General features: G+C 35.2%; 2 protein-coding genes and 2 long non-coding RNA genes across 4 annotated transcripts; 3 read left to right on the plus strand and 1 right to left on the minus strand.

Annotated features, from left to right (window-relative positions):
* Positions 1-21,746: 21,746 nt before the first annotated feature.
* Positions 21,747-23,856, plus strand: LOC139861369 (uncharacterized). The gene is made up of 3 exons (XR_011763731.1): positions 21,747-22,152; positions 22,792-22,846; positions 23,687-23,856. It is a non-coding gene; the product is annotated as an uncharacterized lncRNA (long non-coding RNA).
* Positions 23,857-27,839: 3,983 nt separating this feature from the next.
* LOC139861333 (uncharacterized) lies at positions 27,840-29,949 on the plus strand. The gene is made up of 3 exons (XR_011763722.1): positions 27,840-28,245; positions 28,885-28,939; positions 29,780-29,949. It is a non-coding gene; the product is annotated as an uncharacterized lncRNA (long non-coding RNA).
* A 27,828-nt stretch (positions 29,950-57,777) lies between these two features.
* Positions 57,778-59,718, minus strand: LOC139864525 (uncharacterized). The gene is made up of 2 exons (XM_071853107.1): positions 59,446-59,718; positions 57,778-59,304 (listed from the first exon to the last, which is right to left on the minus strand). The coding sequence occupies exons 1-2, from the start codon at positions 59,716-59,718 to the stop codon at positions 57,778-57,780; spliced, it is 1,800 nt and encodes a 599-aa protein (XP_071709208.1).
* Positions 59,719-62,734: 3,016 nt separating this feature from the next.
* LOC139862082 (nuclear transcription factor Y subunit B-6-like) lies at positions 62,735-63,934 on the plus strand. Its single transcript, XM_071850630.1, has 2 exons — positions 62,735-62,795; positions 63,312-63,934. Exons 1-2 carry the CDS (start codon positions 62,735-62,737, stop codon positions 63,932-63,934), a joined length of 684 nt encoding a protein of 227 aa, XP_071706731.1.
* Positions 63,935-72,089: the final 8,155 nt, after the last annotated feature.

A 72,089-nucleotide genomic window follows, 5' to 3' on the forward strand; every position in this document is an offset into this window, starting at 1 on the left:
TATGAAATATATGTTCCTTTTTAGCCTTATCAATAGCCTTAAATTATCCCTTAATTATATCACTCAAAGTGTATCTTAAACTTTCGAGTGTTTTGGTCATTTACTTCTATAAATCATCGTCTCGCTATTTGTTAAAATACATTTTTATAATAGCGTTTTACTGTAGCAAAGTTACTGTAGCAAAGTCAATTTCACTGTAGCAAATAGTGATTTTTGAAAACACTGTAGCATTTTGAGTAATGTGGCAATTTGAAAACACTGTAACAAATTAGTGTTTAACTGGTTCATCTTAAACGCTTTAGTTAACTTATCTAAATATCAATTGAATCAATAAACGAATGTTACTATCGTTTATTATATATATGTATATATCTTTTTAATATACATAAATCAGTTTTTAAATACACATTGGAAGTTATTTATAAATAAATTTTAATAATAAATATTTCAACTTATCATATACATTCAAATAGATATTTAAACCAATAAGTTTAATGTACGGTATCAAATAATTAATACATTGTTACCTTTTCATGTTATAGTATATATGTATCTATTTACATATAATTGTTCGCGAATCGTCGAAAACAACCGAAGGGTATTTAAATATATAAAAGTAATTCAAAAATTTTGAGATTCAGTTTTACAGACTTTGCTTATCGTGTCGGAAATGTTAATCATACAAAGATTAAGTTTAAATTTAGTCGAAATTTCTGGGTCATCACACTATTACGCTTTACCCTCCACTAAAAAATATTGAGTGATAGCGGGACGAAATTATTCCTTACAGTTTCTGTTGCCTCAATATTCGAAGCATGCATGAGGGAGTCGAGTGTTGAGGCAAGAGATTTTGTATTGAATGCACCATCATCACTCTGATTCCAAATCCACACGTCACGTTCTTGACCGGAGTAAGGAAATGCTGCCACTTCTTCATTGATTCTTTGAATGTCGTCTTGAGTCCAACCATTTGGTACCCGAACCCAGCTCCAACAAATGACCCAGTTCGAACCATTCCAGCGTAATCGATCCTTTACTGTTGCCGTTTGGTCAGATTCCAACCTGGATAACCTGTTGAAACGATCTTTTAAAGAAATACCGCTTAACCATGGATCTTCCCAAAACTGTATATTTGAGCCGTCACCTATGACACACTTGAAAGACTCAACAAAATTAAAATTACACTTGTTTGTAACGACCCGAAAATTTTCGACCAAATTTAAACTTGATCTTTATATATTTCCGACACGATAAGCAAAGTCTGTAATGTTGAATCTCAAAATTTTTGAACTATTTCATATATTCAATTAACCTTCGACTGTTCTCGATGATTCACGAACAATTAATTGTAAATAGATACATATATATTTAAATATATATATATATATATATACATATAATTTGAAGTATTATTTGAATTAATATATGAGTTAATTGTTGAAAATAAATATGTAAAATAATATGCGATCTAATGAAAACTAATATATATATATATATATATATATATATATATATATATATATATATATATATATATATATATGTATGTATATATATATTATATATGTATATAAATATGTATATAAATACTACTTGTAAATATATAAAATAATATTAAATCTATTTGTTTAAAAATATATAATATATTTATTTTAGTAGTTAAACTTGCTATTTAAAACTGTTTATATATAGAAAGAGAATATATTAAAAATAAATAATTTCGAGCTTAATTAGTAAATGTCAGAAACACTAGGTTGGCTTTTCGTTAGTGTTCATATAGATCTAATACGAATATATGAAGGATTAAGATAAAAGTTTGACTGTAAATTGATTACGAAGATTTTAGATTTGTTAATAATATTTTTACCTTTTTAGTTTAAATATTATTACTCCGTATATATTAATTAGAATAGAAAATAAATAATTAACAAACATTATTGATCAGGTTTCAAACATTTAATGACTGAAATAAATAAATGGACTTAATTTGAAAATTTGGAATTTTTAGGAACACTTTTATACGTTATTTCGAATTCCTCGGATTCCGACAGCTATTTCGATATGGATTTCCACTCGAGCTCCGAAAGCAGTGTAACCGGAATGGATCAACCAATCAGCCATCATCAATTCTGGATGAATTGAGGATGGGTTGGTAGTCGACTTAATCAATGGAGACGCGAAGAAGACGATGCTTTCCACCAATCAAATTGCCCTCTTGACGAAGAACCCGAAGCACTTACCGGCGAACCAGTTCGAAACACCATCTTCACTTTCATTTCCAGAGTATCTCGCCATGACTATATCATATTTACAATTCTAAACCTTATTCAACCGCTTGTTCTGACCGACAATCATCCCGGAGTAATCGAAGAAGTTACGAGCTTCGCGCTCGAGTAATCAATTACGAAAACATGTTGCAAAACTTACCAGCTTCAGCAACATCACCGGCAACACCAGTACCACCAACAACCCAAATTTCAACATCACATGCCTCAACATCTCATTCTGTACCTCGAGCATAATCATCGTTCTACGAATTGTTCTACATCATTTATCTTCGTTCTACATGACGATTATGTAATTTCTAATGTTTTAGAGATTATATATTCTAGTTCTAACGATAAATCAAATGAGATTAATATCATTCTGACTCATTAAATCCATAGTTACATCTGAAAAAAATATATATGTATATATATTTTCATAAGGATTGTAATAAAAAGTTCTTTTGTACAAACTGTTAATGGTGAAAATATTTTAGCGGGTAGGTAATACCCGAGGAATATTTAGATTTCACATTAATAAGTTACACTGTACATTCTTTCAATCTGATTCAACAGTCATTTACTATCCTACTTACATCCACAGATATACGAATCCGTTCACCGCAGAATAACTATTTTCATTCAATTTCATATTTGGATTTTGACCTATCAGAATCCAACAAGTGGCATAATGAAGAAAACATTGGACAAAAATAAAATTTGTTAGAAACAAACAAATTAACTCTCAGAAATTTTGTTAAGAATTCACGCTAACAAAATCCTAGCTAACTGTTCCTAGCTAACTGTTAATCCCCTATTACATTATCGCAATTTTAATTATCGCAATTTAATTATCGCAATTTATTTATCGCAATTTATTATCGCAATTTTTATTCCTCCAATTTTATTTATCGTCATTTAATTTCTGTTATTTATTTTACGCACTTTAAATATCGGGACACGTATACAAGGTTTTGACATATCATATCGACTCATCTATATATATTATTTGGAATAACCATAGACACTCTATATGCAGTAATGCTGGAGTTAGCTATACAGGGTTGAGGTTGATTCTTAAATAATATATATACTTTGAGTTGTGATTGAGTCTGAGGCATGTATACAATGGGTCACGATACGTATTAATTAATTCGAATATTATATATGCATTATTGAATTACTAACTGTGGACTATTAACTGTGGCCTACCAACATTGGACAATTAAAATGAATTAAAATATTGATTATAACATATGAAACTAAATAATTCTTCAAGTTTGCCACTTGATTTCATCTTAAACCTCATTTGTATCTTGACGATTACAATCTACGTTCAAACCTTTCATGATTCTTGAAAACACCTCAATCAAGAGGATGAACCAACCGCACTTCATCTACAGAAGAAAAGATTTATGCATATAGTTATGCACCTGAAAATACTCGGAACCTGAGTAAACGTTTAACACGTATATGTACTAGCTCTTTTGGCGTTGTTATTACCGAAAATAACATTGCAATTCTTTTTCAAATTAGACAATTTTGTCACAGCTCCAGCAAATCAGCTTCGACTTTCATTCGAATAAACCTTATTATAACTTTGATATATACGTTTGCTCTTTTCATCGTTACCGGAGAACCGTTTATATTCCATCACATTAGCAGTGAACATACCAACAACTTCATTATTCGTTGACTTAAGTCTCTCCGAAGAACCATAATACATGTTCATTAAAACCTTATCATATACTCATCCGCACCTTGTAACAAGAATTGGCAAACCAATTACCGAGAATTAGCAATCAGTATTTTGAAATCTCGTAGCATTTCTACATCAATAGTTATATGTATACATATAACAATTATCTCCTAGAATTACGATCTTCAATTTTGAAATTTTGAAAAGCACCCAGCCTACGAATCAATACATTAAACTTTTAAAAAGCTGAATAAAGCAGCAGAAACTGTAGGCAACCATAAACGACCTTAATCGTCGGAAGTTTGATGATAAGGAATAGTATGTTGAAAAAGCTCAGAAAAGTTAGAACTGTAAAACGGATTGAGCTAACCACGAAGGAGACCAAGGACAAATACAAGGATCATATCCTATATTCAAAGAATCCAGATAATTCTGGATCCGTTGAAATCTTTAGAGAATATCTTGCTCCGAAGTCATGTTAAAATCTTGCGAAATTTTTTTTTCTTCATCAACCTTCGAACTTGGAAATTCCAAAATATCATCATAAATATCTTCGATATTTCTGAGGATATTTTCATAAATATTCTCGTCCGAAATTATATACCTCTTTGTGCTTCCTGTGTTTTATTATATTGGAAACTTCTGTAAAATTTAAGTTTAATTTATGAATGAATTCTGGAGAAATGTAAAGAAATTGATGCACGAATTAGTATAATATAATGACACTTGATCAACGTGATTATATTACAGTAAGTCATGCTGAGTTTCTAATGGAACATGATGATTCACAGATCATAACGTCATCATGTGTCATGTTACATAACTCTTTCATTCTGCCTAACTTCTGAACATATCAAGAAAATATATTCTTGATAGTTCTATTCTCAGTGATTCTGGTAATTTGACAAATCAAATCGTGCTATTACGTTCTTTCTTGTTTAGAACATTAAGTTCATTCGAAGCTCCATACTTACGAATTCTGGACCATTACTCGCTTTACTAGAGGTCGAGAAGAGAATAAAAAGGCAAAGAGCTCCAAAATATAAGAGAAAATATAAAGCCCAATAACAACACGAAGGTCACAAACCGTGGATATTAATACGAATAACAATATAAAGACAGGGTAGAATTAAAAAGAAGAATGACAGAATTGATAGCTAGGAAAATATCAAGGATTAGAACGAGATTAAACATTTTCACAATCTTTTGGATGTATGAACTAAGAAAGAAAGTATAGGAATGGTGAGAATAATGGAACAGAAGAGCTTAATTTATAATGGAAATATCAGACAGAGTAATCGAGGCAGATCACCGTATTTAATTAAAGAGATCCTAATTACCTTAAATCCCGAAGAATCAAATCTTTTAGATTTCGGAGATTTTCTTTAAATTCCTTGAATTCTGAAAATCCACCGTGACTACGTCAAAGGTTGAATCTCTATCTCAATCTTTTGTGACAGTTTCACTCGTACGCTTCACATAATCGAATCGTTTTATCTATATTAATCAATCATGATAAAACTCTATTTATCAACCCATATTCGTCATGAAAACGTATTTAATGTCAGCCATGACGACCACGATCAAATTTTTGGACGAAATTTCTTTAACGGGTAGGTACTGTGACGACCCAAAAATTTTTGACCAAATTTAAACTTGATCTTTATATGTTTCTGACACGATAAACAAAGTCTGTAATGTTGAATCTCAAAATTTTTGAACTATTTCATATATTCAATTGACCTTCGACTGTTCTCGATGATTCACGAACAATTAATTGTAAATAGATACATATATATTTAAATATATATATATATACATATAATTTGAAGTATTATTTGAATTAATATATGAGTTAATTGTTGAAAATAAATATGTAAAATAATATGCGATCTAATGAAAACTAATATATATATATATATATATATATATATATATATATATATATATATATATATATATATATATATATATATATGTATATATATATATATATATGTATATAAATACTACTTGCAAATATATAAAATAATATTAAATCTATTTGTTTAAAAATATATAATATATTTATTTTAGTAGTTAAACTTGCTATTTAAAACTGTTTATATATAGAAAGAGAATATATTAAAAATAAATAATTTCGAGCTTAATTAGTAAACGTCAGAAACACTCGGTTGGCTTTTCGTTAGTGTTCATATAGATCTAATACGAATATATGAAGGATTAAGATAAAAGTTTGAGTGTAAATTGATTACTACGATTTTAGATTTGTTAATAATATTTTTACATTTTTAGTTTAAATATTAGTACTCCGTATATATTAATTAGAACAGAAAATAAATAATTAATAAACATTATTGATTAGGTTTCAAACAGTTAATGACTGAAATAAATAAATGGACTTAATTTGAAAATTTGGAATTTTTAGGAACACTTTTATACGTTAACTGTTTAGCAATGGACACGATAATATTCCGAGAAATTGTGTCGGTAGGAATCATACATTTTAGTTTCACGGGTTGTTAACTTATTGCTTTTAAAATTTCTAGTATGAACTTTTTGTTTTAACTCTTCCTCTATATAGATACATATTCTTAAGCATATAGATATAGACATAATCACATATCATTTCTTCTCCATTCTATTTCTTCTTCGTGAACAACCATCTCACCACACTACCATCACCATTCTCCACCACCGTCACCCACCATCTCTGCTAAATGCTGAACCACCACTCCACCATAACAACTCCTTGAACTAGCACCATGATCTACTCACTATTTTTCATCTTATTCTTATTCGATCACCACCACTTCTATTATTTTCTTTCTTTCTCTACTTACCCACTTAACCACACGATCATCAAGTCACCATCTCGACCTACATACTACTGTTCTCAGATAGAACTAAACCCACCTTCACAGATTTACCTTACACCATATCCACCATCATGATTCACCATAACCGAACCTCAATCACCACCATTAACACACCCACCACACCTCTCACCGTGAGACCCATCAAACAACACCACCGTGAGTCATCGTTGGAAAACCACCACATCTTGTGTTCCTTTCTTTGCTCCTGTCCTGATTGAACCAATAACCCTAAAACCCATTTGAAACCACCACTCCCATATAACCGTCGGCAACCATTAACCACCTCAGTCACCATCACCTACCCTCTAAGAATACAAACACGATCGACTACATCAAATACCATCGATCACATCACCCAATTGGTACCTGCTTTCTGTTTCAGTCGAAGTTCACTAAGACTGCCCAAACTATCTTTTATTTTCTTATTCGAGAAACTCACTTCGGTTAAAGTTTGAAACAAACAACATTAACAACCACATGGTCCATCAAAAACAACTACTGTTCGAAACAAGCACGATGTCTTCTTTGCTGCTACACTGTATATCTTCTGTTTCTATTCAGTTCATCAGCCACCACCACAATTCAACTTTGTGACTCATCAAACCACCTAAACAACCATCAATCATTGTTGCAGCTGCGTTTTTTTTTTTTTTCTGATTCACTGTTGTTCACATAGTAAAGTAATTGATTGATTGATGGTTGCTTTTACTAATAAAAAGAAAAGGCCGGGGGATGGGGTCTGATGGAGACGTGTTCTTGAATTTTAAAACCTACGCACAAAGTTTCTTTACTTTAAATCAATATATGCAGATCTTGAAACAGGCCATTAAGGGACTGTTGGGTTGCCATATTCAGTTTTACACTTTGGGCCTTAAGTATGGAGCTAGGCTAAGTTGGGCTTGATAAACTGCTGTTGGGCCGAGATCCAATTAAACCTGTTGGACTGTTGCTCGATAATTCTGTCTCCATTGTTCTGTCGATCCGCAAGCATAAATCAAACACATTTTAATGAACGATGTTGATTAGAAAAAAAGATGATGATTTTAATTTAAAACGAGTAGAATGATAATAGACGGGTGTTCATGATCATGAATGATGATGGTATATTGATAACCCAATAGTTGATGAGAATGATGGCGATATAGATAAAGATCATGATGATAAATAAGTATGAAGGATAATGATGGTGTTAAAATGAAGATATAGTTAAGATGATGTAATAAGAAAGGGAGAAACAGAAAAATGGATTTTATAGATTTAGGTTGCTATAATTTTAGAAAAACAAAGATGGTCAAATGGTTAAGTGTGTTGCGGTTTAGCGTAATGGTTTGGTGTTGTGTTGGGTTAGCATGAGGTCGCGGGTTCGAGCCCGGGCATAGGCATTTAGTTTGGAACTTTTTCTTCTTGAGAGGTAGTTATTATTATTACTTTTATTATTATTATTATTATTATTATTATTATTATTATTATTATTATTATTATTATTATTATTATTATTATTATTATTATTAATATTCATTATTATTAAAATTAACATTTTTATTAAGTACCATTTTTATTAAAGTTATCATTTTACGATTTATATTAAAAGTATTATTTTTTAACCCTATTATCATTATTATTATTATCATTACTAATATTATTTTAGTATTATTATAATTTTAACAAACAAATGCTATATATATATACAAAAATATATTTAACACATATAACATAATAAAATTTTTATTTTTATTTACTTTAAATATACAAATTGAATATATGAAACATATAGGTTATTAATGATATAACTAATAAATTTATATATATATATATATAAATTTGTTCGATTACAATTATGTATGTTAATATATATACAAATGATATAGGTTCGTGAATCCGAGGCCAACCCTGCATTGTTCAGTGCCGTCATATGTATTTTTACTACAAAATACAGTATTGTGAGTTTCATTTGCTCCCTTTTTAAATGCTTTTGCAATATATATTTTCGGGACTGAGAATACATGCGCTGCTTTTATAACTGTTTTACGAAATAGACACAAGTACTTGAAACTACATTCTATGGTTGGATTATCGAATCGAATATCACCCATTTTAGCTTGGTAACCTAAGAATTAAGGAACAGACACCCTAATTGACGCGAATCCTAAAGGTAGATCTACGGGCACTAACTCCCCCCATACTGGAAAATGGTATGCTTTAGTACTTCGAGTTTATATTATACAGATGGATTTCTGTTTTGGGGAATATTCTATATGCATTATGTTAATGTCGGTTACCAGGTGTTCAATCCATATGAATGATTTTTAAACACTTGCGAGTGTATGATTATTGAATAAAGGAAATCTTGTGGTCTATTAAAATTATGGAAATGATTGATTATGATAAACTAATGAACTCACCAACCTTTTGGTTGACACTTTAAAGCATGTTTATTCTCAGGTATGAAAGAAATCTTCCGCTGTGCATTTGCTCATTTTAGAGATATTACTTCGAGTCATTCATGGCATATTTCAAAAGACGTTGCATTCGAGTCATTTAGTTCATCAAGATTATTATTAAGTCAATTATAGTTGGATATATTATGAAATGGTATGCATGCCGTCAACTTTCGATGTAATGACAGTTTGTCTTTTAAAAAATGAATGCAATTGTGACGATCACTCCAAATCCATATGGACGAACACGTCATTCATCGATTTCATTGCGAGGTATTTGACCTCTATATGATACGTTTTGTAAACATTACATTCTTTTAAAAAGGCACACCATAAATGAATATTTAAATCAAAGGTTTTCGACATCTGATGATTTCTACATATAGACAATCACCTTAAATAATAGTTTACAATAATACTTCCATTGACAATGCAGTCAAAATAAGATACATGGTGATGATTTGGTGAATGCAACATTTCCTTGAAAAATATGTCATGTAAGACTCCATGCACATAGCTTGTCTAACACATAAGCAAACAGCGGAAGACTTCTAGGAAATCTGAGAATAAACATGCTAACAAGTGTCAACACAAAGGTTGGTGAGTTCATAGTTTTATAGTTTCATATAATCTGTATATAAAGGTGGATCACAAGATTTCAGTTGTTTCATCCAGAAACGTTTATCAAAATATTCTACAAGATTGAGCACCCTGGTAACTAAACTTAATGTATATATAATTTATACCCTTTGTATAATCATCTTAATTATACATGCAAACCAACGTGTACGCTTCTCAAATAGCATACATCTGTTAAAAGGCTAGCGCTCTAGCTCGGACGGGGATATCAAGCCCTATGGATCCATATACTACTACTCGCGCCCACCAGTTCTTATAACCGGCAGTTACTAGTTACCAAAGCTAAGGGATTTTCGGTTCAAACTCAGTGTAGAATTTAGTATGTACTTGTATCCATTGCGTTTAAAATAAAGTGCATGTATTCTCAGCCCAAAAATATAGATTGCAAAAGCAATTAAAAAGGGAGCGTATGAAACTCACCTTAGCAGCACATAAAGTTGTTCATCGTAATGTGACCGAAACTCGGAATATCAAATAATCGTAGATCTCAACCTAGAGAACATATGTTGGTCAATAAATGTCTATAAAGCTAGGTCAGGTCATAGTGTATCACAATCCTAATGCTCGATATCGACATACAAAAGTTATCCAATGTTGTTTCAAAAAGTCAATTTTGACAATAGTTCAATAAACGAGACGTACCTTATATAAGGATTCATTTACTCGGCTGGTAATATTTAAAAATCCATTTTATCAATCTTGTAAACAAGTTGTTTAAATCTTAATTGCAAATTCATAAGCAATTCCAATTAACGTCAATTATAATTCAGTTGATCATATCTTTTAATCCGTTCATCGAAACTATTCGATGTCTAAATGAAAAGTCATTGATTTTTCGCCAGCTTTCCAAAAACATGTATATCATATACCTTTTACCAGTAATATATGTATTTAATTCGTGATTCATTATAAACTGTTTAGCGATGAAATTTAGCATACAAGCATGTATAAATATATATACTCGAGCACTAGACATGGATACACAATTAATATATAAAATATAAAATATGAGTGCTTACGTATCAGTATTGAGATTCAATATTGTAGGAAAGTACGTAGACGTAACGGAGATAATAAACACTAGGTTTTATTCACAAATATACCCCCGAACATTACCCATAACCTCCTTGGCAATAACCCATAATTTCCTTAGCTCTATCTCGCTTGAAAACCATTTTGAAAGTGACACGCTCATAACCTCGTCGTAGTATTTTATGTATAATACTAATTAATAATATTAATAATAAGATTAATAATAATAATATTAATCTTAATAATAATAATAATAATAATAATAATAATAATAATAATAATAATAATAATAATAATAATAATAATAATAATAATAATAATAATAATAATAATAATAATAATAATAAATAATAATAAATATAATACGGAGTAATATTGATAAATATGTGTGTGTGTGAATTAAGCCAGAACTCGATCAATTTATAGAACCTTTCCTGAAAAAGCACCCCATGCGATCGCATAGTTTTTAGGCATCAAGGCCATGCGATCGCATGGCCCTCTGATCCAGCTCACAAACTTTTGTTTTCTTGTTTGTCGACATATTTATTTATTAATATATAATATATATAATTTATATTAATTAATTATATATTATATTATATTCTCGTGCATAGTTGACTTGAAATTTTCGTTCCGATGTCTCGTACGTTGTCACTCGACTTATGCCCCGGTTCCGGTTTCTCGAACGCATTTTTGTACGTTTAGAAAACTTGCATTTTACGTTTCGTGTCACGTACCTTTGTTAAAATATAGCCTTAAATTATTACTAAACTATACCACTCAAAGTATATATTAAACTTTCGAGTGTTTTGGTCATTTACTTCTATAAATCATTGTCTCGCTATTTGTTAATATATATATAATAACAATTCGTTTTATGACCAGTTTAATATTATATTTTATATATTTTCAATATTAATATATACGTTTTAAAATACATATCACAAGTTATTCATATATCTAATTCCAATAGTTAATATTCCTTATTATTGTATGTCTCCAAATTACGTTATTTAAATAAACACTTTACCATTTATTTCGAATATCGTTAAAAATGAACGATTTCCCAAATCAACGTGGACCTCACAACAGAGACTCATAATAATATCATAATCTTTAAGGGACTCAATAAATATCTTTTAATTCAATCGTTTGGCATAATCTTTTAACTCCGTAGTTAAATATATCAATCAGATAATCAAACCAATAAGGTTAATGCACAGTATCGTTTTCATAACACTTTGTTACGTTTTCAAGTTATAGTGTATATATATATGTAACTATTTACATATATTTGTTCACAAATCGTTGAGAACAATCGAAGGGTATTTGAATAGTTCAAGAATTTTAGGATTCAACTTCATAGACTTTGCTTATCGTGTCAGAAACGTTAAAGATTAAGTTTAAATTTAGTCAGAAATTTTCGGGTCATCATAGTACCTCCCCGTTAAAGAAATTTCGTCCCGAAATTTGAGTGATGTCGTCATGGCTAACAATAAAAATGTTTTCATGACGAATATGTGTTGATAAATAGAATTTTTATCACCGTTGAATAATATGGATAAAAAAAATCCAATTACTCGAAGCGTATGAGGGAAGTTATCGTAATAGAGTGAAATGGAGAATAGAGATTCGTCTTATCTCTTGACGTAGTAACGATTGATTTCCGAAATTTAAGGAATAGAAAATCTTCATAATTTAAATAAGATTTGATTCTTCGGAATTTAAGGAAATTAGGATTTCCTTTGATTAAATGCGTAATCTGCCTCGATTACTATGTCTGATATTTTGCTATAAATTAACCTCTTCCGTTTCATTTATTTTCACCACTCCTATAATCTTCTTCCTTATTTCATACTTACAAAAGATTTGTGAAAATGCTTCATCCAGTTCTGATTCTTGATATTTTCTTGGCTATCATATCATTCATTCTTCTTTTTCATCTGTCACCAGAGGAGGTTATTTTCTTCTACTATTACCTTGGGGTTATATTGTTTTTGATATGCAGCGGGGTAGTATATAAAATAGCTTATATTTTTGCAGGAAATACTATTAAATACGATACAACTTTACACAAGATATTTATTTATTTATAGAATGGATATACTTAAACCTTGCTACAACACTTATAGGCAGTGTACCTAATCATACAGTAGTGTAGTTTTTAGTAAGTCCGGTTCGTTCCACAGGGAATCTTTTTTAAACAAAGCTCAACGCTATATTAATTTACTTTTATAAAAATACAAACATATATATAAGTAATATTATTATTATAAAGGGGGGTTTTTACCGTTTAATGACCGGTTTGTCGATTTTAAAACTTTAGTCGCAGTTAAAACCTAACAAATAAAAGACTTAATTTAAAGCGTAAAATAAATAACGATAATGAAATTGCAATAAAAGTGCGATAAAATAAAATTGCGATAATTAAAAATAACAATAAATAAAAGTGCGATAATTAGAAGTGCAATTAAATATAAAATAAAGGAAATTAAATATGAAATAAAAGAATTATGCTTATTTAAACTTCCGTAATCATGATGTTTGACGTGTTGATTTTAGTTTTATGCCCATGGGTTAATTGTCCTTTGTCCTGGATTATTTAATATGTCCGTCTGGTTTTTGTCCATAACAGTCCATCAGTCATAAATATAAAGTGCGAGTGTCCTTGTCAAATTATCCTTATACCCGAAGTTAAATATTCCAACTATTTGGGGATTTAAACTGTAACAAGATTTTAATACTTTGTTTAATAATTACACCAGGATGTCGACTGAGTGTAACCCAAGGTTTTAATATTTTGTTATCAATTATACCAAGTGTCCTTTGTACATAATTTCACCCCTGTTTTAATTATTCTAGTGGCTATTAATCCATTCCCGTGTCCGGTTAAATGAACGATTATGCGTACATATAAATATCCCGCACATCGTGTCCGATCGAGTGTATATAGTAATTTATAGGGACGCCCAATTGTAAATCTTTATATTAACATTAACAAACTATCATTTAGTTAAATAAATATAAAGCCCATTAATAGCCCATAGTCTAATTTCCACAAGTGTCGTTCTTTTGTCCAAACTCCAATTATGGTACAAAGCCCAATTACCCAATTTTAGTAATTAGCCCAACATCATGATTACTTCGTTTTAAATAAGCATAATAATAACTTAGCTACGAGACATTAATGTAAAAAGGTTGAACATAACTTACAATGATTAAAAATAACGTAGCGTTACACGGACAGAATTTCGACTTACACCTTTATAACATTCGCTAACATACCCTTATTATTAAAATTATAATTAAAATTAAAATATAAATTATAAATATATATATATATATAATTTACGTATGAGAAGAAGAAGAAAAAAAAGATGATGATTTGCGATCAGAATTCGGTTGCTTTTATAGGAAAAGTCGACTTTTGGGGCTCCGCGACTCGCGGCATTTTTGCCTTCAAACTCCGCGAGTCGCGGAGAATGAAATTACAGCTCAGTCCCTTTGGAGTCTTTCTTGCCGACGGTTTTTATTATTTATTATAATATATAAATAATTATAAGAATTATTTAAATATTATATTATATTTATGTGCATAGTTGACTTGTAATTTTTAGTCCGTTGCGTCGAGCGTTGAGAGTTGACTCTGGTCCCGGTTCCGGATTTTCGAACGTCCTTGCGTACAATTTTATATTTTGTACTTTGCGTTTTGAATCTTGTACTCTTGTAATTTCGAGACGTTTCTTATCAATAATTGGAACCTCTTTGATTGTCTTTTGTACTTTTGAGCTTTTTGGTCGTTTTTTAACGCCTTGAAACAAGTAAAAGTTTTTTTTTTTTTTTTTTTTTTTTGAAAATCAAAGTCTCTGCCTGGACAAGGCATATGCCGCGGCGCGGCTTGCCTTGTCGCGGCGCGACATAACGCAGGAAACATTATACTTCTTAGCTTTGTTTCTGTTTTCATCCTTAGTTCATTGCCGCGACGCGGAGCCCTTGGCCGCGGCGCGACATAACTCGGGTGCAGGACCAGACCTGCAACATTTTACTTAACCCAAATTTTGTACATTTCATTATTCTTAAGGACAACCTAAACTGCATAAATCATACACAAACAATAGAAACCAGTTTCTAACATCATTATCCATCCACAGACAACATTTAGACATCAAAACATATTTTCATAAATCAAAACCATCATTTGGTCCCAAATTCAACAATAGCAAACATGACACATTTAAAGTACTTGGCGTTTGATAAGCGGTAACCGTAGAGCGTGATTACAAAAAGGGACTTGCAATACCACTTACTCTAATGCCAATGCTCCTCGAGTGCTTCACACGGGTTCCTTACCTTCACGATGGACTTTAGTACCTAAAACATAAATCATCATGGGGGTAAGTTTTTTTTTTACACTTAGTGAGTTATAGGAAAGTAATAAAACACAAAACATTTGGGCACAAATCATAACACTTATCCTTCAACCCATTGGTTGCTTGCATACATTCGGATCCAATTCATTCATACCATAGACATGACTTACTAGGCCGAACCTAGTAATCATGCCTAAGCTAACCATAGACATACTAAATATGCCTAAGCTATCATCATCTCATACATAGACACTTAATGTGTCTAAGCTAACACAAACCATAGGCAAGATTACTAGCAATGTAATAACCTTGCCTAAGCTAAACATCAACCATAGATACAACTATTAGGTTAACCCAATAGTTCTATCTAAGCTACATAACTAGTGCACTTAGTCGTTTCTCTCTTGCATGGATGCAATCCGAGAACACTAAGCCACTCTTGACCCGCCCATATTACCCCCTATGAACTCACCTTGCTTAATTGAATTTCCTTGATCACTTGAAATCTCTTTTCCTTGATTAGCACCTATACATGAGCTAATCCCATTAATCACATAACTCAATCAAAAACACAACTTTCTTGAATCATTACATCTTTTCATACTTGCACACACATTTAACCCCCTAATCACAACATACATACATTCTAGCCTTGATCTCATCTTTTCTAAAACAAGAATATTACCAATTAAACTTCATAACTTTAATCAAGTACATTTACTAGTTCATTTCTTAGCAATACATGCAACTTTTCCTTTAATCCTTTCATTAATTAAGAAATGTGCATACAATCCAATTTCATTACTAACACCCTTAAATTATCAAATAATCAATTTCTATAACCTTCAACAATAACCATAGTTCATACATGAACATCCTTCATCACAATTTCTAGCTAGAACACATAAACTTCTCATTGAGACATTTTAACAAACACTTGGTGTGCATGACTAGAAATCTAACTAGAACATCATCAATCTCACCATAATCATGCCATAATTCTATAATGCAAGTTCATACATGTAATTACTTCCAAAATCATCAACAATTCCATTCTAATTTATTCAAATGTGCACAATTTAACAAATAGCAACTTTCTTAAGCATAATCTCATCATTAACACACAATACAAGCAATACCTAGACACAAAATCCATACCTTGTCTTTTAGAGTTTAAGAACCCTAATTGTGCACCAAGAGAGTGAAATTGGAAGATTAAAGCTTGCTAGAGTGATTAAGGTGTGTTAGATTTCACAAATCTTCAATTGCATGCTCTTAATTTCACAAAATGGTGAATCTCTCCTTCTCCTCTACCCAAGTCGACACACACACACAGTAGCAGGAGGATTCTCTGTATTTTTGCACTCATAGTCTAATTTCCAGCTTTTTTTTTTGAAATAACTTTGGCCTATTTGCAATTTCTACCCTCCCCATCACATCTATAGTTAGGGAAGTCCTTAATTCTAACCTTGCACCATTAGTCCTTCTTAACTTAACCAGTAAACTTAACTTTTGTCCATTTAACATAAAATAACCTTTACCATTTAATTTCTTAGCAATAATAATTTACATAAAATAATACCTTAAATATTTGGGATGTTACAACTCTCCCCCTCTTGGATCGTCCGCGTCCTCGCGAACCATTCTTGATGCAACGATGGATAATACTTCATGAGCCATTCTTCGGGTTCCCATGTACATTCGGAACCTTTTCTAAATTGCCATAATACCTTCAACAATATAACCGACTTATTTCTCAAACGCTTAACCTTTTGCTCCAAAATCTTTATTGGCTTCTCCGCATACCTTAACTTATTATCGACCTCAATTTCATTCAAAGGAACATAGGTTGATTCATCCGCCAAACACTTTCTCAATTGTGACACGTGAAACGTGTCATGTATATTACTCAATTCATCGGGTAGAGCCAAACGGTAGGCTACCTTCCCAACTTTCGCCACTATCTCAAATGGTCCCACGAACCTTGGACCCAATTTTCCCCTCTTTCTAAAACGAATGATGCCTTTCCATGGAGAAACTTTTAGCATCACTTTATCACCTACTTGAAATTCTATCGGTTTTCTCCTTTTATCTACATAAGACTTTTGTCGATCTTGTGCCGCCTTTATTCTTTCACGAATTTGGTCAATCATCTCGGTGGTTTGTTGTACTATTTCCGTGCTTCCTAATTCCCGTTGACCTACTTCGCCCCAACAAATCGGGGTTCTACACCTCCTTCCATACAACATCTCATATGGTGCCATTCCAATTGTAGAGTGATAACTATTGTTGTATGAAAATTCAACTAAAGGTAAGTGAGTATCCCAACTACCACCAAAATCGATAACACATGCTCTTAACATATCCTCGAGAGTTTGTATAGTCCGCTCACTTTGACCATCCGTTTGCGGGTGGAACGCGGTACTTACATGTAACTTAGTACCCATTTCCTCTTGAAACTTTCTCCAATATCGCGATGTAAATCGGGTGTCTCGATCCGAAACAATAGAAACCGGCACTCCATGCCTTGCAACAACTTCTTTCATATATAACTTTGACATTGCTTCCGACGACGAAGCTTCTCTTATTGCCAAAAATAATGCACTCTTAGTCAATCTATCAACAATAACCCAAATTGCATCGTGTTGTCTAGGGGTCTTAGGCAACTTAGTCACTAAATCCATCGTAATATGCTCCCATTTCCACACCGGTACCTCTAAAGGTTGCATTTTACCGTAGGGCATTTGATGATCGGCTTTCACTTGAAGACAAGTAAGACACTTGTGCACATACTTAACTATATCCCTCTTCATTCCCGGCCACCAATAGTCTTTCCTTAAATCTCTATACATTTTCGTAGCACCGGGGTGAATCGAATACTTAGACTTGTGAGCTAAGTCAAGGAGCTCACTTCTAACATCACTTTGCAAAGGTACCCAAATTCTCCCATATCTAAGCCTTAAACCACGAGAATCTACCACAAAATCGTCAACTTGCCCCTTGATTCTTTCTTTTCTCACGTTTTCGGGCGATAATGCTTCACCTTGTGCAACACGAATATCATCAAATATTTGAGGTGATACTACCATAGCCAAGCTTGTTATCTTAATCGGTTGATGACTTGACTTTCTACTAAGAGCATCCGCTACTACATTCGCTTTTCCGGGGTGATATAAGATCTCACAATCATAATCTTTCACCAAATCGAGACCTCTCCTCTGCCTATCGTTCAAATCCCTTTGATCAAACAAATACTTTAAGTTCTTATGATCGGTATAAATGGAAAACTTAACACCATAAAGATAATGACGCCAAATCTTTAGAGCAAAAACCACGGCCGTCAATTCTAAATCATGCGTAGGATAGCGTTTCTCGTGTTCCTTCAATTGTCGGGAAGCATAAGCTATGACCTTCCCATTTTGCATCAATACACACCCTAAGCCTTTCTTAGAAGCATCACAATAAACCGTCATGTTCTCATTCCCTTCCGGTAAAACCAATATGGGAGCTTGAACGAGCTTCTTCTTAAGGAGTCGAAACGCTTGTTCTTGCTTTTCTTCCCATCTCCATGGCACACTTTTACGAGTCAACTTGGTGAGTGGGGTGGCTATTCTAGAAAAATCTTGTATAAATCGCCGATAATACCCCGCTAAACCTAGAAAACTCCTAACCTCGGTAGGATTCGTAGGTGGTTCCCATCTCATAATTGCCTCTATCTTCACCGGATCAACACAAATACCCTTCTTGTTAATGACATGGCCCAAAAATTGAACTTCACGAAGCCAAAACTCACACTTAGAGAACTTAGCAAACAATCTTTCTCTTCTTAAAGTCTCTAATACTTGTCTTAAATGTACCGTATGTTCCTCTTCACTCTTAGAATATACCAAAATGTCATCAATGAACACAATTACAAACCTATCAAGCATCGGTCGACAAACTCTATTCATCAAATCCATAAACGCGGCCGGAGCATTTGTTAATCCAAACGGCATAACCACAAACTCATAATGACCATACCTTGTTCGAAAAGCCGTTTTAGGGACATCTTCTTCCCTCACCTTCAATTGATGGTAACCCGACCTTAAATCTATCTTTGAAAAGAAACTAGCACCTTGTAGTTGATCAAACAAATCGTCTATCCTTGGCAACGGGTACTTGTTCTTAATAGTGACTTTATTCAATTCTCGATAATCAATACACATTCTCATAGTTCCATCCTTCTTTTTCACAAATAAAACCGGAGCTCCCCAAGGTGAACTACTAGGACGTATAAAACCTTTATCTATCAAATCTTGTAATTGAGTCATCATTTCTCTCATTTCCGACGGGGCTAATCGATAGGGAGCTTTGGCAATTGGCGTGGCCCCGGGTACCAAATCTATTCTAAACTCTACCTCTCGCTCGGGAGGTACACCGGGCAATTCACTTGGAAACACATCCGGAAACTCGTTAACTATTGGTACATCATCTAATTCAACAACCTTTTTCGAATCACCAACAACATGTGCCAAAAACGCACAACACCCATGAGACAAAAATCTTTTAGCCTTAGCATATGTGCATATAGGAATTGCACGCCTAGCTCGTTCCCCATAAATCCATATAACTTTTCCACTTGGTGATTGAACTAACACTATTTTCTTACGACACAAAATTATCCCCTCATTGTCATCTAGCCAATCCATGCCCACAATTACTTGAAATTCCCCCATTTGCATGGGTATTAAATCAATGACAAACTTTTCATCATCCAAAATAATTTCACACCCCTTAATGATACTATACACCATCACGGTCTTATTATCCGCTATTTCAACCTCTAATGGGTGTTCTAACATACTTGGGGTCATATTAAAATGCTTACAAAAAGAATATGATACAAACGACCGCGTAGTACCGGAATCAAACAAAACATGCGCAGGTAAAGAGTTTACAATAAAGGTACCTGACACCACATTTTGGGACTCCTTCGCTTCGAGTGCGGTAATCTGATGAGCTCGGGCCCTTGGTCGGCTATCACTAGTCTTCGGTTCCGTCTTAACCTCTTTCTTAACACTACCACTAGCTAAATCCTTCTTGTATTCCGGACATTCGGCTTGAAAGTGACCTTTCTCGAAACAATAGTAACATTGCTTACCTTTCTTAGGGCATTCGGCGGCCCTATGACCCGGCTTCCCGCAAGAGTAACAATCGGTGGTACCCGCTTTACATTCACCCGTATGATTCTTACCACACCTGGTACACGACTTGGCTTCTTTCCCACCGCTCTTACCCGACACAAAACCCCCTTTTGACTTGTGCGGGGATTCGAAACCAAACTTACCCTTTTTCGGACTAACATTTTGCATTACCTTGGAGTCTTGATCTAATTTTCGCTTAAACGCCGCCTTCTTCCTAAGTTCGTGTTCTCTAACAAGTGCTCTATTCATCATTTCGGCCAAAGTCTTATACGTGCTCTTGTCGATAAACTCACTTATCTCGGGATTCAACTTCTCATGATAATGATCCATCATCAACTTGGGACTCGACACAAAGTCCGGACAAAATCGAGACTTATCATTGAACTCGGCATTAAACTCGGTCACCGACTTACTTCCATGCTCTATATTCATAAACTCGGATTTCAACCTACTAACCTCGGCGGGTGGAGCAAATTGATTCATAAACATTTCACGGAACTTGTCCCATGAGAAACTTGTAGCCACGTCTCGCCCATGAGACTTAACTATAAAATTCCACCACTCATAACCACTACCCTTCATTTGATGTGCCGCGTAAATTACCTTTAAATGCTCGGGGCATTCACATAACATAAAAGTTTCTTCAATTTCGTCTATCCACCTTTGACTAACGATTGGGTCAACCTTACCATGAAACTCGGGGGGATGGCAATTTGCAAAGTTCTTGTATTCAAAACGATCATCCTTCTTCTTTGGGGCTTCTACCTCTTCTTGTCTTACCCCACTACCGCCTTCACCTCTTAAGGTAGGGTTATTAGCAATAAGAGTCTTAAACTTCTCATCTAATTGATCATTGATCAATGTCTTGATCTTTTCTAACAAGGTTGGGGTATAACGTATCAAGGCTTGCCCTATTTGCCCCGAAATGTCATTTGGCATGTTAACTTCTTCCGATTCGTTTTGAGAGTCTTCTATAGACTCCGCGGATGGGGTGCGGACGTACTCATCATCCTCATCTTGACCTCGGTTTGGTGATACAATAGCCATTTCTAAAAAATTTACATTCAACCCATTAGTTCAAATACCGGTAACACCATTATTCATCAAAACCAAACAATCCGAAAGAATTCCTACTCGATTCACCATGACCATAGTAGACGTCCATGTGTACTAGAATGAAGTAATAGCAATGGCCTGTTGTTATTACACCATTTCATTACACATCTAGTCTTGTAAGACCCAAATATTTATCTTGCATACTCGTGTACTTATAACATTCGAGATTGGGTTTCGTTGGCTATTTATATAAAGTTTAAATGAAAAAGAATCTGTTTCAGAGAGGTCGCGCGCCGCGCGGGGTAGGGGCGCGCCGCGCCGTTTGCTGCTGACAGAATCCCTTGTTTTTAATTGGCTTAAATGAAGGGCAAATGGGTAATTTCACTTGAGGCCGGATTTGTGAGGCTTATGAGCTAGTTTGGATCAGTTTTGGATCCCATTCACATCCACTCATCATCTTCATCCATTTTTAGAGAGAGAGTAAGAGTTTAGAGAGAGATTGGAGGTTTTGGTGAGGAAGAAGCTCGAATCGTGCAAAGTCTCGGGTTTTAAAGTTGTTCCTTTCGTTCTCGGCTACACGGTGATAGTATTGGTAAGCTCAAACTCCGAATTTCAATTATCTAATTTGATATTCAAGTTAGGGTTTTGAGTTAATTAGTTGTAAAACCCTTTTATGTGATGAAATGGGTTTAGTGAAGCTAGTAATCGGGTTGTTGTTAATTGTTGGTGGATTTTGGGTTTGGTGAACTAATTGGCCATGTTTAGAACTTTAATTTGAGTTTAATCACTTAAGTTAGTGATTATGGAAGTGTTGAAACCCATTTAGGGTATTTGGTTGACTAACTTTGACTTTGGGTCAAATTAGGGTTTCGTGGTGATTATGACCCAATTGGCGATTTAATGAAGTTTATAAACTTAAAATGGATTAAGTTGAAGTATTAAACCGAGTTAAATGTGTTTTGGTGTCAAAACTTGCAAAGAATGAGATTTTGACCTTTATGGGTCAAAATTAGGGTTTAAGTGTCAAAATGGGTATGACACGTGTTTAACACTTGTGTTCGGGTTTAATTGGCATATTAGGACCATTCTCACTTGTGTTAGTGACTATTGGTTAGTTTGGGCACGGTTTGTGCTTGGAAGTGCATTTGGGTCGAAATTGAACTTAGTGACGAATTGGGTTGATTTGTAAATCCACTCTAAGTGTATTGTTGTAATTGTGATAATGGAATAGGTATTTTCCATTGGCGAGTTGCGGATTACTTGGAAGCTTTCTTCAAGACTTCAAGGTGAGTGATATTATCCTATGTACATATGTATGTGTAGGATGGGTGCGGGTCGGGTGAAGTGAATCTCGGCTATAGAGCTCACTTCACGTGTAGGTGGACTTGATGGACTTTTGTATAAGTCCAATTGGCACGGTTGTGCGTTTTGGTTGACCATCTTTGGCGAAGTACACGTTCGTGTGTACATTATCACACGTGATTGTGATTTGGATGTTGTGGCCCCGATGTGGTGGATTATATAATCCCGTGACCGTGGGTTTGAGTTGGAGAAGTGAATCGCGTGTGGTTTCGGATTCACGATGACGCGTGTAGTTTCGGTCATCTTATCGAATGAATCTCGTGTAGTTCGGATTCATGGTGACTCGTGTAGTTCGGTCATCTTATTGAGGTAGTAATCTCGTGTGGTTTCGGATTACTAAGGCTCGTGTAGTTCGGCCGACCTCGATGTTGTGAAGATAGTAATCTCGTGTGGTTTCGGATTACTAAGGCTCGTGTAGTTCGGCCAATCTTCATTGTGGTATTTGGTTCTCGGTATTGGGTTAAGGTGTTAACCTTGTTCGTTTATATTATTATATATTAATGTATTGTTGCGTTGTAGCTAACCCTCCGGGTGTAGCTATTTGGCGTTGTTCACATCGTCGTTGGTGAACTTATATTGTTATTGTATCTTTAGCTCGTTGCTTAGAGATCGTACGGTATGCTTAGTGTAGTGCCTTATATGGATGCCTCGGTATGCGGTATTTGTTATTTTGTGGCGTGTCCATTTTATACATATATATGTATGTAGTATATTATCATTCACTAAGCATTAGCTTACCCTCTCGTTGTTGACTCTTTTTATAGATTGCATGCGGATGGTGGCTCGGGTAAGCGCGAGGATTAGAGGACTTGCATAGTTTGCGTAGAAGGCTTGCTTTTGGATTTATTAGGATTGGGTAGCGTGTCCCCAATCGCCATGCTCGGCTTTGTTTTGTATTAAAAGTCTTATGGTCGAAAATTGTATTTTGGTACTTAAGGGGTAATTTGGGTCAATGTGGGCCCTGCTTCGTAAACTCAATTTTATTAATTAAACGTGCTAGTTTTTCATATATGAAGTCATGGTTAAAAGCGTTTTAGCTAAATGTGTCGGGAACTAGTCAAACATTTTCATTAAATTGACTTCCGGGGACAGCGGGCTGTCCAGGTGGTTTGGCGCGCCGCGCGGCCACCTGGCGCGCCGCGCAGATGGCCTGCACCAGAAATTTTTTTTTTCGTTTGAAATTTCGTCGTGTTTGGTCGGTTACGGTTTGGGTTGTTACAAGTGGTATCAGAGCATGGTCTAAGGGATTTAGGTGACTTGAGATAGGTGCCTAGACTTAGACTTGTGTGTGCTTAAATTGTTGCGGGACTTGTAGGATTACGGGTCGGAATGGGTTGGTTAGTGCCTTGGCTATAGGTTGACTAACGTTTATATTAGTAATGCGGATATTATTAATATGTTGTTGTGTTGTGATAATAATTCTCGCGTGTGTTTGTACCGCGTAGAATTTTGGTTGTGTTTGTGTATATCATCGAGCGAGACGGTCGTTGTACTAACGAGTCGATGCGGCATGTGTGCGTAATAAGAACTTGCAAACCTTATTACGGGTGCAAATCGTGTCTAACAAGTGATGTACGATGAGTGTTTAGCAAGATGGGGCTGTGTCGTGCGTACGGTTTTACACGTTCGTGGACTAATCGTTTTGCATTCTTTAGAATGGCGACGCGAAACGAGATCGAGACGAATGACGAGGAGTTTAATACTAGAGTTGCGGCCGCCGTTGCGGAGCAAATGGGTGCGTTAGAAGAAAGAATGGAAAGGAGGTATTCCGAACTTCAAAGTAGTGGTGAAATGGAGCGTTATCTTAAGAGCTTCATGAGGACTAAACCCCCGATGTATGACGGGAAACCGGATCCTTTGATAAGCACAACTTGGATTTCGGACGTCGAAGGGTGTTTTCGTACTATTGATTGCCCTCCCGAGAGGAAGACGAGACTCGCTACGAGTTTGTTGCGGGGTAGGGCAAGGGATTGGTTGGATGGTAAGATTGATCTTGTCGGTGGTGAGACGTTTATGGCCTTATCATGGGACGAGTTTAAGGAAGAATTCTTTGAGGAGTTCCGGACTTCGGCCGATTTGTGGGAATTGCGTAATGAGTTGCGAAATTTGCGACAAGGATCTATGGATTTGAGTACTCTTAAGACGACCTTTATGGCGAAGGCTCGTTTTTGTCCGGAGTATTTGGGGAATGATCGTTTGTTAATGGGGGATTTCTATCGGACCTTGAATGATGACTTGAAGGGTAAGATTAGTCGGGGTCAAGCGAAATCGTTTTCGGAATTATTCGACTTGGCTAGAGGTTTCGAGTCGTATTCACGATCGAAGAGGGGTGAATCTTCAAGTGAGAGAAGAGTTGTTTCTTATGGTGCTCCGAGTAAGAGGACTAAGGGTCCGAGTGTGAGCACGGGTGGTACGCGAACGGGTATATCGGATTCTAGTACGGCTAGATGTTACAATTGTGGCGTAAGGGGTCACAAGACTTGGGAATGTTCGGTACCAAAGGGTGGTAGTATGGTGTGCTTCAATTGCCAAAAGGAAGGACATCGTAAGTCGGAATGTCCCAAGTTAGCGGGGACGGGTGCGGCCAGGAGACGTTAAGGTACGTTTAATTTTGATAAATATGTCTTTTGATTATTTATTAAATGCCGTTTGAGTTTGAGCTGCGTGCCTTTGTTGTGCATGTTATGCTACGGGTGACGTTCCTAATGGAAGTACCCTGTGTTGATGTTTGATTGACGGGCGAAGGGCGTAAGACTTGGCGTAACCAAGCATTCCTTAGTATTTGGGAAACGTTTCTACCAAGCCACGGAAATGGTTTTGGTGTTTGGTTGTTAAGCGCGTGTTCGCTTTGATGTTGAAGTGACGAATCATGAGGTTCGTCGGTTGGTTGGAACCCTTGAGATCGAGTGTTTTAAATCTCGATGGGTGTTGGTAATGGAGTCTTTATGACGCGACATTAGGTGCCTCTTTTATACCTACTAGCGTGGTGTTCGACTCCGATTGTGTTGCGGTACACTTTTCGTTCAAAGTGTTTAAGGGTTGGTTAAAATCCTTCGTGTGCTCAAGGTTGGAGCAAGATGTGGTAATGGGTCGTGCGAACCCAATTATTGGTAAAGTCTACCTTTGGTAGCATTGTACGAGTGTACGAGATGCGGTTATGGAACGTAATTCTAAGTGGGGGAGTTACACTCCCGCACGAGGAAGTTTTAGTGTGAGATTTCGGATGATGCTATTGGTAGATCCGGAAAATGTTGTCGAGACCTGGTTGGGTCGATTTGTGATAGAGTACAATTTCGGATAAATTGTACTTATGGTTTGGATTTGAATCATCACCGAGGTGGTAACGTGGTAAATCTCATTGAGAGATAATGGACGTGTTTGACGAGCAAGGTGAAATCCTCCGGTTAAGGGAGGTGTGTGTCGGGTTCTCTTGTGGAGAATTATTGTTTGGTACCTATGTTTGGTATAGGTGGTTCTTGCTTGATTATGGATGGTTAGTGTTCCGCTAGGGTTCACTATAGTGTAGCAGAGCGCGATGTTGCATTACTCGTTGTTTGAGGCCGAAAGTGCGTATGTGATCGATGAAGCATGATCTTCGGGTCCGCTGACTTCATCGTGGTGTTGATGATTAATGAAGCATGATCTTTAGGGTCCGCTGACTTCATTATGGTATGGTTGATCGGTGGAGCATGATCTTCGGGTCCGCTGACTTCATCGTGGTGTTGAGATCGGTGAAGCATGATCTTCGGGTCCGCTGACTTCATCCGGTGTTGAGATTGGTGAAGCATGATCTTCGGGTCCGCTGACTTCATCATGGTTGTGAATCGCGTGTGGTTTCGGATTCACGATGACGCGTGTAGTTCGGTCATCTTATTGGAATGAATCTCGTGTAGTTCGGATTCATGGTGACTCGTGTAGTTCGGTCATCTTATTGAGGTAGTAATCTCGTGTGGTTTCGGATTACTAAGGCTCGTGTAGTTCGGCCAACCTCGATGTTGTGGAAGTGAATCTCGTGTAGTTCGGATTCACAAATGACTCGTGTAGTTCGGTCATTCCTCCGGGATAGTGACTCTCGTGTAGTTCGGATTCACTATGGCGCGTGTAGTTCGGCCATTCCCGATTGTTGTTGTGGTGAAGGTAGTGAGTCGCGTGTAGTTCGGATTCACTAAGGCGCGTGTGTTTTCGGCCAGCCTTCGTATGTTGTGTGATCCGTCGGTTGTTTTATACACCGATGGTGGGGTCGTAAGGACCGGGATGTTTGATCTATTGGTTGTTTTATACACCAATGGTGGGGTCGTGAGGACCGTGTTGTTTGATCTATCGGTTGTTTGATACACCGATGGTGGGGTCGTGAGGACCATGTTGTGTGATTAGTGATGCGATAGCCGTGTTTCGCTCACATGTTGTTACGGGTGTGACTAGAGTCGATTTTGTACACCTTTGGATTTAGCGTTGCCATAGTCGGTTGGGCGCTATCGGTTCTAGCCGTTGGATTATATGTTACGGTAGTTGCGTATTGGTCGTATTGCGCACTACAAAGGATGTATTGTGATTGGTGCTATCCGTAAGGATTCGTTTGGATCGGTCTTCATCGGTTCGGGTTGTTGACCTTAGGTTGGGACTTGGGTGCTTTTAGCGTTGTACTCGGTAATAGTACGCTAAGGGATTTATATCTCGGTACGAGATTGGTTGAGTTTTCCCGATGTTAGGGAAGGAGCATGGTTTTAGTGCTCGGATTGTGGATTTGAGAAAATCGCGGATGACGATTTTAGTGTTAAAGGTGCTTCAATGAGAATAGTTGCCTAGGAAAGTCGGGTTGGAACTTATGTTTAGGACCGTAAGTGGGGTCCGTTTGGTTAAGTGACGAGGATCACGAGGACGTGATCGAGTTTAAGTGGGGGAGAGTTGTAAGACCCAAATATTTATCTTGCATACTCGTGTACTTATAACATTCGAGATTGGGTTTCGTTGGCTATTTATATAAAGTTTAAATGAAAAAGAATCTGTTTCAGAGAGGTCGCGCGCCGCGCGGGGTAGGGGCGCGCCGCGCCGTTTGCTGCTGACAGAATCCCTTGTTTTTAATTGGCTTAAATGAAGGGCAAATGGGTAATTTCACTTGAGGCCGGATTTGTGAGGCTTATGAGCTAGTTTGGATCAGTTTTGGATCCCATTCACATCCACTCATCATCTTCATCCATTTTTAGAGAGAGAGTAAGAGTTTAGAGAGAGATTGGAGGTTTTGGTGAGGAAGAAGCTCGAATCGTGCAAAGTCTCGGGTTTTAAAGTTGTTCCTTTCGTTCTCGGCTACACGGTGATAGTATTGGTAAGCTCAAACTCCGAATTTCAATTATCTAATTTGATATTCAAGTTAGGGTTTTGAGTTAATTAGTTGTAAAACCCTTTTATGTGATGAAATGGGTTTAGTGAAGCTAGTAATCGGGTTGTTGTTAATTGTTGGTGGATTTTGGGTTTGGTGAACTAATTGGCCATGTTTAGAACTTTAATTTGAGTTTAATCACTTAAGTTAGTGATTATGGAAGCGTTGAAACCCATTTAGGGTATTTGGTTGACTAACTTTGACTTTGGGTCAAATTAGGGTTTCGTGGTGATTATGACCCAATTGGCGATTTAATGAAGTTTATAAACTTAAAATGGATTAAGTTGAAGTATTAAACCGAGTTAAATGTGTTTTGGTGTCAAAACTTGCAAAGAATGAGATTTTGACCTTTATGGGTCAAAATTAGGGTTTAAGTGTCAAAATGGGTATGACACGTGTTTAACACTTGTGTTCGGGTTTAATTGGCATATTAGGACCATTCTCACTTGTGTTAGTGACTATTGGTTAGTTTGGGCACGGTTTGTGCTTGGAAGTGCATTTGGGTCGAAATTGAACTTAGTGACGAATTGGGTTGATTTGTAAATCCACTCTAAGTATATTGTTGTAATTGTGATAATGGAATAGGTATTTTCCATTGGCGAGTTGCGGATTACTTGGAAGCTTTCTTCAAGACTTCAAGGTGAGTGATATTATCCTATGTACATATGTATGTGTAGGATGGGTGCGGGTCGGGTGAAGTGAATCTCGGCTATAGAGCTCACTTCACGTGTAGGTGGACTTGATGGACTTTTGTATAAGTCCAATTGGCACGGTTGTGCGTTTTGGTTGACCATCTTTGGCGAAGTACACGTTCGTGTGTACATTATCACACGTGATTGTGATTTGGATGTTGTGGCCCCGATGTGGTGGATTATATAATCCCGTGACCGTGGGTTTGAGTTGGAGAAGTGAATCGCGTGTGGTTTCGGATTCACGATGACGCGTGTAGTTTCGGTCATCTTATCGAATGAATCTCGTGTAGTTCGGATTCATGGTGACTCGTGTAGTTCGGTCATCTTATTGAGGTAGTAATCTCGTGTGGTTTCGGATTACTAAGGCTCGTGTAGTTCGGCCGACCTCGATGTTGTGAAGATAGTAATCTCGTGTGGTTTCGGATTACTAAGGCTCGTGTAGTTCGGCCAATCTTCATTGTGGTATTTGGTTCTCGGTATTGGGTTAAGGTGTTAACCTTGTTCGTTTATATTATTATATATTAATGTATTGTTGCGTTGTAGCTAACCCTCCGGGTGTAGCTATTTGGCGTTGTTCACATCGTCGTTGGTGAACTTATATTGTTATTGTATCTTTAGCTCGTTGCTTAGAGATCGTACGGTATGCTTAGTGTAGTGCCTTATATGGATGCCTCGGTATGCGGTATTTGTTATTTTGTGGCGTGTCCATTTTATACATATATATGTATGTAGTATATTATCATTCACTAAGCATTAGCTTACCCTCTCGTTGTTGACTCTTTTTATAGATTGCATGCGGATGGTGGCTCGGGTAAGCGCGAGGATTAGAGGACTTGCATAGTTTGCGTAGAAGGCTTGCTTTTGGATTTATTAGGATTGGGTAGCGTGTCCCCAATCGCCATGCTCGGCTTTGTTTTGTATTAAAAGTCTTATGGTCGAAAATTGTATTTTGGTACTTAAGGGGTAATTTGGGTCAATGTGGGCCCCGCTTCGTAAACTCAATTTTATTAATTAAACGTGCTAGTTTTTCATATATGAAGTCATGGTTAAAAGCGTTTTAGCTAAATGTGTCGGGAACTAGTCAAACATTTTCATTAAATTGACTTCCGGGGACAGCGGGCTGTCCAGGTGGTTTGGCGCGCCGCGCGGCCACCTGGCGCGCCGCGCAGATGGCCTGCACCAGAAATTTTTTTTTTCGTTTGAAATTTCGTCGTGTTTGGTCGGTTACGGTTTGGGTTGTTACAAGTCTACCACGACATCATGGCTAGCGAGTATCAAACTCCTTACATAAACCAATTCGTAATCTTATTCATTATTCTATGGGTCTTGTCAATGACTCTACCCTATGGAGCATGGCACAACTATACGACTTAAACACTTATGCAAGTCCTAAACCGCTTATCCTTTCACAACAATGGTTTAAGCCTAGATAATCCCTATCGTGGGTTATCCAAGTCCCTTAAACCACAGCTCTGATACCAACTTTTAACGCCTTGAAACAAGTAAAAGTTTTTTTTTTTTTTTTTTTTTTTTTGAAAATCAAAGTCTCTGCCTGGACAAGGCATATGCCGCGGCGCGGCTTGCCTTGTCGCGGCGCGACATAACGCAGGAAACATTATACTTCTTAGCTTTGTTTCTGTTTTCATCCTTAGTTCATTGCCGCGGCGCGGAGCCCTTGGCCGCGGCGCGACATAACTCGGGTGCAGGACCAGACCTGCAACATTTTACTTAACCCAAATTTTGTACATTTCATTATTCTTAAGGACAACCTAAACTGCATAAATCATACACAAACAATAGAAACCAGTTTCTAACATCATTATCCATCCACAGACAACATTTAGACATCAAAACATATTTTCATAAATCAAAACCATCATTTGGTCCCAAATTCAACAATAGCAAACATGACACATTTAAAGTACTTGGCGTTTGATAAGCGGTAACCGTAGAGCGTGATTACAAAAAGGGACTTGCAATACCACTTACTCTAATGCCAATGCTCCTCGAGTGCTTCACACGGGTTCCTTACCTTCACGATGGACTTTAGTACCTAAAACATAAATCATCATGGGGGTAAGTTTTTTTTTTACACTTAGTGAGTTATAGGAAAGTAATAAAACACAAAACATTTGGGCACAAATCATAACACTTATCCTTCAACCCATTGGTTGCTTGCATACATTCGGATCCAATTCATTCATACCATAGACATGACTTACTAGGCCGAACCTAGTAATCATGCCTAAGCTAACCATAGACATACTAAATATGCCTAAGCTATCATCATCTCATACATAGACACTTAATGTGTCTAAGCTAACACAAACCATAGGCAAGATTACTAGCAATGTAATAACCTTGCCTAAGCTAAACATCAACCATAGATACAACTATTAGGTTAACCCAATAGTTCTATCTAAGCTACATAACTAGTGCACTTAGTCGTTTCTCTCTTGCACGGATGCAATCCGAGAACACTAAGCCACTCTTGACCCGCCCATATTACCCCCTATGAACTCACCTTGCTTAATTGAATTTCCTTGATCACTTGAAATCTCTTTTCCTTGATTAGCACCTATACATGAGTTAATCCCATTAATCACATAACTCAATCAAAAACACAACTTTCTTGAATCATTACATCTTTTCATACTTGCACACACATTTAACCCCCTAATCACAACATACATACATTCTAGCCTTGATCTCATCTTTTCTAAAACAAGAATATTACCAATTAAACTTCATAACTTTAATCAAGTACATTTACTAGTTCATTTCTTAGCAATACATGCAACTTTTCCTTTAATCCTTTCATTAATTAAGAAATGTGCATACAATCCAATTTCATTACTAACACCCTTAAATTATCAAATAATCAATTTCTATAACCTTCAACAATAACCATAGTTCATACATGAACATCCTTCATCACAATTTCTAGCTAGAACACATAAACTTCTCATTGAGACATTTTAACAAACACTTGGTGTGCATGACTAGAAATCTAACTAGAACATCATCAATCTCACCATAATCATGCCATAATTCTATAATGCAAGTTCATACATGTAATTACTTCCAAAATCATCAACAATTCCATTCTAATTTATTCAAATGTGCACAATTTAACAAATAGCAACTTTCTTAAGCATAATCTCATCATTAACACACAATACAAGCAATACCTAGACACAAAATCCATACCTTGTCTTTTAGAGTTTAAGAACCCTAATTGTGCACCAAGAGAGTGAAATTGGAAGATTAAAGCTTGCTAGAGTGATTAAGGTGTGTTAGATTTCACAAATCTTCAATTGCATGCTCTTAATTTCACAAAATAGTGAATCTCTCCTTCTCCTCTACCCAAGTCGACACACACACACAGTAGCAGGAGGATTCTCTGTATTTTTGCACTCATAGTCTAATTTCCAGCTTTTTTTTTTGAAATAACTTTGGCCTATTTGCAATTTCTACCCTCCCCATCACATCTATAGTTAGGGAAGTCCTTAATTCTAACCTTGCACCATTAGTCCTTCTTAACTTAACCAGTAAACTTAACTTTTGTCCATTTAACATAAAATAACCTTTACCATTTAATTTCTTAGCAATAATAATTTACATAAAATAATACCTTAAATATTTGGGATGTTACACGTTTGCGTCTTCAATTTGTCGAATCTGTCTTTTGTCTTCACCTTTTATTATTTAAACGAATATCACTTGTAAATAGAACAATTGCAACTAAAAGCTTGTCTTTCTTGAGGAATAATGCTATGAAATATATGTTCGTTTTTAGCATTATCAAATATTCCCACACTTGAGCGTTGCTTGTCCTCAAGCAATATCGTCTTGAAATACTAGAATCACTTCTTTATTCTTCACACTTTGTACATCAGTGATTTTTATACGGCGGTATAAACAATGGTAGTAACGATATGGTTTACAGTCCCACATGACTATAAAAATTTAGATCCATTAAGGAAATTGGATCTTTATGAAAATATTTGATCTTTTGAAAATTAAATCTAGTTTTTACCCTAGATAAGTTTTCCGGGATAACCCTTTACCGGTGTTTGCAAAATATTTTTGTGGGTTTGGTGGGTTTCAGATTTGAAAATTTTAGCTCAAAACTTATGGTTTTGTGTTACCCACTTGCTAACCTTGTATTTGGAAAGCAACACGTCCAGTTTACTTGTCCCGTATATTACCTTTCGATAAACTACCGTCCGGTTGTAAAGGAAAGCGTTGAACAAGCAACTGTTAAGGCAATGTCCCCTGACATGCTTTTAATTATGGTTTATAACGTGTCGGACGCAATTACTATCCTTGGTAGGAGCAATAGTAAAGCTCACCCTTATAATTTTTCGGTATGGCACAAGGTCCTGTCTTTGACCACTATGCAACCACCGTTCTTACGGTTGACACCCGATTTAGTTCAGGTGACCTAATGAATTCCAGGTGAATTCCTAGGATTTTACGTTCAATGGTAATGAACGCATTGAAAATAGGGTTTTCAGAAAACAAATCGGTTTGTAATTTTGATCAAAATATTTTCTCGTTCAAGCTCGAGTTTAGATATCATTGAATTCCATGAGTTTGAATTCTCAATCTTTAAGGTCAATCTCTAGGATTGAGTAATATCAGTCTTAAAAGCTGATTTTTAATCTTTAAGGAGATTATCCTTTCTGGGGATCTGATTCATTAGTCTTATCCAGCTAATTTGCATGGTGCCCCCCCATTGTACAAGATAAATCCTTCTCATGGTTGGGATAAATCTGACCACTTGGCGACCCTGTTTAATGCTGAGGTCCGTGAATTTCCTGCTGATTTTAGTGATGACTTTTCTAGATTTTTCGTCAACCTACAGCTGGTCTGGACGACAACTTCATGACCTAAATCAAGAAGCGCGTGTCTTTTTCGGAAGACTTTACTTCCTTTTAATGATGGAATTGATTCATCGTGTAGATCCATCTCTTCTTTTCTTTCATCGGGTAAAACAGTTTAGTTTAGTCCAAAGCAAAAGTATTTTCAGTTATTTGTTACAGATATATGTGACATATGTTTAAGATAACTTGGTAAATTTTCCCACACTTGGCTTTTATTTTCCTTTTTATCGTCCTCTATTCCATTTTAAATGAATTTTAACATTTTGGTTTGTTTCTCAATTTATGTCCTTTTTGAGGTAACAATAATTTCGGTGTTAAAACCTAGTTTTATCGTTCATAAATATGTATAAACATGATTTTTAGTTCATTTAATTGAAAATTTTGAAAAATTTTACTAGAATTGGGTAGTCAGTATATAAGACCAGGGCTGTTCTTTATTATCAGAGAGCACTAGATTCTAATACAACTACTGCTTTACTAGTATTTTTAATGGTAACCAAGTGTATAAAGTAAAAATTTTTAAAATCCGAAAGAATTTAACCCCTTCCCACACTTAAGATCTTGCAATGCCCTCATTTGCAAGAAATCAGTAACAATTTAAATTATTGAGGGTGATTTGTGTGAAAATGATTAAATTTTACCAAAGTTTCCAAATATATTGGCGTTTGTTTGCTGAATGATAAATGGTGCACATCATTTGTTCATTCCGTCTTGTTGTTATTTCACATATATTTTGCATCTTGTCGTCAAAATTAGTTGCTTTTGCTGAACTTAATGCCAGTCTTTGAAAATGCGTTGTTTTACCCTGTTGTGTACATAAGATAAACTGCAAACATATATACATATTTTTTTGAAGTTTGGTATATTACCCCACATTCAAAAATTATTAAAATCTAAGAATAAAAGTTAGATAATTATAAAAATGATTACAATATTAACAAAAGTATTAAACGTATCAATAATTACAAATTACAAAATAAATAAAACTAAGTATACTAGGGATGATACTGGTACCAATAGGGGTTCCAGGCATAACCATAGGTGCTATAGAATGCTTCGGCAGGGTCATACGTAGGATACGGTGGCTGCATCTCTATAGACCAGGGAGGGAAGATGGGTTTCGGTGTAGGAATATAGTTTCTACCTATATGTTGGCAATGAGCTATGATTTGGTTCTGATGAACTTGCCAATCTTCAAATGCTCTCTGTCTAGCATTTTCGTATTCCTGAGAAGCTATAAACCTTTGCATTTCTTGCATCTCATTCCCCCCTCCTACATTACCTTGCTGTTGGTTTCTCTCCACCTGTGGATGTCTACCATGGTATCGTACTGCGACCTTATTTCGCCTCTTCAAAACTTTCGCACCATGGTATACATTTAAACCTATAGCATCGCGGGGTTCTGGTTCTTCTACTAATAATCCCCCCCGACTTATATCCACACCGAGATATTCACCAATTAAAGTAATAAAAATACCACCTCCTATTATGCTATGCGGTCGCATCCCCCGAACCATAGCTGATAAATAATAACCCACACAATACGGTATACTTACAGTGCTTTGTGGGTCTCGAATACACATATGGTAAAACAAATCCTGTTCATTTACTTTTTCCTTGTTCTTACCCCTTTGTGTAATCGAATTAGCTAAAAACCTATGTATTACTCTTAATTCGGCTCTATCTATATCCAAATAAGAGTAATTTCCCCCTTTGAAACGGTGATGGCTTGTCATTTGACTCCACACACCGTGTGTATCAAAATTTTCATCTATCTTTCTACCGTTTAGTATCAACCCTCTACAATCGGCAGATGCTAACTCCTCAGGCGTATATATACGTAAAGCCTGAGCCATGTCTAGTAAAGACATGTGGCGCATCGAACCGCCTAACAAAAATCTAATAAAAGAACGATCGGTTAAACTAGCTACCCGATCATTCAACTCTATACTACATAACAATTCTTCACACCATACTTTATATACAGGTCTACGCATGGTGAATAAACGTACCCAGTCATTAAAAGAAGAATTACCATACCTCTGTACAAGTAATTCCCTAATTGGCCCGGCCAATTCTACAGCTTCTAAGGGTCCCCATTCTATGACCCTCGGTACCTCAACAATCTTAGAATGAAGAGTATGCAAACCCCTTTGGTATTTTGGATAATCTATCCAAAGTCTGTCAAATCTCAGGTTCGGGTGCAACTCTTCCAAGTGCATATCAGAAAAGGTCATGACTGGATGCGGTATATCCTGGTTGTAGTAGTTATCCACCTCCTGTTGTTCCACATTCTCAGCAGGAGCATTACGGGCTTGGGATGAAGATTCACCCCTTTCAGTCTGCAAAACACATCAAACACAATTTTTTGTGCATCCAAATATGCATTAGTGTCAGCAAAATCATCAATCAAAATAATCACAATGACATGATCAATTTATATCAAACTTAAGCTCATTTTCATATTTTCATCAAATCTACACTTTTTCAAATAAGCATATACGAAAATGTTCGCCAAGTTCATAATCATTCAACTCAAATAACATGTCAAAATAATCATTACTAGCAATTAAACAAGTCTCAAATGGCATTATCTTTCAAAAATCAAGTTCATGAATTTTAGACTTGAAAAAGTCCACTTTAATTCTCAAAATCATGTTTAGGCTCAAAGTTTGGATCATTTAACTACCTAAACATGTTACACTACTTAATTTAGCAACAATTCATGACAAAAATCGGCCATAACCTGTTTATATCAAAAAGCCCCAAATTTGCTCAAGAACACAAACCCTAGATTACTCAAAATTTGAAGTTTAAGCCTTCTAATCATGTTAAACAACATTAATCTAGGTTATACAAGCATAATACATAAACAATTTAAGCCTAATTACACTAAAAAGCATCAAAATCAAATTGGGGAAAAAAAATGGCTCAAGAACACTAATTTCGGATTAAATGGTGTTTAGGTGTAGAAATTTACCGTTTTTCTTGAGTAATTCCTAGATAGCATCCTTCTCAACATGATTTTAGTAAAAAATTTGGTGATTAACGGTTAAAAATTGTGATTTTGGAGGTGTTTTTGGTGTATTTTCGGAGTCTTTTTTCGCTGTGTTTTTCGGTTTTGAGGGTGTGGACTGATCAGTTTGCAGCTCTTTATTTTTTTTTTCCGATTTCCGGTCCTCCCGCGACTCGCGGTGAATAACCCTTCATACTCCGCGAGTCGCGGAGTTTGCTATTTTTTTTTTATTTTTTATTTTTTTAATTTTTTTTATAATCATTAACTTATGAAACAATTAAGTACTTAATTTTAAAATTTTGTTTCCCTTGTTATTTAGGACGAGGTCGTTTCGGATCGATGTCCTAGTCCGTCCTTCGACAAAATTTTAAAATTTGTCTTTTTGTAGCGATTGTTTTAAAAGCTAAGATTTTTTTTTTGTTTTTTTTTAATGTTTTTGGCATACTTTAATTCAATAAGATTAAAAATAATGATAATAAAAGTTCTCGTCCCTCCCTCGGGTAAAGCAATTTCGGTTCAAAGACCTAGTCTTCAACTTACGACGAATTTTAAAAATCATATTCTTAACTTAATGAGATAAAGTAAATTTTTGTTTTTAAATTCACACAACTTAAATATAAAATTCAAAATTAATATTAAAAATTCACACCAAACTTAAAATTTGAAATGCATAAAATTAAAAATTCATATTTTAAAAATTAAAAGTTCACACCAATCTTAATTTAAAAATTCATATTATAAATTCACACCAAACTTATATTAATTTTTTTTTCAAATATTTACAATTTTAAAAATATATTTTTTTACAAAGTTTACAATATTAATTTTAAAAACATGGTAAAAATAAAATTAAAAATCTTTTTGTCTTTTTATCCCACTTTAATCAATCAAATATTATCAAAAATATGCGCCCCTCTTTTCGGTAAAGTAATTTCGGTTCCAAGACCTAATTTAACTCATGACGAATTTTTGAAATATTTTGGGTTGATTGTTTAAAGATATTTATACCTTAAGAATAAACGTTAAATTTCGCAGTGATGTAATAAATTTTTGAATGATATCAATAATTTCGGTCGCCAAACCTAATTTTATTCAATACCAATTTAATACTTTTTAGCGAACAAATTAGCGTTTATTATCAAAAGGTTAAAAATAAAAATAAAAATAAAAACTGTACAGACATACCTGTGAAATAGATTTCTTAGTTATATGATCTATCTCATTCATAAGATAGTCGATTTAATTGGTTTTCCATGGCTACATAGGCGTAACCTCGAGCATTCAGTGTCTTTTCTTCTAAACATATGAACGGTCCGTCTCTGCATAAAGTAACAAATTCGGTATTTGAATAGGTTTGATTATTTGAACATTTACCTCCATGTGACCATTTTCCGCATTTGTGACATCTTTCTAGGTGTCGTGCTCTTCTTTTTGCTGCGGATTTTGATTTTTCTTTACCAAATTATAATTTATTATCTTCGCATCTGGATTCTTTTCTAACTCCGTCCATTCTTTCTCTGATTACTGATACTAATTCACTCGGTAGTATGTCATTATTACGTTTAGTAATCAAAGCGTGTAGCATTAGACCATGGTTTAGTTCACAGGCAGTCTTCATTTTGTAAAAACCTAAAAAAAATAAAAAATTCAGAATGGGGGGAGAAGACTAGTTCTTTAGGGTCTGCTAGAGAAAGACCATTCGGGTTCCATTTTCAAGAACTACACGAAAACAGACAATCTAACTTTATCAGAAATACATATTATCCTTTAAAGACTTGATTCTCCCCACACTTAGTTAGCTGTGGTGTCGAAATTGTGATTAACTTCGTTGTCGACTTCCATCGGACCATGTATGTAATGTTTAACTCTGTGACCATTAACTTTAAATTCAATCCCATTTGAATTTATTAATTCTATCGTTCCGTATGGGAAAACTCTTTTGACCATGAATGGTCCAGACCATCTTGATTTCAATTTTCCAGGAAATAGCTTGAATCGTGAATTGAAAAGAAGAACTCTGTCTCCTTCTTTAAATTCTTTTGAACTTCTGATTCTTTTATCATGCCATTTCTTCGTTCTTTCTTTATAGATTAACGAATTTTTGTATGCTTGATGTCTTAATTCTTCTAATTCGTTTAGTTGACTTAATCGTAGACATCCGGCTTCATGTAAATCAAGATTACATGTCTTCAAAGCCCAAAATGCTTTGTGTTCAATTTCTACTGGAAGATGACATGCTTTTCCATAAACAAGTCTAAAAGGTGTGGTTCCAATTGGAGTTTTGTAGGCTGTTCTAAAAGCCCAGAGTGCATCCTCCAATTTAATGGACCATTCCTTCGGATTTGATCCTACGGTTTTCTCTAGAATACGTTTTAAAGCTCGGTTGGTATTTTCAACTTCTCCACTTGTTTGTGGATGATATGCGGTGGAGATTTTATGAGTTACTCCATATCTTTTAAGAACTTTCTCAAGTTGATTATTACAGAAATGAGTACCCCGATCACTTATTAAAGCTTTCGGTGTTCCAAATCTTGCAAAAAGACGTTTTAAAAAGTTGACTACAACTCGTGCATCGTTAGTTGGGAGAGCTTGTGCTTCCGCCCATTTAGATACATAATCAATGGCTACGAGTATATATAGATTATTATGAGATTTTGGAAATGGACCCATAAAGTCAATACCCCAAATGTCAAATACTTCACATACTTGGATGACATTTTGTGGCATTTCATCACGTTGACTTATTTTTCCGGCCCTTTGACAAGCATCACAGGATTTGCAAAGAAAGTGTGCGTCTTTGTAAATTGTAGGCCAATAGAATCCAGCATCATAAACTTTTCTAGCTGTTAGTTGAGGTCCATAATGCCCTCCTGTTGGTCCTGTGTGACAATGGTTTAATATTTTACTAGCTTCATCTCCAAATACACATCGGCGTATTATTCCATCGGGACAACTTTTAAACAGATATGGATCTTCCCAGAAATAGTGTTTTATATCACTGAAGAATTTCTTTCGTCTTTGGTACGATAATCCTTTTTCAAGGAATCCACAAACTAAGTAATTTGCATAGTCTGCAAACCATGGGATTTCTTTATAATCTATCTTCAATAGATATTCATCAGGAAAGTTGTCTTGTATGGCTGATTCATTTAGAACTTCTAATTCGGGATTTTCAAGACGAGAAAGATGATCAGCGGCGAGATTTTCTGCTCCTCTTTTATCTCGGATTTCAATATCAAACTCTTGTAAGAGTAAGATCCAACGGATTAATCTTGGTTTAGCATCTTGTTTTGAAAATAGGTATCTAAGAGCAGAATGGTCGGTATAGACCACCGTTTTTGCTAGAACAAGATATGATCGAAATTTGTCAAAAGCAAAGACAATAGCAAGGAGTTCTTTTTCAGTAGTTGTATAGTTTGTTTGTGCTCCTTGTAACGTCTTACTAGCATAATATATAGGTTGAAATCGTTTTTCAATCCTTTGTCCTAAAACGGCTCCCATTGCAAAATCACTTGCATCGCACATTAGTTCAAATGGTAGATTCCAATTTGGCGTTATCATGATCGGTGCATTAGTGAGTTTCTCTTTAAGAATATTAAAAGATTTGATACACTCATCTGAAAAGATGAATGGAGCATCCTTTTCTAGGAGTTTATTCATAGGAGTGGCAATTTTTGAAAAATCTTTTATGAAACGTCGGTAAAAACCGGCATGCCCTAGAAAACTCCTAACTCCTCTAACATTGGTGGGATGTGGAAGTTTAGCAATTACATCTACTTTAGCTCTATCCACTTCAATTCCTTCTTTTGAAATTTTATGTCCAAGAACGATGCCTTCTTTAACCATGAAATGGCATTTCTCCCAATTAAGTACTAGATTTGATTTTTCGCATCTAATTAGCATTCGTTCCAGATTAACTAGACATGATTTAAATGTATCACCGAAGACTTAAAAGTCATCCATGAATACTTCCATGCATTCTTCTATCATGTCGTGAAAAATCGCCATCATACACCTTTGAAAGGTTGCAGGGGCGTTACAAAGTCCAAATGGCATGCGTTTGTAAGCAAAAGTACCATAAGGGCACGTGAATGTGGTTTTCTCTTGATCTTCGGGTGCTATTGGAATTTGAAAATATCCGGAAAATCCATCTAGAAAACAATAGTAACTATTTCCGGCTAATCTTTCCAACATTTGGTCAATGAAAGGTAAGGGAAAGTGATCTTTTCTGGTGGCGTCATTTAATTTTCTATAATCAATACACACACGCCATCCTGTTACAGTCCTAGTAGGAATAAGCTCATTTTTCTCATTTGTAATGACAGTCATGCCACCCTTCTTAGGTACGCATTGAACTGGGCTTACCCATGGACTATCAGAGATTGGATAAATTAGACCTGCATCTAGCAGTTTAATAATCTCTTTCTTAACTACATCTTGCATATTAGGATTTAGTCTTCGTTGGCGTTGCACATACGTTTTATGACCTTCTTCCATAAAGATTTTATGTGTGCAATACGAAGGACTTATTCCTTTAATATCATGAATCTTCCATGCAATGGCTGGTTTATGAGCTTTCAACACAGAAATGAGTTGTGATTTCTCATTTTCAGTAAGAGAAGACGATATTATTACAGGTAATTCAGATTCACCATGTAAATAAGCGTATTCCAAATGGTTTGGAAGTGGCTTTAACTCTAATTTCGGAGGTTCTTCTATCGATGATTTTTATCGATATCTGTCTTCTTCTTTTAGCATTTGAATTTCTTCTGTTGTTGGTTCATATCCATTAGCTATTAGTGTAGCTAACATTTCAGCTTCATCAATTGGTTCATTACCTTCTCCTAAAGAACATTCTCCTGTTCCTTGTAATTCTGGAAATTCTTCTAATAATTCTGCATGTGCATCTATAGTTTGAATCTAATAACATGTATCATCTGCAGATTGTGGTTGTTGCATTGCTCTATCAACTGAAAAGGTAACACTCTCATCCTCTATACTTAGGGTCAGTTTCTTACCGAACACGTCTATCATTGCTTTAGCCGTGTTTAAGAATGGTCTTCCTAATATGAGAGGAACTTGAGAATCTTCTTCCATGTCCAAAACAACAAAATCTACTGGAAATACTAAAGTACCAACTTTAACTAGCATGTTCTCCATTATCCCTCTAGGATATTTTATTGATCTATCGGCTAGTTGTATGCTTATTCTTGTTGGTTTCAATTCTCTAAGGTCTAGTTTAGTGTATAGTGAATACGGCATTAGATTTATACTAGCACCTAAGTCTGCCAATGCTTCTATTGAACTAAGACTACCCAGAAAACATGGAATTGTGAAACTTCCTGGATCAGATAATTTTTCTGGTATCTTATTCAACAGCACTGCTGAACAATTAGCATTCATAGTAACAGCCGAGAGTTCTTCCATTTTCTTTCTATTTGAGATTAGATCTTTCAAGAATTTAGCATATCTAGGCATTCCTGAAATCACATCAATGAAAGGAAGATTTACATTTATCTGTTTAAACATATCCAAGAATTTGGATTGCTCGGCTTCAAGTTTCTCTTTCTTCATTTTACTCGGATAAGGAAGTGGTGGTTGATATGGTTTAACATAAGGTTTATCCTTAACTGTGTTATCTTCATTAACCTTTTCAACTACCGGTTCTTTTTCCTTATCTTGATCAGGTTGTGGTTCTTGTGGAGTAGGAATAGTTTCATCAGAAGTTACAGGTATTTCCGGTGGTTTAAGTGTTGTACCACTTCTTGTGGTAATAGCTTTAGCTGTTTCACTCCGGGGGTTAGCATTTGTATCACTAGGTAGACTTCCCGGTTTTCTTTCACCTATTAACCTTGCTAGGTTACTCACTTCTTGTTCCAGATTTTGAATAGAAGCTTGTTGATTTCTAAATGCTTGAGCATTTTGTTCATTGGTTTGTTTCTGAGATGTGAAAAACTGCGTTTGAGTTTCAACTAGCTTCGTCATCATATCTTCTAAATTTGACTTTTTATCATCGGTTTGTTGTGGTGGTTTGTTTTGAAAATTAGGTCTTTGCTGGTTATAAGTATTATTGGAAACTTGTTGATTGCTAGGACCTTGTTGGTTGTTGTATGGAATATTTCGGTTATAATTCTGGTTTTGATTGTAAATCGGTCTTGGCGGTTGATAATTATTCTGATAATTATTTCCAGGCCTTTGGTTTATGTATGAAATATTCTCTCTTTGTTCCATTGTTAAATCAATACTGAGACAATCTTTTGTCAAATGTGGTCCTCCACACTGCTCACAACTAATTCGTATTGAGTGAATGTCTTTAGTCATCTTTTCCATTCGTCTCTCGACAGCATCTATCTTTGCGGAAATGGAATCTAAGTCATGGCTAGAATCGGCTCTAGCTGCTTTAGATGATCTAACGATGTCTTTTTCTTGGTGCCACTCATGTGAGTGGGAAGCAGTATTATCAATAATTTTGTAAGCATCAGTTTCGGTTTTCTTCATAATAGAACCACCAGCTGCTATATCTATGTCTTTTCTTGTAGTGATGTCGCATTCTTGGTAGAATATTTGTACTATTTGACAGGTGTCTAAACCATGTTGCGAACATCCTCTTAACAACTTTCCATATCTTGTCCATGCCTCATATAGAGTTTCATTTGGTTTCTGTGTGAACGTAACAATTTCTGCTTGAAGTTTTACGGCTTTAGATGCAGGAAAGAATTGTTTAAGAAATTTGTCAACTAAAACGTCCCATGTATCGATCGCCCCTTCAGGTAACGATTCCAACCAATCTTTGGCTTCTCCCTTTAAAGTCCAGGGAAATAACATGAGATATATCTGTTCATCCTCCACTTCTCGGATTTTAAATAGTGTGCAGATCCTATTAAAGGTACGTAGATGTTCATTTGGATCTTCCTTCGACGCACCACTAAATTGGCATTGATTAGTCACCATGTGTAGAATTTGTCCTTTGATTTCATAATCTGGCGCATTAATGTCTGGATGAGTAATTGCGTGACCTTGGCTAGTGCGTTTAGCTCTCATTCGGTCTTCCATACTTAGAGGTTCCAGATTCTCCATAATTGAATTTGTTGAATCGGTATCACTAGATGATTCTGATTTAATGGTTCGTTCCTCAACAATCTCTGTTTGAATGATTGGTGGCTCCGGAGGAAAGTTTAATGGTTCAGGATCTACGAACCGTTCCTGAATATTCTCCGGATTCTCAATTGTGAGGTCGGGTTCAAAAAATGGATTATCGGAAATTTGAACTGAAGTACTTGGTCGACTGGATGACGATTCTAAAGAAAAATCAACGGCGGTTATATTTGCTAAATGTCTTGATCTAGTTACAGGCGGTGAACGTACAAAAGGTGGTGAACGTCTGGCTCGGTGCATTCACTGAATATCCTATTAGTTTTAAAAAGGAAAGAAAAATTATAATAAGTTATCCAATTAATAGACTTTTCTGATTTTGCCCACGTTTCGAATAGCCAAAAGATGCAGCAGAGGGGCAGGATTCGTTTGGTCTCAATATAATTGAGGACTGTTTGGCTCCAATAACCCGGTCCACGTACAAATCCAACTATTACTACGAACCAGAAAATTTTGATGTCTATCAATTTAACCACTCAAAATAAATTTTCGTAATTTTAAGAAATTTAGATAAGAAGTAGAATAAAAATCTATGTCCTAAAACTAGAATAGCGAGAAATAAGAAAGAAAAAGAGTTCGTCGAAAAAGGTCGAAAAAGAAAAATGGTTGAAAAAAATAAAAGGTGACGGAAAAATAAAAGAAACTTATAAAAACTTAAAAATACTTGACTAACCTAACCTATTACTACAACTAACTTAAAATTATAATCGCAAATTGAGATTACTAATTGGAATGATAATTGATACATAGGTAGAAGTCGTCTAAAAATATTAAAGCTTACAGGAAAAACTAAATCCCAAATGGAAATGACTTAAAAAGAAACTAAAACTTAAAAAGGCGTCGCAAAATTCTAAAGCACCTAAATCTTAGTCTAAAGAAAAAGTACTTAAGGAATTTTACGGCAAAGCCTAAAAATCTAGGAGTAAAAATAACTATAGCAAAAACTAAGTTTAAAACTAAATATGAGCTAAAAATACAAATATTATGCTACAACGATTAAGAAGGGACAAAATAGAAAAATATACAAAAAGTTGTAAAAAGTACAATTTTTATAAAAATATTATTTTTATATTATTTATTTTATTAAACTATTAATTTTACAATTTAATTAAACTTAATAAACTAAAATATAAATTAAATAAAACTTAAATTAAACTAAAACTAATTATAATAATAATAATAATTAGGGTTAATAATAATAATAATTAATAATAATCCGTAATAAATGCAGGATTAGGGCTTCCTGTTCGTGTGTCAGGTCCCCTCTGCGACTTGCGGTATTCAAGGCACCAAACCCCGCGACTCGCGGGGTTCAGAAATTCAGATGACAGGTTTAATATTCGACGCGTTTTTCTTTATTTATTTATTTTTTTTTTTTTTTTTCTGTTTTCCGTTTTTATATAAATAAAAGATATTTAAATAAAACTTATATTTTTATAAACTAAAATAAAAATAAAGAAACTTATAAAACTTAAATATTTAACAAAATCTTAAAAATACTTATATTTTTGTTTTTCTTTTTATATTTTCGAATATTTAAAACGTTTTTTTTTATATTTTTTTATATATTAGCGTTGCGCTTCCGGCGTTTAAGATAGTTCCCCGGCAGCGGCGCCAAAAATACTTGATGTGCAGCGGGGTAGTATATAAAATAGCTTATATTTTTGCAGGAAATACTATTAAATACGATACAATTTTACACAAGATATTTATTTATTTATAGAATGGATATACTTAAACCTTGCTACAACACTTATAGGCAGTGTACCTAATCGTACAGTAGTGTAGTTTTTAGTAAGTCCGGTTCGTTCCACAGGGAATCTTTTTTAAACAAAGCTCAACGCTATATTAATTTACTTTTATAAAAATACAAACATATATATAAGTAATATTATTATTATAAAGGGGGGTTTTTACCGTTTAATGACCGGTTTGCCGATTTTAAAACTTTAGTCGCAGTTAAAACCTAATAAATAAAAGACTTAGTTTAAAGCATAAAATAAATAACGATAATGAAATTGCAATAAAAGTGCGATAAAATAAAATTGCGATAATTAAAAATAACAATAAATAAAAGTGCGATAATTAGAAGTGCAATTAAATATAAAATAAAGGAAATTAAATATGAAATAAAAGAATTATGCTTATTTAAACTTCTGTAATCATGATGTTTGACGTGTTGATTTTAGTTTTATGCCCATGGGTTAATTGTCCTTTGTCCTGGATTATTTAATATGTCCGCCTGGTTTTTGTCCATAACAGTCCATCAGTCATAAATATAAAGTGCGAGTGTCCTCGTCAAATTATCCTTATACCCGAAGTTAAATATTCCAACTATTTGGGGATTTAAACTGTAACAAGATTTTAATACTTTGTTTAATAATTACACCAGGATGTCGACTGAGTGTAACCCAAGGTTTTAATATTTTGTTATCAATTATACCAAGTGTCCTTTGTACATAATTTCACCCCTGTTTTAATTATTCTAGTGGCTATTAATCCATTCCCGTGTCCGGTTAAATGAACGATTATGCGTACATATAAATATCCCGCTCATCGTGTCCGATCGAGTGTATATGGTAATTTATAGGGACGCCCAATTGTAAATCTTTATATTAACATTAACAAACTATCATTTAGTTAAACAAATATAAAGCCCATTAATAGCCCATAGTCTAATTTCCACAAGTGTCGTTCTTTTGTCCAAACCCCAATTATGGTACAAAGATCAATTACCCAATTTTAGTAATTAGCCCAACATCATGATTACTTCGTTTTAAATAAGCATAATAATAACTTAGCTACGAGACATTAATGTAAAAAGGTTGAACATAACTTACAATGATTAAAAATAGCGTAGCGTTACACGGACAGAATTTCGACTTACACCTTTACAACATTCGCTAACATACCCTTATTATTAAAATTATAATTAAAATTAAAATATAAATTATAAATATATATATATAATTTATGTATGAGAAGAAGAAGAAAAAGATGATGATTTGCGATCAGAATTCGGTTGCTTTTATAGGAAAAGTCGACTTTTGGGGCTCCGCGACTCGCGGCATTTTTGCCTTCAAACTCCGCGAGTCGCGGAGAATGAAATTACAGTTCAGTCCCTTTGGAGTCTTTCTTGCCGACGGTTTTTATTATTTATTATAATATATAAATAATTATAAGAATTATTTAAATATTATATTATATTTATGTGCATAGTTGACTTGTAATTTTTAGTCCGTTGCGTCGAGCGTTGAGAGTTGACTCTGGTCCCGGTTCCGGATTTTCGAACGTCCTTGCGTACAATTTTGTATTTTGTACTTTGCGTTTTGAATCTTGTACTCTTGTAATTTCGAGACGTTTCTTATCAATAATTGGAACCTCTTTGATTGTCTTTTGTACTTTTGAGCTTTTTGGTCGTTTGCATCTTCAATTTGTCGAATCTGTCTTTTGTCTTCACCTTTTATTATTTAAACGAATATCACTTGTAAATAGAACAATTGCAACTAAAAGCTTGTCTTTCTTGAGGAATAATGCTATGAAATATATGTTCGTTTTTAGCATTATCAGTTTTTTATTCTCCCGTATCTTTATATTGCTATACGCATTGATATACACGGTTTGTAATTTTGGGGTTGTTTTCGGGCTTTATATTTTTCATTATATTTCGGAGCTTCATGCTTTCGTTTTCTCTTTCCGGCTTTAAGTCAAGCGAATAATGGTCCAGAATTCGTAGGTATGAATTTCAGAATGAACATAATTAATATTCTAAGAAAGAAACGGTAATGGCACAATCTGACTTGTCAAATTACCAGAATACCTCGAAAAAGACCGAATCATCAAGAAAAATATTTTCTTGATATGTTTAGAGGTTAAATAGAATGAAAGAGTTATGTAACATGGTTCATGATGAGGGTATGATCTGTGAACCTTTATCACGTTCAATTAGAAACTCAGCATGACTTACTGTAATATAATCACGTTGATCAAATGTCATTATATTATACTAACTCATGCTTCAATTCCCAACACTACTTCAAAAACATCCATTTTTCGAAATTTTCAGAAATTAGAAACTAAAATAGTTTCTTTTATGATGTAACACAGATAGCGTGAAGAGATAAATAATTTCGGATGATAATAGTTATGAAGATATCTTCAGAAATATCGAAGATATTTATAATGAAAGATATGATAATATCTTAGAATTTCTAATATCAGAGGATGATGAAGAATATTGTCTGCAAGGGTTTAGATTCGGAAGCAAGGTATTCGTTAATGGCTTCAGCAAATACTGAATCATTTGGATTCTTGGAAGGCAGGTTTCGTCTTTGTGATTTATCCACAGCCTCCTTCATACTTTGCTCAATCGGTTTTCCAGTTCCAAACCTTTTCTTTTTCTGAGCTTTGCCAACACACTATTCTTTATCATCAAACTTTTTACTATTAAGGTCATTTACAGTTTTTGCTGCTTCATCAGTACTTTTCAAAATTTCGAGAACTAGTTCGCGGTTTAAGGTGTTTTTCAGAAACTTCACATTCGAAGTAAGTAAGTCTAGGAGATAGACATTATATGTATATATATAACTGTTGGCGTAGAATTGCTGCGAAATTCGAAATACTGATTGCTAATTCCCGGTAGTTGGTATGGTAATTACCGTTACAAGATGTGGATGAGTACATGATAGGGTTTCAATGAACAATTATAATGGTTTTTCGAAGAGACTTTAAGTCACAGATTAATGAATTTGCTGGTACATTTACTGTTAATGTGGTGAAACATGAAAGGTTCCCCAGTAACAAAAACGTATATGCCAAAGTTACAATCTGAAAGGTCGTCGTTGACTGGTTGAATGGTTGATAATACTGGATACTTTTGAAAAGGAATTGCAAGGTTATTTTTGGTAAAAACAATGCTAATGGATCTTGCACAGATTTAAAGTTAAAGTATAGCTCTGAAAGATGTAGAGATCTAAGAATGATGTCACCGGTTCAGAGTTATGACTTGGATTCTGATCCGTTAATATCAGAATATGTAATTGAATTTGTATGAAAACGATTGTATATCGTTCTGAGCATTGTTAAATTTTTTTTTTTTTAATCAAAGTTGAAGAATGTACAGTGTAACATATTAATTGCGAACTTATATATTTCCCGGGTATTACCTACCCGTTAAAGATTTCACAATTAATACTTTGTACAAAAGAATTTTTATTACCGTCTTTATGAAAATATATGTATGTATATTTTCTTCAGATGTAACACATATTTAATGAGTTAATATCATATTAAGCTCATTTAATTTTCGGCTTGACTTAGAAATGATTAATCTCTAAAACATTAAAGATTACATAATCTTTGCGGAGTATTTCGCTAATGTAATCGATATTTCATTATTTATTCTTATTCCTCGGTGAAGGATGTTGATGCTCGTGGAATTTTTGTGAACCTTACAAGGCACAGATGATGTTTTCTGGAAAGTTTCGAGTACATCGAAAATGAAAATGTAAAATCAATTATGTAATTGAATAATACACTTGGTTTATTATGAAATAGAATTCATTAAGTTGAAACGGAGATTGTAGTTAACAATGGTTAAGTTGTTAAGGAAGGATGTACATCATTGCATATTAGTAATATGAACTAACCGAGTAGTACCTACCAGTTAAGATTCACACGTAATAGCTTAGTACGAAAAGATTTATTTTGATTTCAAAATTAATATATATTAAATATACATAAAATTTCTTCAGGGGAAATGAGTTAATACTTCATCGGTTATTGTTGCTGGTATTTCTTGGTAACTACGATGCGTATGACGTTGATGTTCAAGGTACATATTGTGATGTTGAGGCTTGTGGTGCGGATGTTGTTGGTGGTGGTAATGGTACTGTTGGTGTTGTTGTTGGTGGTACTGTTGATGCCGGTGATTCTGCTGGTGCTGCTGCTGGTGTTTGTAATCCTTGCACCATATTCTCCAAAGCCACTACCCGAGCACGAAGCTCGTTGACTTCTTCTATTATACTGAGATGATTGGCGGTTCGAACAAGCGGATGAATAAGATTTACAATATTGGATATTACATAGTCGTTGCGAGCTGTTCTGGAAATGAGGGTGAAAATGGTGTTACGAACGGGTTCGCCGGTAAGTGCTTTAGGTTCTTCACCAAGAGGTGAATGTGGTAGATGGAAGGGATCACCTTCTTCTTGTCTCTAATGATTAAGTAAATTACGAACCTATCCCCAATTCATCCAGAATAGATGATGGCTAATTGGTTGATCCATTCCGGTTACACTGTCTTCGGAATTCAGGTGAATATCCATATCGGAATAGCTGTCAGAGTTTAAAGAATTTGAACTAGATACGGGATCCATCTTGTATAATTAGGGAGATGATTTTTGATATGAATTAGATTATAGAATTTAGTTTGGTATTCTTCATTACATAATTTACATATGTATATATAATACCAAATTCCATAAATCACGGAGAAATTTTCGGAAGATGTCAGGAAAAGTTTACAGTAACAGATACGCTAAGATATGAATTTTGTCTATACACTATTCATGCAATAAATGCAGGAAAACGTGTCTAGACTTAAGAATGATAAGAAGGTAATTTCTGACAAGAAATGATAAGCAAAACTTTTAACATGCAGACACGGTCGAAGTCCAGACTTACTAATGCATCTTAACAACTATCAGTTAGACACATTCATCCAAGACCTGGTTCGCTAGGACCAACGCTCTGATACTAACTGTGACGATCGCTCTAAATCCATATGGATGAACACGTCATTCATCGATTTCATTGCGAGGTATTTGACCTCTATATGATACGTTTTGTAAACATTGCATTCTTTTAAAAAGGCACACCATAAATGAATATTTAAATCAAAGGTTTTCGACATCTGATGATTTCTACATATAGACAATCACCGTAAATAATAGTTTACAATAATACTTTCGTTGACAATGCAGTCAAAATAAGATACATGGTGATGATTTGGTGAATGCAACGTTTCCTTGAAAAATATGTCATGTAAGACTCCATGCACATAGCTTGTCTAACACATAAGCAAACAGCAGAAGACTTCTAGGAAATCTGAGAATAAACATGCTAACAAGTGTCAACATAAAGGTTGGTGAGTTCATAGTTTTATAGTTTCATATAATCTGTATATAAAGGTGGATCACAAGATTTCAGTTGTTTCATCCATAAACGTTTATCAAAATATTCTACAAGATTGAGCACCCTGGTAACTAAACTTAATGTATATATAATTTATACCCTTTGTATAATCATCTTAATAATACATGCAAACCAACGTGTACGCTTCTCAAATAGCATACGTCCGTTAAAAGGCTAGCGCTCTAGATCGGACGGGGATATCAAGCCCTATGGATCCATATACTACTACTCGCGCCCACCAGTTCTTATAACCGGCAGTTACTAGTTACCAAAGCTAAGGGAGTTTTGGTTCAAACTCAGTGTAGAATTTAGTATGTACTTGTATCCATTGTGTTTAAAATAAAGTGCATGTATTCTCAGCCCAAAAATATAGATTGCAAAAGCAATTAAAAAGGGAGCGTATGAAACTCACCTTAGCAGCACATAAAGTTGTTCATCGTAATGTGACCGAAACTCGGAATATCAAATAATCGTAGATCTCAACCTAGAGAACATATGTTGGTCAATAAATGTCTATCAAGCTAGGTCAGGTCATAGTGTATCACAATCCTAATGCTCGATATCGACATACAAAAGTTATCCAATGTTGTTTCAAAAAGTCAATTTTGACAATAGTTCAACAAACGAGACGTACCTTATATAAGGATTCATTTACTCGGCTGGTAATATTTAAAAATCCATTTTATCAATCTTGTAAACAAGTTATTTAAATCTTAATTGCAAATTCATAAGTAATTCCAATTAACGTCAATTATAATTCAGTTGATCATATCTTTTAATTCGTTCATCGAAACTATTCGATGTCTAAATGAAAAGTCATTGATTTTTCGCCAGCTTTCCAAAAACATGTATATCATATACCTTTTACCAGTAATATATGTATTTAATTCGTGATTCATTATAAACTGTTTAACGAAGAAATTTAGCATACAAGCATGTATAAATATATATACTCGAGTACTAGACATGGATACACAATTAATATATAAAATATAAAATATGAGTGCTTACGTATCAGTATTGAGATTCAATATTGTAGGAAAGTATGTAGACGTAACGGAGATAATAAACACTAGGTTTGATTCACAAATATACCCCCGAACATTACCCATAACCTCCTTGGCAATAACCCATAATTTCCTTAGCTCTATCTCGCTTGAAAACCATTTTGAAAGTGACACGCTCATAACCTCGTCGTAGTATTTTATGTATAATACTAATTAATAATATTAATAATAAGATTAATAATAATAATATTAATCTTAATAATAATAATAATAATAATAATAATAATAATAATAATAATAATAATAATAATAATAATAATAATAATAATAATAATAATAATAATAATAATAATACGGAGTAATATTGATAAATATGTGTGTGTGTGAATTAAGCCAGAACTCGATCAATTTATAGAACCTTTCTTGAAAAAGCACCCCATGCGATAATTAATTATATATTATATTATATTCTCGTGCATAGTTGACTTGAAATTTTCGTTCCGATGTCTCGTACGTTGTCACTCGACTTATGCCCCGGTTCCGGTTTCTCGAACGCATTTTCGTACGTTTAGAAAACTTGCATTTTACGTTTCGTGTCACGTACCTTTGTCAAAATATAGCCTTAAATTATCCCTAAACTATACCACTCAAAGTATATATTAAACTTTCGAGTGTTTTGGTCATTTACTTCTATAAATCATTGTCTCGCTATTTGTTAATATATATATAATAACAATTCATTTTATGACCAGTTTAATATTATATTTTATATATTTTCAATATTAATATATACGTTTTAAAATACATATCACAAGTTATTCATATATCTAATTCCAACAGTTAATATTCCTTATTATTGTATGTCTCCAAATTACGTTATTTAAATAAACACTTTACCATTTATTTCGAATATCGTTAAAAATGAACGATTTCCCAAATCAACGTGGACCTCACAACAGAGACTCGTAATAATATCATAATCTTTAAGGGACTCAATAAATATCTTTTAATTCAATCGTTTGGCATAATCTTTTAACTCCGTAGTTAAATATATCAATCAGATAATCAAACCAATAATGTTAATGCACAGTATCGTTTTCATAACACTTTGTTACATTTTCAAGTTATAGTATATATATGTATCTATTTACATATATTTGTTCGCAAATCGTTGAGAACAATCGAAGGGTATTTGAATAGTTCAAGAATTTTAGGATTCAACTTCATAGGCTTTGCTTATCGTGTCGGAAACGTTAAAGATTAAGTTTAAATTTAGTCAGAAATTTCCGGGTCATCACAGCAATGTTTGTAAAATGTATCATATAGAGGTCAAGTACCTCGCGATGTAACCTAATGTAATGTATTCGTCCAGATAGATTAGGACGGGTCATTAGATTGTTCATGTGTTTTGCAATGGATATGATGTTCTTCCAAGGAGAGATACTGCCTAAAGAACTAGCGTTGCCCAAATGACCCAACCCACCATTCCGCCCATAAATACTTTTGATGATTTTGACCCATATGGCCCCTTCTTCATTGCGAAAACGCCACCACCATTTACCGATTAGTGCCCAATTTTTAGCTTTTAACGACCCGACGTTCAACCCCCCTCATTGTAAGAACATAAAATTGAATCCCATTTAACCCATGACATTTTTGTGTCATTCCCTTGCCCGCCCCAAAAAAACTTACGTCTCAAACCTTTGAGCAATGATAAGGCACATGAAGGAGCGCGAAATAGGGAAAAATAGTACAACGGTAAGCTAGATAAAACCGATCTGATTAGAGTTAACCTTCCACCGAATGATAACGTACGTGATTTCCAATCCGAAAATCTTTTAAGAAAGTTTTTGATCACCGGCTCCCAATCATCCACTTTCGACATCCGTGACCCTACCGGTAGTCCCAAATATGTAATCGGGAAAGAGCCCTTTTTACAACCTATCCGGTTGGAGAAACTTTCTAAGAGATCATTTGATACACCCAACCCGTAAAGACAGCTCTTTGACATATTGATTTTCAAACCCGAGGCCTCTTCAAAACATTTAAGAAGTTTCAACACATTTGAGATATTACTTTTGCTCCATTCTCCCATAAAGATTGTGTCATCGGCTTATTGAAGGTGAGAGATTGAGATACCGTCCTTTCCTAAAGACACCCCCTTAAAAATAGATGTTATTTTTTATTATCGTATGAGTTAATTTTTGTAATCAATCTTCCACTTAAATAAAAGATCAGAAAATTGCTCCATCTCTGCCTTCTTTATACCTATTATACTTTGGCTATTTTGTGTTGTTTCCATCAATACATACATAGACATTATACATTCTATACTTTACCTCTAGACCAAAATTAAAAGCAAGGACTACAGTGACTAAACAGTATCAATTTTGGAGGGCTTGATCAGATAAAAAGCCATGGTTGATTTGTAGTCAACATTTGTTTCATTAATAAGAAGCTAGCTAATATTACTTACATTAATTTGTTTCATTAATGATATATTTTTTTTCATTCTGTAAAGTAATACGAATCAATCACCAATAAATTACCAAATCTCTAAAACAGAGATTAATCCTTCTTTGAATCAAACAAAAAATACAGAAACATCAATCTTCTATTATCGAAGAAGATTGATTAAGTATAATCAAAACAGAAATCGAAACTACAAGATCATAATAGATGATCACTCAACTAATTGAGAGAGAAAACAAAAACACAGAAATTTATCGAATGAATTCACACCCAGAAACCCTAAAATTGGGTATAAATATAAATTAATAATAGCAGTTAAGTCCCTCCAGTTTGACATCTTGAATCCTTGAGCTCCAAGTATTCCAAATGCACCAAAAAGCCCCTTGAACTTAGAAAAAACATGCACAACCACTCCTTTTTAGTTAAACACTTAACCTGAAAAAGTAACCAAGGACTAAACAAGTAAAAAGGATTTTAACAAATAATATAAGAATAAAATTTTAGAAACATCATTATTTATCACCCTCCCTCAATCTTATTCTTGAACAAGTCCAACAATCCCAACTGATTACAGAAATAATTGTGTTTTTTGACACTTAAGCCTTTTGTAAAAATATCAGCAATCTGAACATTAGAATCTATTTTAACAGTTTGAATGATTCCAGAACTAATTTTTTTCCCTTATAAAATGAACATCTATTTCTAGATGTTTTGTCCTTTCATGAAAAACAGGATTTGCAGCCATTTGTATGGCTGATTTATTATCACAGAAAAGAGGAATAGGAATAGTAGGCTTAACTTTCAGATCATGAAGAACTTTAAGAATTCATATAATTTCACATGTAACATTACCCATAGCTCTATACTCAGATTCAGCAGAAGATCTTGCAACAACATTTTGTTTCTTGCTTTTCTAAGAAACTAAAGAATCTCCCATAAAAACACAATATCCATTGACAGATTTTGACATGAAAATAGCCTTAGTCCAATCAGCATCAGCATAGGAAACTAAATTCAAATTTTTTGACTTAACAATAACATTTCCTTTACCAGGTGAAAGTAAAAACATGGAGAGAAAGTTTAAAATGAGATTGTAAAGGTTTATGCATAAACTGACTCAAACAATGTACAACAAAAGAAATATCAGGCCTTGTCATTGTTAAATAAATCAGTTTTCCAACAAGTCTCTGATATGTAGTAATATCATTCAAAACAGGATCACTTTCAGTAGGCTCAGTTTTACATGAAATGTTTTGTTCTATAGGAACATAGAGAGGTTTACAACCTAGTAAACCAAACTCATTAAGTAACTCCAAACAATACTTCCTTTGACTCATACAAATACTATTTTCAATGTTTAGAATCTCAATTCCAAGAAAAAATATTTCAAAGTTCCCAAATCTTTTATCATAAAATTTGAATTTTAATATTCCTTAAACTTTTTAATTTCAACAATGTTATTTCCAGTGACAATGATATCATCCACATAAACAAGAAGAGCAAGAAAAACATCACCATAAGTTTTTGTGTATAAAGAATAATCATTAATACTTTGCACAAAGCCATTTTAAAATAAAACACTAGATAATTTCTCATTCCATTTTCTAGGAGCTTGTTTCAGACCATACAAGGATTTAATAAGTTTACAAACTTTATTACTGTTATTATCAAGATATCCTTCAGGAGGTTTCATATACACATCTTCATCAATTTTACCATAAAGAAATGCATTATTAACATCTAATTGAAACACAGGCCAATCATTATTAATAGCAAGAGTAAGAATGACATCTAACAGTAAGCATTTTTACAACAGGAGAGAATGTTTCATCATAATAAACACATTCTCTTTGACTAAACCCTTTTGCAACAAGTCTAGCCTTATATCTTTCTATTTCACAATTAGCTTTATATTTTATCTTATATATCCATTTACTCCCAATTGGTTTTCTTCCAGGAGGAAGATCAACTAAAATCCAAGTATTATTTCTATTTAAAGCTTCAATTTCAGTATTCACAGCATCAACCCAATGTGTATCTTTACAAGCTTCAATATAACAACTAGGCTCAACACTTTTGTTCAAATTGGACACAAAACACAAGTTATCATGAGAAAGATTAGCATAGCAGGCTACTTTATTAATATCATATTTCACACTATTATCAACAATATAATCATCAAACTTAAAAGGTCTCTTAGTAGGTCTACTAGACCTTCTGAGATTAAGGTCATCTCCTAAAGTTTGAGTTGGATTAGTTTGAAAAATATTTTGAAAATTTCCCTCAGGAGAACTAGTGCTATCACTAGTATTATCATCAAGTGTTGCACTTTGAGTATTATCTTCAGTTTCACTATTAGTGTTACTTGAAGAATCATACTCTGTGCCTTCACTTACTTTAGCTTCTCTTTCTCTCCCTTCATCATTGGGACTTTGAGTGTTGGTATTTTGACTTTCAGAAAATATTTGATCAAAGAAATTTAAATGATTAACATCAGACTCAAAATCATTGTTCTCATAACAAGTATCAACCTTTTCTTTTAACGAAAAAACAGTTTCATAAAATTTAACATCTCTTGAATAAAAAATGATTTTTGAATCAAGACTAAAAAGTTTATAACCCTTTTTAACAGAAGAATAACCAATAAAGACACATTTCTCAGCTCTAGAACTGAATTTATTATAATTGTTTAACACAGTAGCAAAACATAAACAACCAAACACCCTTAAATGAGAGAGACTAGGTTTAAATCCATACACCAACTCAAAAGGAGACTTTCCAGACAGCACAGAAGATGGTAATCTGTTAATCAAATAACAAGCAGTTAACACATAATCAGTCCACATATTAAGAGGTATCCCCCCTTGAAACATAAGACTTCTAGCTACATTCAGCAGATGTCTATGTTTCCTTTCAGCAATCCCATTTTGCTGAGGAGTATAGGCAATAGTGGTTTGATGAATAATACCATGACTAGAACAAAAATTATCCATTTTAGAATTAACAAATTCAGTCCCATTATCACTTCTTATAATTTTAACTTTTGTGTTAAATTGATTTTAAAGTATATTGTACAAATAATTCACATTGTCAAACACTTCATCTTTGGTTTTAATCGGAAAAATCCAAACAGCTCTAGTAAAATCATCAATAATAGTAAGAAAGTATTTGTATCCTTCCTTACTAACCACCTTATATGGACCCCATAGATCAAGATGCAATAAATCACCTAACATAACAGACTTATTTTCACTAAGAGGAAAAGGTTCTCTTGTTTGTTTTGCCTTATGATAAATCTCACAAGGTTCAATAAAATTAGAATCTTTTAAATTTAATTTTTCTTTTAAGACCACTAAAACTTGACTTGCAGGATGTCCAAGTCTGTGATGCCAAAGTTTTAAAGAACCACAAAAAGAATTAGCACAATTACCAATATTCATTTTCTTAAACATATAAAGACCATCTTTTTCATCACCAATCCCCACTAATTTGTTTAGCATCAAATTCTGAATAAAACAATGTTGTTCATTATACCCAACAAAGAATCTGTTACCAACAGTTAACTTATTAACAGACAGTAAATTCACACAATATTCAGGAATATATAAAACATTATAAAGAGTTATAAATTCATTTATTTGAATATTCTCAACTTTAACAATTTTAGCTTGAGTGCCATTAGGATGAGACACGAAAATATTCATATTAGACACATCAATTTCATCAAATAAATCACCGTCAGAGCAAATCATATGTTGATTTGCTCCTGAATCTATAATCCAATCTTTATGATGATGTTTATTATTTGTAAAAAACATGTTATTACAAAAGAATTTTTCAAAATTTGAGTTAAATTTACTGCTATTATTCCAAAAACTACCTGACATATTAGCATTAAGAACAGCAGTAGAATTTCCTTTGTCTTTATCATTAATGAGGCTCATTAACTTTGAAATCTGATCAACAGTAAAAGGAGAACTACTAGTGGTAGCATTAGCATTATCAGAAACACAATTGTTATTATTAGCAGTAAATTTTGGAGCACCCTGATTAAATGGTTTTCTTATATAGCCAGGAGGATATCCAATAACTTCAAAACATCTATCCACAGTGTGACCAATTATACCACACTTAGTACACTTATAATTTGCATTAAGACCCCTTACAGTTCCAGACCTCTTAAATTGATTTGTATTATTCATATTATTAGGTCTATTAAAGTTGTTGTTTCCATTAACATTATTAGGTGTCTTAGCAACAAAAGCAGAACTTCGAGACTTTTGACCAACAGTATGTCCAGAAAAATTCCTATGAGACTCTTCCCTTGAAATAACTGCAAAAGCAGTTTTAACATTGGGAAGGGGATCAGTCATAAGAAGATTACTTCTTATTGGCTGGTAAACCTCATCAAGTCCCATAAGAAACTGCATAAGTTTCATTACACTGTTATGTTTAATAAAATCAGCATTAGCAGTACAAACACATTCAGGCAACTTAACAAGAGCATCAAATTGTTTCCACAAAGAATTTAGCTTATGATAATATTCAGAAACACTAGAACCTCCTTGTGTCAATGAATTGACTTGCTTATGTAAATTAAATGTAATTGAACCATCAATTTTATCATAAGTTTCTTTGAGTTCTTGCCAGACAGTAACAGAATTATTAGAAAAGATTTATCCCAAATACAATTCATCTGAAATAGATGTAAGTATCCATGTTAATACCACAGAATTACATCTATCCCATTGATTTAACAAAACTTCATCCTTTTCATAATCACTTCTTTTACAAGTTCCATCAATAAATCCCTTTTTATTTTTAGTATTTAAAGCAAGAAGCATAGCTCTGCTCCAAACACTATAATTTTCAGTTCCTTTCAATTTAATTGACACAAGTGCAGTTCCAGTAGTATCACTAGCATGCAGATAAAGAGGATCACCAAAATCTAATTTATTAACCAAAGTTATAGAAGAACTACCATCATCATCACCAGCCATAATAAAAACACAGAAGAAACAAACAAGCAAGAAAACAATAAATCAAATAACAAGTAGAACACAAAGAAACTAGCACAGGATTAAGACAATTAGCACATAAAACCGCAACAAATCCACGGTTCAGACACCTGTAAGGAAAAGAAACAAACCACAAACGACTGGCTACTAGCCAGGCAACCTGTAAAGATGATTAACAAATAAAGGTCAAGATCAATCTACGCTTGATCAGGTATTCATAGATCTTAAGGATCTAGATCAAGAGTTGGGCGTAGAGATCTGGTCTAGGTATAATAAAGTACGAATAAACACGAGACTCCCCTATTAGAGTGAAAACTCTAATTTGTAGAAGAATACAGAAACCAAGTAGCAACGGAAGACAATCAAACACTAGTACATCAATATCAGACAAGATGAACAAACCCTAACCCTAATTTTTCAAAATTAGGGTTTTCAGTAGATCACCAAGAATCTGCCAACAATCAGTTGAAAGAAACACCCCAAACAAACGATCGAATCGCTCTGATACCATGTAAAGTAATACGAATCAATCACCAACAAATTACCAAATCTCTAAAACAGAGATTAATCCTTCTTTGAATCAAACAAAAAATACAGAAACATCAATCTTCTATTATCGAAGAAGATTGATTAAGTATAATCAAAACAGAAATCGAAACTACAAGATCATAATAGATGATCACTCAACTAATTGTGAGAGAAAACAAAAACACAGAAATCGATCGAATGAATTCACACCCAAAAACCCCTGGTATAAATATAAATTAATAATAGCAGTTAACTCCCTCCGGTTTGACATCTTGAATCCTTGAGCTCCAAGTATTTCAAATGCACCAAAAAGCCCCTTGAATTTAGAAAGAACATGCACAACCACTCCTTTTCAGTTAAACACTTAACCTGAAAAAGTAACCAAGGACTAAACAAGTAAAAAGGATTTTAACAAATAATACAAGAATAAGATTGTAGAAATATCATTATTTATCACATTCAGACAACATTTTTTGATGAGTTGCACGCAACTGAACTTCGAAAATTGCTGGAGGGACTAGTTAAGAAGTTATCTATAAGGTAGGCAATATAGATAATAAAGTAGATTATGTTTTACCGTTTCTGTCTTTGCATTCTTATCTATATAATGATTTATCTGTTACTCCGTATTATTCTGATCATTATAAATAATAAAATAAATACAGGGCCACGGGTTGTAGCTATAATAATATGGCCACTATTATTTTTGATTTTGAAAAACTTCTAAATTTGTTTCTAAGACACCTTGTTGACACATATGCCCTCACATGCATGGCACATGTGAATGATTAACCATTAAGACTTGATTGGAGTTAGGTTGAGGTGTCAACCACGATAGTTAAGCAAAACTGAGGTACTAACTACGCAAAGAAAAAAGTTTAGGTGTTATGATGTAAATGTGAACAAATCACAGGTACCAACGGCGTAATTATTTCTATTTTCAATATAAATTACATATTTTCATGAATAAATTGACCTACTGAATTTAAGTATAGAAATACGTAGCCCTTGGGATTCTCTTATATCCTATATTTTATATAGTTATAGTTATATTGTTATAAGAATATGTGTCATACAATAGCATGTTAATATTAATATTTAATATTAATAGTAATAGTAATAGTAATAATAGTAATATAAGATTAATGTAATACAATGTACTGGTGACTTTGACCTTTTGCAATTTAATGCCTAAACACCATATGCATAACGTATTGGTAAATTGAAAGCTTTAAAACTGAAGCAGTTTTTTTGCTCTTCATGTTCCCCTCTCTCTGTTGTGGCAAAAAATGGTGGAAATGAAAAGAAAGGGAAAGAAACTGATAGACGAGAGAAAAATGGCAATAATGTTGATGTGTTTGCTGATTGTATCATCGGTCTTGTTTTTTCCTCACTACATGAAGTACCCAAGTGATTCTATGTTACCTCTCTTGATGTTTTCTAGTCTCCCTATATTCATTCTATTCTACTCATTGTATCTTGCATTGTTTGTTTGGTAAATTTCATGCAACTCAGCCTATCTTGAAAATTAATGGTGTGAATCTCCGGTGAGCTTTGTCTATGTCAAGGTCAGGGTTGTGGTTGTTCCTGATTGCGGAGGTACGGTCGTTGTGTTCACCGGTTTCTATAACTAGATGATTTGCCTTAGGGTTGAATTATAGTTAGATATTCGAGTGAAGTGTGTGGTCATGTATTATGATTGTTTTGGTCGAATTTATGACTAATGGTTGTAGATCATTACGGTCACTTTGATTGAAAATATTGTGTCGTTGTAACTATTGTAATTCCTTAACATCTTGCTACTAGTTTTTTAATTCTAAAATTATCTGCCAATTTACATAAAGATATTAAATACATAAATTTTATAGTCCATCAAAAGCTCCGTCTATGACTACACATTTAACGATACATATTACTAAGATATATACCAAATGGATGGTCAAAATTAGTCATATACCACTAATTATACATTTATACAAACATATGGCTAAACTTAGTAATGTACTGAGTACAAATTATTATCCCTCGTACTAGATGCTCCGTACATAGAAGTATTTTTGTTTGAGCTTTGATGTATACATAGGATAGGATAGGACAATAGGAGATGACAAAATATGTCATAAATCATGACATTAAATAAAATAAAAGGGCGTGCATGCATTAGCCAAAGAGGGTGGCGGTCAAATGTACGTTATTCACCTAATTAATTAATTAACCAAAACTAAAATTAAACCAATTAAACACAGTCCCTGAACGCTTCTGCTGCTACCTAACTAACTAATACAACATCAACGAATACTCTGTTCTTGTTTATCACGCCTTTAATGCCACCTGTACGTCTTCATATTTCCCACCACCTCAAACCATGCAATGCATTCATCATATTTAATCTACTTAATACAGTAATTTTTATGCTTTTTCCTCCCACATTATATCAAACTTTTTTTCTTTTTTCAAAAGGCTCTAGAAAATGGAACGTGTAGGAGGTTTCCATGGCTACCACAGGCCCCCAATCCACCCTACATCTGCAGGTACCATACTTATCATATCCATTAATTAATTATACATCTACAAATTTCTAATTCATTTTAAATAAATATGTGCATGCAATGCAAAATGTTTGCTGTTATTTGTCATGGATTCTGGTAATAGTTTACATGTATTTTGATTGTTAAATAAAAAAGACCAAGTTGATATGGAAATAGTCCAAAATGCTTAGCAGGTGTTGCATTTTTTTCCTACTATACATACACAATTGAGTTGAAGTATGTATATCAATGGAGGTCTGTTTGATCCATTCTGACTGTTAAGTCTGAGTCATATGTGTTAATATCAGTGTGTATGAATTTAGGTTGAAGAAAGACAAATATTATACAACAAGTGTCATCCATGCAAATATATTTCCACACCATCACATTCTTTTGTTTTCCCATTCTACTCTTTTTTTTTTTTTTAACTTATCAAGTATACAGTATATATATATGTTGCTAAAAGGATTAGTTTAATGTTAAATTAAAATTATTTACACTTTAATTTATATTGGCTAGGAATGCAACAATCAGATATGAAGCTGAAGCTACCAGAAGCAAACAACAATAACAACAACTCATCTGCAGATGACAATAATAATGAATGTACTGTTCGAGAACAAGATCGGTTTATGCCGATAGCTAATGTGATCCGAATAATGCGAAAGATCTTGCCACCACATGCTAAAATATCCGACGACGCGAAAGAAACGATTCAAGAATGTGTGTCCGAGTACATTAGTTTTGTGACAGGTGAAGCGAACGATCGTTGCCAGCGTGAGCAACGAAAGACCATCACAGCTGAAGATGTGCTATGGGCAATGAGTAAATTAGGGTTTGATGATTATATCGAGCCGTTGACTGTGTATCTTCATCGTTACAGAGAGTTTGACGGTGGTGAACGTGGGTCCATAAGGGGTGAGCCGCTTATAAAGAGAACTAGTTCTGATCCTGGTGCAGGTGGTCCATTTGGTATGCATCCATTTGTGCCTGCTGCTTTTCATATGGGTCATCATAATGGGTTTTTTGGTCCGGCTAGTATTGGTGGTTTCTTGAAGGACCCGACAGCGGGTGGTCCGTCTGGATCGGCTGCTGCTGCTGCTGCTGCTGGGTTTGAGCCATATGCGCAGTGTAAAGAGTAACTCGATCAGGGAAAAAAGTTTGGATGATTTTATGTTGCTAGTTTGTTTTATTTTGTTTTTTTTTTATTTACTTTTCTTTTCTTGGTCATGAATGGACGAATTTTACATTGATTCGGTTCAGTTTGGTAAGGCGTGTAAGCAGTTAACATGCTCGATCATCAAGTAATCTGTGTTTTTCGATCTGTATAACTTTTATGATCATGGACTGTTTGGTTTATGATGAAACTTAAGAACTGAAGACATGAAATGTTTTGAAAATAAATACAGAGTAACCTGCAATTATAATGAGCTTGAAACATTTTTTTGGGAGAAAAACGGAAACTTATATGAAAATAAGGAACTTTATAGCTACAGGCGGCGAAGAAATTGAATCAGCCGCATCGAATGCAAGCTATGATAAAGTTTTATTCTTATTTATGGACTACAACGGCCTAAAGTAGCTAAATAAGTAGTTAAAATAAGCTCCTTGCTAAAATAAGTCTTGATTCTACCCACCGGCAATATTATTAGACGTGATTAAAAGTTTGATTCAAGAAACAAGAAAGAACGTAAAAAACGAACAACAAATCATCCCGGTATGCATGGGCGAAGCTGCATAAGGGCAAGGGGTGACACCCACCCCAGTTGATTTGAAATTTTCAGTGTTAAAGTTTTGAATTTTTTGAATTTGCCACTAGGACTTGAAATTTTCAAGCTTAAAATTTGATTTTGCCTCAAAACTTCCATATTTTGCTGGGGTTATCACCAAAATGCCCAAATATTTTTTACCCCTTGCACCAGAGCCAAAAAAAAAAAAAATTGACAAAATGCCCTCGCAAGGCGCAAGGTACCTTGCGACCTTGCCTTCTTGCGTCCTTGCGTATTCTTTTAATTTTTATCACGGTTAAATGACATGTTTAAACGCCAGCGCAAGGTACCTTGCGTACACACTGGCGCAAGTACGCAATCCTCCTTGCGTCCTTGCGTCCTTGCGCCTTTATCTTATCAGGAAAGGATTTTCAGGATAAGATTTCATTAGATTTTCTAGATTTTCATGGATAGAATTTCGATCCTATATAAAGAATGTCCCGGGAACTTGAAATTTATCATTTTCTAACAACTCATTCCAAAAGAATTTCAGTGATTATTGGCTACACAAGGTACATTTTCAAGCATTTTTTTCACTACCTAAATATTTATGAATTGTGTTAATGAAGATAAATTTGTTGTTCATATATGTTGTGGGGGTTCTTTTGAGTATATTAACAACATTCCCAAGTATTTACCCGAAGATTGTTTTAGAATTCGGCTAAAACTACCTGTTGCACCTGTAAAACTAAGGAATCAGAGAATATTATTAAAAAATGTTCTTAAAAAAATACAAATGCCACCCAATTCACCTGTTTCAATGAAATACATTTATAATAACCATGTTTTTGATATTACGGATGATTATGAAGACTTTCAAGAGTTCTTACAATATGCAATTGTAAATGCTCCGATTGATATTTATGTTGTTGAGAAAGTACGAATGAATCTACCACAACGAAACCCAGAAACACACGTACCACAACGAAACTACGAAAAACACCAACCACAACGAAACCCAGAAACACTCCAACCACAACCAAACCCAGAAACACACTCAACACAAGTCACTGAACCAAACCTTCATAATTTAGAAGCGGGAGAGCCTGAAATGCCACCTCCAAACACTGAAGAGTTTGATATGTTTAACTATGGTGTTGAAAACGTATGTAAAATTAAAGAAGGAGACCACCCGTTTGAGATATCTGTTGTCGCATCTAGTGATTCAGATGGAGAAAAAGACGGAGACGAAGACGAAGAAGATCAATATGAAGAAGAAAAGCAAGATTTATTCTGGAATATGCCACCTCTATTGAGTCAGCAAGAGCAAGAGCCTGAATTTACGACACAAACACCAACCATGTATAGGGTATCAGATTTAATTAAAGTTCGTCAAAATTTTTTGAACAAGGCCGAGTTCATAAACACTCTATTTACAAAATGTCTTGAAGAAAACTTCCAAATTAAGCCTGTAAAGACGGACAAATCTCGATACACCGCTAATTGTGTGTTGCCAAATTGTGAATGGAAAATTAGTGCTTTGTAACAACCCAAACCAAACCACGACAATTCCCGTTAAATTTTACAACAAAAAAAAATTTTGCTGACTGACCCAGTTGCGCGGCGCGCCAACAGGTTGCGCGGCGCGCAGAACCTGTCTGGCAGCCCGCTGTCCCGTTTTACTTAAAATGCCAAAATGTTTGACCCGTTCCCGATGTCTTTAGCCAAAACGCTTTTAACCATGAATTCATATATATAAAACTAGCACGTTTAATTAATAAAATTAAGTTTACGAAGTGGGTCCCACATTGACCCATTTTGCCACCTTAAGTACCGAAATACAACATTTGACCAAAAGACTTTTAATACAAACAAAGCCGAGCATGGCGATTGGGGATACACTACCCAATCCTAAACGATCCAAAAGCAAGTCACTAAAGCAACTATGCAAGTCTTCTAGTCCTCGCGCTTACCCGAGCCACCGTCCGCATCGTATCTATAAAAAGAGTCAACAACGAGAGGGTAAGCTAATGCTTAGTGAATGATAACATACTACATACATATATATGTATAAAATGAATACGCCACACAAAACAAATACCGCATACCGAAGCATCCAAGTATAAAGCATCTACACTAAGCATACCGTACGATCTAAGCAACGAGCTAATGATACAACACAAAAGATAGTCCGCCAACGACAAAGTAAACATCGCCAAATAGCTACACCCGGAGGGTTAGCTACAACACAACAACACATTAATATAATACAATAATAATAATACACAAGGTTAACCCCTTAACCTCAATCACACGAACATTGGCCGAACAACCCGAGCCTTGTGAATTCGCACAACCCGAAATTCACTTCTCAACCATAAGATGACCGAACAACCCGAGTCATCGTGAATCCGCACTACCCGAGATTCACTACCTCAAATAAGGTGACCGAACAACCCGAGTCACCATGAATCCGCACTACCCGAGATTCATTTCACAATACTAAAACCCACGGTCACGGGATTATAAAATCCACCACACAACCATATCAACCCTTCACCATTAGGGTTATAACAACCAAATCACAACCAAGTGTGATAACGTGCACACAAACGTGTACTTCGCCAAAGATGGTCAACCAAGACACACAAACGTGCCAATTGGACTCATACACAAGTCCTTCAAATCCACCTATATGTGAAGTGAGCTCTATAACCGAGAATCACTTCACCCGACCCGCACCCATCCTACACATACATATGCATATAGGATATTATCACTCACCTTGAAGTCTTGAAGAAAGCTTCCAAGTAAACCGCAACTCGCCGATGGAAAATACCTATTCCATTATCACAAATACCACAACACAATTAGATTGGATTCACAAATTAACCCAATTCGTCACTTAGTGCCATTTCGACCCAAATGCACTTCCAAGCACAAACCGTACCCAAACTAACCAATAATCACTAACACAAGTGAGAATGGTCCTAATATGCCAATTAAACCCGAACACAAGTGCCAAACACGTGTCATACCCATTTTGACACTTAAACCCTAATTTTGACCCATAAAGGTCAAAATCTCATCCTTTACAAGTTTTGACACCAAAACACATTTAACTCGGTTCTATACTTCAACTTAATCCATTTTAAGTTTATAAACCTCATTAAATCGCCAATCGGGTCATAGTCACCACCAAACCCTAATTTGACCCAAAGTCAAAGTTAGTCAACCAAACAACCTCCAATGGGTTCCAATACTTCCATAATCGCTAACTAAAGTGATTAAACTAAATTTCAAGTTCTAAACATGGCCAATTTGTTCACCAACCCAAAATCCACCAACAATTAACAATAAACCCGATTACTAGCATCACTAAACCCATTTCATCACCTAAAAGGGTATTACAACAAATTAACTCAAAACCCTAACTTGAATATCAAATTAAATAGATGAAATTCGGAGTTTGAGCTTACCAATACTATCACCGCGTAGCCGAGAACGACAGGAACAACTTTAAAACCCGAGACTTTGAACGATTCGAGCTTCTTCTTCACCAAAACCTCCAATCTCTCTCTAAACCTCCCTCTCTCTCTAAGAATGGATGAGGATGATGAATGGATGTGAAATGATCCAAAGTTGGATCTAAACCAACTGATAATGCCCACAAATCCGGCCCCATGTGAAATTACCCAAATACCCTTCATTTAAAATAAATAAAACAAGATAGGTTCTGTCAGCGCGTTTGCGCGGCGCGCGGCCGCTTTGCGCGGCGCGCAGATTGACAGATTCAGCTCTTTTCCAATTTTAATATATATAAGTATTCAACGAAGCCCGATCTCATATGCCTTTAATAAACAAGTATACAAAATAAATATTCGGGTCTTACAACTCTCCCCCACTTAAACTCGATCACGTCCTCGTGATCCTCATCACTTGACCAAACGGACTCCACTTTACGGTCCTCAACATAAGTCCAATCCGACTTTCCTAAGCAATTTTTTTCCCAACGAATCGCCTTCCACAACTAAATCGTCACCCGCGATTTATCAAAGCCACAATCCGAGCACTACAACCATGCCCCTTCCCTAACATCGGGAAAACTCAACCAATCTCGTACCGAGATATAACTCCCTTAGCGTACTATTACCGAGTACAACGCTAAAAGCAACCAAGTCTCAACCTAAGGTCAACAACCCGAAACGATGAAACCGAACCAAACGAATCCTTACGGATATCACCTAATCATTAAACATCCCTTGTAGTGCGCAATACGACCAATACGCAACTACCGTAACAACACAATCCACGGTTAGAAACCGATAGCGCCCAAAGCGGCTATGGGAACACAAATCCCAAGGTGTACGAAATCGTCCATCGTCACACCCGTAACAAACATGTGAGCGAAACACGGCTATCGCATCACTAATCATACCACGTGGTCCTCACGACCCCACCATCGACGCATAAAACGACCGATAGTTCCCACAACATGGTCCTTACGACCCCACCATTGGTGTATCAAACAACCAATAGATTACAACTCAACATGGCCGAAACAACCCGAGCCAAAACACATATGGAGGATGGTCGAAACAACCCGAACCTTAGTGAATTCGCACAACCCGAAATCCACCAACCCAATCCATATATCTCACAACGAAATGACCGCACAACCCGAGTCATCGTGAATACGCGCAAACCGATATTCACTACTACCACCACATAGTATAACCGAGGATGGCCGTACAACCCGAACCTTAGTGAATCCGAACTACCCGACATTCACTACCTCAAACTATGAGCCCAACCAACAGGGACATTCGTACTACCCGAAATATTGTGAATACGAACAACCCGATATTCACGTCCCACAACACAACCCTCTTGATGAAGTCAGCGGACCCCGAAGGTCATGCTCCACCAATCTCATTATCGGATGAAGTCAGCGGACCCGAAGATCATGCTTCACCGATCTCAATACCGGATGAAGTCAGCGGACCCGAAGATCATGCTTCACCGATCTCAACACCACGCTCATGACGAAGTCAGCGGACCCTAAAGATCATGCTCCATCAATCACGTACTCCCATGATGAAGTCAGCGGACCCTAAAGATCATGCTCCATCACGCAACCATAGTATAATGAAGTCAGCGAACCCCGAAAGTCATGCTTCATTAATCATCAATACCACGATGAAGTCAGCGGACCCCGAAGGTCATGCTTCATCAACTACATACCATAATCGAGCAAGAACCACCTATATCAAACATAGGTACCGAACAAGAATTCTCCAAAAGAGAACCCGACACACACCTTCCTTAACCGAAGGATTTCACCTTGCTCACCAAACACGTCCATTATCTCTCAACGAGATTTACCACATTACCGCCTCGGTGGGATTCCAATCCAAACCATAAGTACAATTTATCCGAAATCGCACTCTACCACGAATCGACCCAAAACTAGGTCTCGGTAAAAATTCCAGATCTACCAAAATCATCATCCGAAATATCACACTAACACTTTCCTCGCGCAGGAGTGCGACTCCCCCACTTGGAAACACGTTCCTATATCACAACTCGTACACCCGTACGATGCTACCAAAGGTAGACTTTACCAACAATTGGGTACACACGACCCATCACCACACCTTGCTCTAACCTTGAGCACACGAAGGATTTCAATCAATCCTTAAACACTTCGAACGAAAAGTGTACCACGATTACACAAACCATACCCTCGCAATTATCCAATTGCTTTAGTTTGTCAAGTTTCACCTAGTCACTCATGTACCTACGGGTTTCTCCCGGTACCCTAAGTACAATGTAACCACAACACAATCGGAGTCGACACCACGCTAGTAGGTATAAAAGAGGCACCTAATGTCGCGTCATAAAGACTCCATTACCAACACACATCGAGATTTTAAACACTCGGCCTCAAAGGTTCCAATCACCCGACGAACCTCATGGTTCATCACTTCAACACCAAAAGCGAACACGCGCTAAACAATCGAACACCAAAACCATTTCCGTGGCTTGGTAGTAACATTCCCCAAATACTAAGGAATGCTTGGTTACACCAAGTCTTACGCCCTTCGTCCAACAACCAAACATCACCATAGGGTACTTCCGTTAGGAACGTCACCCTGAACCATAACATGCAAATCACTATGCAATTAACAAGTCCGAACATAAACGCCACATAAATAAATATTCAAAGACATATTTATCAAAACGAAACGTACCTCAACGTCTCCTTGCGGCATTCGCCGCCGCCAACTCGGGACAATCCGGCTTGCGATGTCCCTCTTTATGACAATAGTAGCACATTCCGCCTTCACTTCTCGGCATCGTGCATTCCCACAACTTGTGACCCCTAACGCCACAATTGAAACATCTAGGCGCACGAGATTCCACCGCGCCCTTTACCACTTTACTCGTACTCGCACTCGGACCCTTAGTCCTCTTACTCGGAGCACCATAAGAAACAACCCTTCCCTCACTTGAAGGTTCGCCCTTTTTCGATCGCGTATAAGACTCGAAACCTCTAGCCACCGCAAATAATTCTGCAAACGATTTCGCGTAGCCCCGGCTAATCTTACCTTTCAAGTCATCATTCAAGGTTCGATAGAAATCCTCCATCAACAAACGATCATTCCCCAAATATTCCGGGCAAAAACGAGCCTTCGACATAAAAGTCGTCTTTAAAGTATTCAAGTCCATAGAACCCTGTTGCAAATTTCGCAACTCACAACGCAATTCCGATAAATCGGCTGAAGTTCGGAACTCCTCGAAGAATTCCTCCTTAAATTCGCCCCACGATAACGTCATAAACGTTTCACCACCTACAAGATCAATCTTGCCATCCAACCAATCCTTCGCCCTACCCCGCAACAAACTAGTAGCGAGTCTCGTCTTTTTCTCGGGAGGGCATTCCATAGTACGAAAACACCCTTCGACATCCGAAACCCAAGTCGTACTCACCAAAGGATCCGGTTTCCCATCATACATCGGGGGTCTAGTCCTCATGAAGCTCTTAAGACAACGCTCCATTTCACCCCTATTTTGGAATTCGGAATACTTCCCATCCATTTCTTCTCGAAACGCTCTCATTTGCTCCGCAACGGCGGCCGTAACTCTAGCGTTAAATTCCGTGTCATTCGTCTCGGTCTCGTTTCGCGTCGTCATTCTAAAGAATGCAAAACGATTAGTCCACGCACGTATAAAACGACACGCACAACACCACCCCATCTTGCTAAACACTCGTCGTACATCACTTGTTAGACACGATTTGCACCCGTAATAAGGTCTGCAAGTTCTTATTACGCACACACGCCGCATCGACTTGTTAGTACAACGACCGCCTCGCTCGATGATATAAACAAACACAACCAAAATTCTACGCGGTACAAACACACGCGAGAATTACTATCACAACACAAGAGCATATTAATAATATCCGCATTACTAATATAAACGTTAGTCAACCTATAAACAAGGCACTAACTAAACCCATTCCGACCCGTAATCCTACAAGTCCCGCAACAAATTAAGCACACACAAAAGTCTAAGTCTAGGC

The sequence above is a fragment of the Rutidosis leptorrhynchoides genome, chromosome 8 (assembly GCF_046630445.1).
Source record: "Rutidosis leptorrhynchoides isolate AG116_Rl617_1_P2 chromosome 8, CSIRO_AGI_Rlap_v1, whole genome shotgun sequence".
NCBI classification, from domain to species: Eukaryota; Viridiplantae; Streptophyta; class Magnoliopsida; order Asterales; family Asteraceae; genus Rutidosis; species Rutidosis leptorrhynchoides.

What these genes read in the sequence shown, in the direction of transcription:
- LOC139864525 (XM_071853107.1), bottom strand. Translation starts at nt 59,718, where the DNA reads ATGGCTGGTGATGATGATGGTAGTTCTTCTATAACTTTGGTTAATAAA. An exon ending in GGGATAGATGTAATTCTGTG is followed by an intron (nt 59,305 to 59,445) that starts GTATTAACATGG and finishes AATTTACATAAG; the next exon opens with CAAGTCAATTCATTGACACA.
- LOC139862082 (XM_071850630.1), top strand. Translation starts at nt 62,735, where the DNA reads ATGGAACGTGTAGGAGGTTTCCATGGCTACCACAGGCCCCCAATCCAC. An exon ending in AATCCACCCTACATCTGCAG is followed by an intron (nt 62,796 to 63,311) that starts GTACCATACTTA and finishes TATATTGGCTAG; the next exon opens with GAATGCAACAATCAGATATG.